Source organism: Malania oleifera, chromosome 7, assembly GCF_029873635.1.
Source record: "Malania oleifera isolate guangnan ecotype guangnan chromosome 7, ASM2987363v1, whole genome shotgun sequence".
NCBI lineage: Eukaryota > Viridiplantae > Streptophyta > Magnoliopsida > Santalales > Ximeniaceae > Malania > Malania oleifera.
In genome coordinates, this window is record NC_080423.1 from 116,781 (window position 1) to 188,869 (window position 72,089).

Sequence of the window (72,089 nt, forward strand, 5' to 3'; positions counted from 1 at the left end):
TAATTATTAATTAAATAATATATATAAGTTAGTGGTTCAAGAAACCTTCAATTGAAATTTCAATTGAAGACCCCTGGTCGTACTCAATTTCTCTCTCTCTCTCTCTCTCTCTCTCTCTCTCTCTCTCTTAATTTCTTCTCTATCTCTCCGCTAAATTGATAAACGAACACCATTTCTGAGTTCCAGCTCCGCTCCTCAAGATTTTAACAGGAGAGATTTCGCCATTTGGACGTCGTAGGCACCACTCTAGAGTTAAGGTAAGGGAAATAGATTATTTCAATTTATTTTAAAATTGAACCTATTAAACTTGAGTATTTGGATACAGCAATATTATATTGGATTTTCTGAATGAATCAAGCATATGAAATTTATGATTTTGGGTTTATTATATACGTATTTGGGAAAATTAAAGTAAGTAGGGTGATCATCTCCTTTTTTTTGTAAAATATAGAATTTGAGTTAAAATAAAACTGTAAAGGTGATCATACCCTAATTTTCAGAAAAATATACTTTTCGTAGTCAGTTTATTATATTATAATTTAACATTCAAATTGTGTGGCATGAGAATGATTTATTATTGTTGTATAATTAAACCTATTAGATTTTTATGGTATTATACAGCGAAAGTTATGGTTTTATATTGATCTTTGGAAACATTGAGAATAATGTGGATTGTGAATTTGACGGTTTGATATCGATTTGTGAAACTGACTGTTTGATACCGATCACGACAATGGTTGGAAATTGTGGAAAGACTGTTATGAAATGTATGTTGAGAAAATGAAATTATGTTTCTATTTTATTATGTAAATTGCATTATGTGGTTTAAGAACCCTAATGGACTAGATGTGTTGAGAGCTCAGTACCGTAGCTAGTGAAATTGTTAGTGCAGCCACACTGTTGTGGAAGTGTTGGTTAATGAAAAATCGATTTGGCCAAAGAAGGGTTGTGTACCACCCTGAAGTCTGGACCAAGTTGTGGTAGGCAAATCAGAATTTTAGATGAGGTATTTTGACTTAACTTGGTAGGCCAACCAATGCTAAGTCTAGTGTTCAGACCATACAACCCAATCATGGGGGTTATACATGATGTTAGTCCAATCAGGGAGGTTCTTCTATGCATATATGTAGATTTATGTAAATAGGGCTGTCGAAGTATGTTTTGAGAAGAAAATATGTATTTTCAATTATATAGGTGTGAGTACAATTTAAACATGCTATCTCATTTAAAGTTAATTAATGGATATATGTTGGCTTAGCTAGGCTTACAACTCTTGATTTTGATAATAATAAAATAAGGTTATCTAATGTGTTTTCAAGTGATACTATTTCAGGCAAAGATGATTTCTTTGATAAAAAGGAAACTTTCGAAAGCTTAAACTTCAAATGCCATATCTTGAAAGCTCACAAGGATTAAGGAACATGGAAGGTCTTACATAAATGCAAGTGATCCATAATGAAAGCTCAAAGAAGTTTGAAAGATCAAAAATCAGCGACAAAAAGGACTCAAAGCAAAGAAGTGTCAAATTTGTTTTTTTTAGAACAAGCTTTGTAAGTACTTCAAGTTGATTCAAGTATGAATTTTCATTTTGAAGCTCATCAGGCAAACAAGACTTAGAGACCTTAGTTTTAAGCCTTGGAACTGATTTTTTTAAAGAAAAACAAATTGAGATTCCAAGTCTAAATAAACAAAGAAGAAAGAAATAAAAAATGTCTTGAAATGAGAAATAAGTGTTTTCCAGATGACTAACTGCACATGGGCAGTCAACTGCCATGTTAAAAGATCTTTAATACGAATACAGTAGCTTGACAGACGACTGTCTAGTGCTTGAGAGATTGTTAGGGTAAACTGAGACGACTGTGAGTGTTTTGCCAGTCGTCTGCCACCCTTCTGCATGTTTTTAAAAAAATCAAGTTATTCAATGACAGATGCTTGACTGTTTGATGACAGGCGACTGCCACCTTACTGGTTATGCATTTTTAACATGGAAAACGCTGACAGACGACTGCCAAGGTTCTCACAATTGTCTGTCACATGGCAAATTTCAAAATACTCAATGGACATAATTTTAAACTTTTAATTACTTGAGGCTCAAACTAATTTAAAACTTAGACCCTACTCAAAATTAAAGAAGATGATTTAAATAAAAAAGGAGTTAGAGATAATCGAACTTAAGAAATCAGTAGAAGATAAAAATAAATTTATATATAACTTTATTAAAGGAAAAGAAAATTTTGAAAATATGATTGGACAACAAAGACTAAATGGAAATAAAGAAGGGATAAGTTATAATGGAAAAACAAACAAGAGAAGTAAAAAATTATGCATGGGATATTTTTTCAAAGAAGCCAAGCACTATGCTAGTACTTCTTCAAATAACAAACAAGAACACACCACTTGCCACATGTGTAAGAATAAAGGTCATGTAATGTTCAATTGCCCACTAAAAAGAAAATATGTTAAAGTTCAAGGAGAATGGAAAGTAAATAATGGAACTAAAAACAATTCAAAGATAGTTAATAGAATTTGGGTTCCAAAGACTAACACAATGAATCCCTCATTGTAGGTGTGCTTTAGGACAACACCATCAACGGATAAGTGGTATTTGGATAGCGGGTGTTCAAGGCACATGATCGGTGATAGGACCAAGTTCACCACATTAAAACAAAAGGATGGGGGATACATCACCTTCGGCGACAATGCCAAAGGTAAAGTTGTTGGCATTGGAAAAATAGGTAAAGAACATTCTCTTACTATTGAAGGATTAAAACACAAATCTTTTAAGCATTAGCCAATTAAGTGACAAAGGATTTGAAATAACTTTTAAGAAAGAAAAATGTGTTATTCAAAACCCTAAGAATAATGAAACCTTGTTTATAGCTCATAGGATAAATAATGTATATTGTATAAACTTTGAGAACTTAGTAAATCAAAATGTAACTTGTTTAGCTGCAATGAATGAAATGAGTTGGCTTTGGCATAGAAAACTAGGACATGCTAGTATGGATCTATTATCCAAACTATCCAAGAAAAATCTTGTAAAAGGATTACCAAAAACAAAATTTATAAAAGACAAAATTTGTGATGCATGCCAAAAAGGAAAATAAGTCAAAACAAACTTCAAAAAGAAAAAGTATATATCAACTAGTAGACCCCTAGAACTCTTACACGTAGACTTATTTGGTCAAACTAGAACTTTAGGCTTAGGAGGCAAATAATATGCTTTTGTAATTGTAGATGACTATTCAAGATTTACTTGGGTATTATTCTTAGCAAACAAAGACGAAGCTTGTAACATGCTAATCACCTTATGCAAGAAATTACAAAATGAAAAAGGCTATAATGTAACTAATTTTAGAAGTGATCAAGGTAGGGAGTTTAAAAACAAAGACGTTGATAAATTTTGAAATGAACCATAATTTTTCAGCACCTAGGACTCCATAACAAAATGAAATTGTAGAAAGAAAAAATAGAACCCTCCAAGAAATGGCAAAAACAATGATAAAAGAAAATAATCTACATAAATACTTTTGGGCTGAAACTGTGAAAACAGCTTATTATATTATAAAGATGGTGTCTATTAGATCAAGTATAGACAAAACACCGTATGAACTATGGAAAGGTAGAAAACCTAACATTTCCTACTTTCATGTGTTTGAGTGCAAATGCTTTATTCTTAATACTAAAGATGATTTAGGAAAGTTCGATGCAAAATCTTATGAAGGTATCTTTTTAGGTTATTCTACAAATAGTAAAGCCTATAGGGTTTATAATAAAAGGACTCGTACTATTGTTGAATCCACTCACATAACTTTTGATGAAACAAATAATTATGACAAAGAAGTTAAGAATGATGAAAAAGAAGATATCTCATAAAAAGAAGACAATCTTGAAACAAAAGAAGAAAACTATAATGAAGCTTCAAATGAAAACATCATAGAAAATCAAGAACTACCTAAAGAATGGAAATATGCTAAAAGTCACCCAAAAGATCAAATTCTTGGTAAACCATCAAAAGGAATAACCACGAGAGCCTTATTAAAAAATATTTGTAACCATTATACTTTTTTGTCTCAAGATGAACCCAAGAATATTGAAGAAGCCTTAAAAGATGATTCTTGGATTATAGTTATGCAGGAAGAACTAAATCAATTTGAAAAAAGTCAAGTATGGGAACTTATACCTAAACCCAAAGATAAATCAATCATAGGAACCAAATGGGTATTTAGAAATAAAAAGGATGAAAAAGGGGTAGTTATTAGAAATAAAGCTAGGTTAGTAGCACATGATTATGATCAAGAAGTAGGTATCGATTATGAAGAAACCTTTTCTCCCGTAACAAGAACGGAAGCTATAAGGATGCTTCTTGCCTATGCAGCACATAAAGATTTTAAATTATACCAAATGGATGTAAAAAGTGCATTTTTAAACGGTTATATAAATGAAAAACTTTACGTTAAACAACCTCTAGGATTCGAAGACTCTAAAAACCCAAATCATGTATTCAAGTTGACAAAAGTGTTATATGGATTGAAACAAACTCCTAGAGCTTGGTATGAAAGACTAAGCAAGTTCCTACGTACTCCAAAACAATTTTTCAAGAGGAAAGATAGATAGCACTCTATTTATAAAAAGAAAAAATAATGATATGCTTATAGTACAAATTTATGTTGATGATATCATATTTGGAGCAACTCATGAAGATTTGTGTAATGAATTTTGCTACATCTATGCAAAGAGAATTTGAAATGAGCATGATGGGAGAGTTAAATTACTTCCTAGGGTTACAAATTAAACAAGCCAAAAATGGAACATTCATAAATCAAACTAAATATATTAAAGACATGTTGAAAAAGTTTGATATGGAAGAAAGCAAACCCATGGGAACTCCCATGAGCACCTCAACGAGTCTTGACAAGGATGAAAAAGGAAAACAAGTAGATACCAAACATTGCCGAGGGATGATAGGAAGCTTATTATATCTAACAGCAAGTAGACCGGATATCATGTTTAGTGTATGTATGTGTGCAAGGTTTCAATCAGCTCCTAAGGAATCATATCAAATCGCAGTTAAACAAATACTTAGATATTTGCTAGGCACACTCGATCTAGGTTTATGGTATCCAAAGGGAACTGATTTCGAAATGATAAGTTATTCAGATGCGGATTATGCAGGATGCAAAATAGATAGAAAGAGCACTAGTGGGACTTGTCACTTTCTAGGACACTCACTAGTTTCTTGGTTTTCAAAGAAACAAAATTTCGTAGCATTATCTACAGCTGAAGCAGAATACATAGCAGCTGGGAGCTGTTGTGCTCAAATGTTATATATGAAACAACAATTAAGGGCCTTCAAAATTTAATATCAAATAATTCCTATAAAGTGTGACAATACAAGTTCTATAAATATTTCAAAAAAAAATCCAGTATCACACTCAAGAACAAAACATATTGATATACGTCATCACATCTTAAGAGATAATGTAGATAAGAAAGAAATAATTCTTGAATTTGTTAACACTCACAATCAATTAGCTGATATATTTACAAAACCATTAGCTAAAGATCAATTTGTATTTATCCGACGGGAATTGGGAATGTTACATATACGAGAAGTAAACTAAGAGAGAAAAGAATTTTTCCTACAGGGCAGACAACTGCCAAATACCAGGCAAGCACCTGACAGGCTACTGTCTATCTGGAAAGACAGTTGACAGCCGACTGTTACCTTGATGACAGATGACTGTCTCGTGGCGGTTCAAATTTACTAACAATTAAAAACATTCTTTTTATAGCTCTAGACGCCTGTCCACTCGTCTACCCTTCATTAAACCAGCTTCTCTTCATCTCTCCTCTAAGATTATCTTCTCCAAACCTCCTCCCAACTTCACTCCATCAAACCCTAAATCCTCCTCATCTAGGGTTCTTCAAATTTCTACTTCATCAACATGCCAAAAACGAAAACAACCAGGAAAAAGGACAAAGCCTGTTAGCAACAACGAAATTGAGAAATAGTTGGATGGTTTTGCTTCTCTTCCAGACAAGATTTCAAATATTGATGATAAGTACTCTTTACTAGATAAACGTCTTGACAAAACAGAGCAACGTGTCACTAGTTCTACACCAAATAACACTGATTCAAATAAAGAGAGTGATGAAAATGATGATGGCTCACAAAAATCATCATATGAAGATTCACATGCCAAATTAGATGAAGACTCTATTGAAGCTAAAGATGACGAAGAAGAAGAAGAAGAAGAAGAAGAAGAAGAAGAAGAAGAAGAAGAAGAAGAAGAAGAAGGATCACAACAATCTAAAGGGAATGTTGCAGATAGTGACACAACTTCTGATGTTTGACTGAAGTTTTTCTATGATGTTTGAACTTTTTGCTGTTTTGTATGCTACATATTTATGGATGTATTATGCCTTTTTGTTGATGTCAAAATGGGGAGTATGTGTGTGCGCAAAGTCTATGAGTTCTATGTATTTGTTTCTATGTTATTATGTATATGCTTCTATGTTAAATCTGAAACCTCCTGAAATTATGTCTTAATGAAATTATGATTATTATTTTAAGTCTATGCTTATTGACAGGGGAAGTATTATTTTTGTATCTTTGCTACTTATTTGTCATCATCAAACAAGGGGAGATTGTTGGCTTAGCTAGGCTTACAACTCTTGATTTTGATGATAACAAAGTAAGGTTATCTAATGTGTTTCTAAGTAAACTATTTCAGGCAAAGATGATTTCATTGATAAAAAGGAAACTTCCGAAAGCTTAAACTTTAAATGCCTTATCTTGAAAGCTCACAAGGATCAAGGAACATGGAAGGTCTTCCATAAATGCAAGTGATCCATAATGAAAGCTCAAATAAGTTTGAAAGATCAAAGATCAGAAACAAAAAGAACTCAAAGCAAAGAAGTGTCAAATTTGTTTTTTTTTTTTTAGAACTAGCTTTGTAAGTACTTCAAGTTGATTCAAGTATGAATATTCATTTTGAAACTCATTAGGAAAACAAGACTTAGAGACCTTAGTTTTAAGTCTTGGAACTGATTTTTTAAAGAAAAACAAATTGAGATTCAAAGTCTAAATAAACAAAGAAGAAAGAAATAAAAAATGTCTTGAAATGAGAAATAAGTGTTTGTCAGGTGACTGATTGCACATGGGTAGTCAACTGCCATGTTAAAAGATCTTTAATAAGAAGACAGTAGCTTGACAGATGACTGTTTGGTGCTTGACAGACGACTGTCAGGGTAAACTGAGACGACTGTGAGTGTTTTTCCAGTCGTCTGCCACCCTTATGTATGTTTTTTAAAAAATCAAGTTATTCAGTGATAGATGCCTGACTGTTTGGTGATAGGCGACTGCCACCTTACTGGTTATGCATTTTTAACATGGAAAACACTGATAGCCGACTACCAGAGTTCTCACAGTCGTCTGTCATGCGGCAAATTTCAAAATACTCAATGGACATAATTTTGAATTTTTAGTTACTTGAGGCTCAAACTAATTTAAAACTTGGACCCTACTCCAAGTAAACTTGGGGATCAAGTTAGATAACTTTCTACATCTATAAATACCCTCAAGTTACATTGATTTGTATACCAAGAAATCAATTCAGCAATCAAACTCTCTCTTAAGCATTCTGAAAATATTAAAGCTCTGTGTTGCTCACAAACTTCCACGAAGTTACTGAAGTCTTGCTGATTCTCTTACTGATATTGAGCCACAATTGCTAATTCTTTCATCTATTGAAAGAATCCTACTGTGAAAAATTCCTAGAGCTTCAATCTGAATTTCGTATTGTGAATTTTCCTGAAGTACATAGTTTTTAATCTGTACTAATCAGCTCTTTGAGGAGCAATTCTTGTATGTCTTATTTCAAATCTTTGTAGTAGATTGATAGATGGTTCGAGTGTTGAATAGTTGGACCAAACAAGGGAATATTGTTTGGAGAATGCAGGCTCTAGCCTTAACGAAGGAGTATTGTAATCGATATTGTTCCGCCTGATAAAGGAATTGTGATAGTGAATCCTTTGGTGGTTTTGCCAAGGGCGAGGACGTAGACTGTGTTAAAACCGAACCTCATAAAACCTTGTGTTCCTCTCTCTCTTTCTTCCCTACTCTTTACTTTTCAGCAAAGCTTATAAATTGTGTGGATACTTTATAAAACTCTAAATTATAAGTGTTTGGTTGTTAAATAGACCGGAAGGTAATTTGTTTTGGTTTGATCAGCATTTATTGCGGAAACTGAAAGGGACTACGTTGGTTGATCATCCTTAACTTATTAAACTGAAAGTTTTGTTAAAAGCCGAACATTGGGAAGAAGTGTGTTTGTGAATTTTGACACAGGGCTTATACATTCAGCAAGTTTTACATATTGATACAGGGCTATTGTTACAAGAATTAAGTGGTTGATTATTTTTCTTGGTTGTGATTACTTTGAATTAATTTTATGATTGTGTTTGAGCATTGATTATTGTTATAACACAAAAGAATTTAAAAAAAAAAAAGAATACAATTTTTAAATCCCAATTCATCCCCCTCTTGGGAAAGCTATTCCAATTTCAATATATTTTTCTTACACTAAAACTCATGTTAACCACACACTAATAATAATCTATTCCGTCTTACTGAGAGGTGTCTCACCTCAATAAATATTTTCACATTTCAGGACATACAGGAAATCAACCTTAGCGAGCTCTGGGAAGGAATTATATATTATAGTTTAGAGTAAGTGTTTGTAAGATACTGAATTATATATAAGTTTTATTTTTACTCCTTGGGTTGTATTATTGTTACTTGGAGATACCTATATGTTTGTGATGGTTTAGTACTCTGGTATAGTATTTAAGTTAAAATTATTTCCGTTGTTTGCATTGAGTTGATTTTTGGGAAGTCCCACCCTGGACCCTACTGGGTTCAGGGCATATGAATTGTGGTATCAGAGAGTATATTTATTCCTATGTGACACTCTAGACCCCAATTTTGGGTTCGGGGCATTACAGTCTTCTTCTCTAATTAAGACATATCATTCGTGTCCTTTATACATTTTACAAAACCTAAATCTTTACATTTATTTTCCTAACTCTAGCAAGTCTATAAATGTCTTTTTCTCCTTCCTTTGTATCTAACTTAGTATATAAAGTAGCATAAGCTCTATGTTTAGCTCCATTGATAATCTTTTTTGCATTTTTTCTTGCTTCTTTATATTTTTCAAGATTTTCTATACTTGTACAATTTTGTCATATCTTATGCCAATTTTTTTTTTATCTTAACGGCCTTTTGGACTTCTTGATCTCACCACCAAATTTTTTTGCTACCCAAGTATCTTCTTTTGGACTCACTTAAAACCTCTTTTACTATTTTTACGATAGAATTCACTATCTTATTCCAGCCAATATTTGCATAAACCTTATCCCCTGCTGTCCAATCACATTATTTGTTCATTTTATCATTGAATTTATTATATTATCGCCCTTCAAGTTGCACCATCTAGTCCTCTTGTGTTGATTTATGGTACTCATTCTCTTCCTTTCTTTAATATGTATATCTAATACTAAGATTTTATGTTGTGTACCTAAACTTTCACTTGGGATAACTACCTTACAAGATAGACGGTCCTTGTATTTAGTTAAAAAGAAATCTATTTGACTTTTATTATACCAACTCTTGAAAGTTATCAAGTGTTCTTCTCATTTTATAAAGCAAGTATTCAATATAACTAAATCATTTTATAAAGCAAGTATTCAAGATAGACGGTCCTTGTATCACCTGACTCATTTGTATCTCCATATCCATAGTCTATATGTATCCTCTCATACCCTATATTATCCTTCCCAATGTGACCATTCAAATTAGCTCCTATGAATGTCTTTTTAGACATCGAAATCCCTTGTAAAACACTATTTATATCTTCCCAAAATTATTTTTTTAGATTTTCTGCTAAGCCTATTTGGGGGAGCATATGCACTAATGACATTCACTATCTTTAAGCCTAAACCTAACTTGATTGTAATGATCTTATCCCCTAGTCTTTTAACATCTACTACTTATCTTTCAGGTCTTTACCTATGATAATACTCACCCTGTTTTTTTTTTTTTTTTCTCTCTCTCTTTGCCAGTGCACCATAGTTAAAATCTTGATTTTTCAATTTCCTTGGCTTTCTCTCTTACCCATTTTGTCTTTTGAAGGCAATTTGAATTAATTTTCCTTCTAAACATCATTTTCACTATTTCCATACTTTTTTCCGTAAGAGTCCTGTAATCTAAGTTGTTAATCTTATCTTAATTTCTTGTACTGACTTTTTAACCGTCTCCCTTTTATACTAACTCGGTCTATTCCCCTGATCTAAATGATTTTAGTATGAATTCATGATAAAAAATTTGATAAAGTTTTACCTATGTTGGTTGTCAGCTACTTAACACAATCATGTTCCTTTATTCAGGCTTGGGACCGGTTGTGTGTACAAAGATTTTGTGTTACATAGTCGAAGTACATGTGTTTGTTTTAGCAAACTTGTTTCACAAAGACAGTTTTCTAAGTTACACCTTACAACTAGTAGAAACTATTCACACAATACAATGCATTAAAAAGATTTTAAAGCATATTGTTAGCCTTAGTGGCTATATAATCCTAATTGTCGTATTTTGATGATAACAACTCATTAGTGATTCTAAGTTAAACTAATCTTTGCATATTAAGCTGTGACGGGTATAAGTGACGAAATCATACAAATATAGGTTTAAGTGCAAAGATCAAGTGAATACTCTCATAGGCAAAGACCGAGTGGACACTCAAATAAGCAAAGAACAAGAGGACACTTACTCGAGAGATCTCAAGTACATCCGATGAAGCAAGTGTAAAACCATATGTAATGGGAAGTGTTTGAAATAGTATTTGTAGTAACTCTTGTAGTTTTGATTCACGCGGGTTTATTGAACAAGAGTCAAATGTATCTTATACTCAAATGTATTTTAATATGGGACAAGTATTAACTTATCTTAATATTGTAAACTTTTATATACTTGGTCCCAGTTAGGTTAAAATTATGATTATGCACCTAAATATCAAGTTTGTGAAGAAACACGGAAAGTCGTCTGCAATTTGGCCCAGGTGTATCGACAATTTCAAACAGAGAGTAAGTTAGAATTTGGCTTGGAGGAAACCATCCATGATTTGAGCAAACCGTCAGTAAGTTGGAATTTGGCTTTGAGGAAACCGTCCACGGTTTGAGGAAAAACCGTTAATAGTTTGGAGAATCTATCGACGGTTTGTTTTAGGATTCCAAACTCAATGGTTATAAACGGTTAGTTTTTAAAGTATTAAATTATTTTCTAAATCCAATAAAACGGCTAGTACGCCAAGTTGCCCATAAGTATAAGGTTCTAGCAAAAAATATCTTTCAAAACTACTTTCTTGAAAACTTTTTGAGTAAATTTTTAAAAGTAATGAAAAATAATTTTTTGGTCACTTATAGATTAGAGAAAGCAAATCAAGTCGGATAATTCATGTTAGTTTAGGCAAATTATCGGGTGAGTATATTACAATCCATATTTAATTCAATTAAATTACAGGTTTATGACAGTTTGGATCGGATAATACATCATTCCCATGCCTAAAATATTTTTTTTACCATCCCATAAATAATTTATTTTATAACATAATAACTAAAATTATTTTTAAAATTATAATTTGGTAATTGTTAAACATTTAATAATCAATTACAATATTATAATTTTTTTAATTTCCAGATCATGAATTTAGGGGCTTTTGTTTTGATCATGAGAAAATTAAATATTTGGACTTGAATTTGAATATGGGCATGGGGAAAACCTAGAGGCTTATATATAGTATAATACTTGAGAGTGTGGGGCTAAATCTCAGCAAGTAAAGTTTACACTAATTGAATTGATGCCTAATAAGTATGCACATATGAAATTATCAATGAATTCCATCTAATAAAGTCCTAATTCCGTCAACCAACTTATTTAGAGGTAGAAAAAAAATATTTAAAATATATTTAACTCATTTAATGTACGAATTGATTATGAGTCAATTTAAGTGGGCCGGATTCAATTTGAATTAACGGATTGTTATTCATTTTGTCAAGTCTAGCACTTATAAGTCATATTATTCACAGGTAGGGTAAATTTTACAAAATATAAGAAATTGTAGTGCCTATTTTAAAATATATTAGAAGATAATTATATATTATTTTATTATGTATTATAACATATTACTCACTGATGAAACATAGTTTAATTTTTAAATGAAAAAAAAAAAAAAAAACCATTTAATTAATTTAAATTAATATTGAAAATAGAAAATACTAAATTAATTAATTATTTTTATTTTAACATAAATTAATATAACAATCATATGTTACAAATATGCATAAGAACAACATTATTATTAATAATAAATAACATTATACTAGTTTTACATGACAAAAAATTTTAAATATTATTTAAAAATAACAATTAACATAATTATTAATTAAAATATTTTTTAATTTAAAATATATTAGAAAATAGTCATCTATTATTTTATCATGTATTATAACATATTAATTACTAATGAAATATAATTTGATTTTGAAATGAATAAAAAGAACCATCTATAAATTTAAATTAACATTAAACACATTAAACTTTTTTAATTTGTTTATTAATACTATTTAAACATAAATTAATGTGATCATCATATATTATAAATATAAATTAATAAAGAGATTATTATTAATTAAAATAATATTTTATTATTTTAATTAACAGATAATATTTTAATTTTTAATTAAAAATTAATATAATTATCAACAAAATTTTTAATTGTAAAACATCAATAATTTATTTTAAATGTATAAAAATAATAATGTATTATTTTACTATTATTATGGCATATTAGTTATTAATTAAATAAAATTCAAATCTCAAATTAAAATTTATTTATTAATTTAAATTAACATTAAATAAATTTATATTTTATCATAAATTAATGTGATAGTCATATATTATAAATATACATCAATAACAAGATTATCCTCAATTAAAAGTATTAATTTATATTATTTTATTCAATAAAAAATATTTAAATGGTAATTAAAAATAATTAAATAATTATTAATAAAATAATTAATTAATTGATATTTTTAAAATAATTATACAGCACCCTATAATAAAAGTATCCAAATACCACTTATTATAAATCTAACCATATATCACTTAGAACTTTTAACACTCTTATAATTCAACACATTTAATGTAACATTTAAAAGAACAAAAAAAAAAACTGTTTCTACGTTCCAAATGGATTTAGGTCAATTTCCTGATAGTCTGAAGTCTTTGATCCAAACCATGGCTAAAGTTCATGCAACTGCAGTTGAGCCTGTCTGGTTACCATTGGAGCTTCTCCTTTCCCAGAAATTGCAAGCTGCAACAGCTGCCAGTTCTTCTCCTTCCCCTCGCATACTCTCTTCTACCACCTATTCTTTTCTCCCTATTTCAACGTGATTTTTAACCTCTCTTTTTTCCAATTATTGTGATGAACGGCATATTTCTTAAAAATTTTATAATAAAAAAAAAAAAAAAACGAAAAACAAATAACCAAATAGATTTCCAACTCTTGTTTTCAATTTCAATGTAAGACCAAACAAATAAACAATTTTTAGTTTTCAGTTTTTGTTTTTGATTTTCTATTTTTGTTTCTGATTTTTGTTTCTGAAATTTCTGACAGTAATAACAGTCTCTAATATTTTTTTATAATTATAAAAATAAAAATAAAAAAAGCATACACCCATAGCCAAATAGGCTATAAGGGCCTCCAATCTTTTTAGGTCTCTGGAGCTCTCGTGCCCATTAGAAGCAATACCAAGTCCTGTCTTCTCGTTCTTTCATATGAAAAAACTTGCAATAACAAGCGGGCTCCAAAGCTCACTACTCATTACAATAGATAACCCATTTTCTAAGGTAACACAGCCACATGCCAAATTTACAATAACAGGAACCGAACCAACCAGAGAATCTTTGCCCCTGAACAACAGTATACCATGCACCAAATCAATGTTCCACAAACTAGTTCAAGAAGTTTGCTACGGCAAGTTAGATGGATGGGCATCATCAAGAAGCTGTCATGTTTGCATAAAATTCCTAGATTAGGATATTCTTGCATTCTTCAGAGATTTGCACACCACAACACCTGCCATTGTCCGCATGAAATGCACCCCAAGTGTAGCAACACAAGAACCATCTGTCTTTAGATTGGGCTGCACCAACTCCCACACCTTTTTCTTCTGAATCTGCAGATCAGACAATAACAATATGCCACACAGAGACCAAGGGAGAGAGAGAGAACAGGTTGCTAATTGAAGGCAAGCAAAGGAAATAATGTAACATATTCTACAACAGAATTAACAAAAGATAGGTCTTTTGATACATCAACTTAATAAACATATAAATACAGCATAACTATGTTTAAAAGTTCTTTTGACACATCAATTTATAAACATTTAAATACAGCATTACTATGTTTAAAAGTTCTTAACACGTCAATTTTTGTGCATGTGGAGGAGAAAATGCATTTTTGTGCCTCTTGTGGAACAACAATCAAGGCCAAACAAGCCCTAAAATGGAAGGAATCCAATGAGTGGATACTTGAATTCAAAAGAAGTCTATTTAATCCTCTATAATAAGGATAACAGGCCTCATTCTGATTTAACATGAACCATTATTTTTCCCCCCTTTTGATCAGTAAATAAAATCTTATTAAAGGGGCATCAAGGGGATATCACCCAAGTACAGCAAACAGGAAAAGGTCACTCACACTGCAGGGTGTCACAAAAACCAAGAATTACATGATGATCATTCAAACACAGACCGCTGTGCCAGAGCTTGTAACAGTAGCAATCCACTGTCATCACATTTATCAATTTGAGTTAAGACTGTTTAAAACTTAATGGCCTAGGAATCTTGTGCACTGAATGCTACATTTTTAACTTAAAACACAATACCACAACAACAACAACAACGACAGGTATACAAGCAGTTGCAACGAAGACTTGTCTTGCAGCCACAGTGTACCTTATTTGGCATTTCAGAAACAGAAACAAATTTGAAGGAAAGGTGACTCCTCCCGAAGCAATAATCAAAACAATTCAGACTTATATGCATAGAATGGTTTACAACAAATTCCCATTGCTTGTGGTTTGGAAGGAACCCAGACAAGAAATTTTTGACAGGCTTTGATCTGGCTTGTATTGTTAGATAGTATTGGTTTCATTGTTTAAGTGTAGGATAGGTTGTCTGAATGTTAAATTGAGCAACCGAACCCAGATTATCATTTCAAGAGGGCTTTCTTGAGATTTTGTTGTTTATGCCATTGGGCCCTGGGAATGCCCAGGTTTTTATGTACTTGATTTTTTTTGTGAGTGGAGACTTAATCTCCCTTCCCTTGGGTATGCCTAGAGCTGCTGTACATATCCATTTTGGTCAATACATTTACATTTAATAATTAAAAAAAAAAAAATACAACAACAACAAGCCTTAAGTCCCACTAGGTGGGGTCGGCTACATGAATCCTTTTCCGTCAATTCATTCGATCAAGAGCATTTTCCTCTATTAGATTAAGGGCTATTAAATCCTTCTTCACTACTCATTCCAAGTTATTTTAGGCCTATCCCTATCCCTTTTCATGTCAGACACAATAATTAACTCACTTCTCCTTACATTTGCTCTACTAGGACTGTGTTTCAAATGCCCAAACCATCTAAGCCGCCCCTCCCATATCTTGTTTTCAACTGGTGCTATGCCAAAATTATTCCGTATATGTTCATTTCTTACTTTATCTTTTAATATTAAACCACTCATCCACCTTAACATTTGCATCTCAGCAATTTTTATTTTTTGTACATGTTGTTTCTTAGTTGTCCAACATTATGAACCATAAAGCATAGTTGGCCTTATAGTCATCTTAAGAAACTTTCCTTTTAATTTTAAGAGTATTCTACGATCACACAACAAACCTAACACACTCCATTTTACCCAGCCTGTTTTAATTCTATGTACTACACGTTCTTCAATATCCCCTTCAACTTGCATAATAAATTCAAGATATTTAAATCTATCAGTGCTATTAATCTCTTGATTATCAAGTTTAATATTCTATCTATTGCTACTACCTATCTTATTCCTACTCATCCTGAACCCTTTAGACTCTCCAAAGTTCTAGCTTAGATTCCACTCCGCTCCTACTATCATCAATCAACACAATATACATACACCAAGGGATCTCATTTTGGATATTCTTAGTTAGTCCACCAATTACTAAAGTAAAAAGATAAGGACTTAAAGTAAAACCTTAATGTACATCCACTGTAACTGGAAAATCTCTAGATTCACCTCCAAGTCCTAATGCTAGTCACCACTCTATCATACATATCCTTAATGACTTCCAAATATTTACTACAAACTTCCTTCTTTTCTAAGATCTCCCAAAGAAATTCCCTAAGTACTCTATCATAAGCTTTCTCCAGGTCAATAAAAACCATATGCAAGTCCCTTTCTTTTCCCTAAACTTTTCCATTAAACTTCTTAAAAGATAACAACATCTTTTGTTGATCTCCCAGACATAAAACCTAGTTGATTTTCTGAAATCTTTGTTTCTAATCTTATTCTATGTTCAATTACCCTTTCCCGTAATTTCATCGTATGACTTATAATCTTAATTCCATGATAATTATTACAGTTTTGATATACATTGTTTTGTGGTCTTGTTGCCCGTGTTTATTGTGTGGTATTTAAAAAATTATTGTATTCCCTATAATGGATGATACTATCATGTCTTTATCTCTCCACATGTTGTTGAGCTACACATGTGGGGGAGTGTTAAAGCTTGATATACATTGTTGGCCCACAGCCTAACAGCTTAAACTTTTAAGTAAAGTGGTAATCTAACATGTACAAAGGTACTAAAAATGTACTTTTCCTCCATTCTTCTAGCATTTTCTTAGTTTTTATAATAGTTCTTAATATATTAGTTAACCAATTAATTCCTTTATCCCTTAAACATTTCCAAACTTAAATTGGTCTTTTATTTGGTCCTATAGATTTCCCACTTTCATCTTTCCCAATGTCATCTTAACTTCAAGAACTCTAATTTTGCAAATAAATCTTCTATTTTTAGTCTTCTCCTCATTTGTCACTTCCAAGTTCAATCTTTCATTTTGATTTTCATTAAACAACTTATTAAAGTATCTCTGCCACCTTTTTTTTATGACCTCTTCTCTAATTAAGACATTATCATTCTCGTCCTTTATACATTTTACATCACCTAAATCTTTGCATATTCTTTGTCTAGCCATAGCAAGTTTATGAATGTCTTTTTCTCCTTTTGTAACTAGTTCAGTATATAAAGTATCATAAGCTCTATGTTTAACTTCACTAATAGTCTTTTTTGCATTTTTTTCTTTTTATATTTTTCAAGATTTTCTATATATCCATAATTTTGTCATATTTTATACTAATTTCTTCTTGTCCTAACAGCTTTTTGGACTTTGTGATCCCACCACCAACTTTTTTACTACCAAGTATCTTTCTTTGGACTCACATAAAAACTCTTTTGAATTTGTCACTCTATTCCAAGCAGTATTTGCATCAACCTTATCCCCTATTTTTCAATCACTCTTTGATCATTTTATCTTTAAATTTTACTATATTATCTCCCTTCAAGTTCCACCATCTAGTTCTCTTGTGCTGATTTATGCTACTCCTCTTCCATTTCTTTATATGTATATCTAATACTAAGACTCTATGTTGTGTAGCCAAACGTTCATCTAGAATAATTGTACAATCCTTACAAGATAGACGATCCTCGTTCTTAGCTAAGAAGAAATCTATTTGACTTTTATTATACCCATTCTTGAAGGTTATTAAGTGTTCCTCTCTTTTTATAAAGCAGGCATTCAATATAACCAACTAATAAGACATGGAAAAATCTAAGATTGTATCATCGGCCTCATTTTTACCTCCATATCCATGACCTCCATGTATCCTCTCATATCCTATATTATCCTTTACAATGTGACTATTCAAATCAGCTCCTATGAATGTCTTTTCAAACATTGGTATCCCCTGTAAAATACTATCGATATCTTTCCAAATTGTCTTTTAAGAATTTCTACTAGTCCTATTTGGGGAGTATATGCACAATGGCCTTCACTATCTCCAAGCCTAAAGCTATCTTGATTTTAATGATCCTATCTTATATTCTTTTAACATCTACTACATTATCTTTTAGGTCTTTGTCTACAATAATACGCACCCCAAAGTTTAAATCCTGATTTTTCAATTTCTCTAACTTTCTCTCCCACCCATTTCGTCTCTTGAAGGCAAATCAAGTTAATTTCCCTCCTAAAAATTATTTCCCTATTTCCATACTTTGTCCCTATATTCCAAGTTGCAAATCTAATCTTAATTTATTGTGCTAACTTACTTATCCTCTCCCTTTTATATTGACCTAGTCCATTCCCTTGACCTAGGTGAGTTTGGTAAATAATAATATTTGACAAAGTTTTATGTTGGCTGTCAGCTACCTAACACAACCCTGCTCCTTTATTCGAGCTTGGGACTGGCTGTGTGTACAAAGAATTTGTTGCACAAGTGAAGTACAGGTTGTTAAAATCCCGAGTATATTTGTGTATAATGGGTAAATTAGGAAAGTGTGTAAATGTAGGAGATTACATATTATTCTATAGGGATTATTTCCTTATTAGATTAGGTGATTGTATTATAAGATTGGGATGTATACAATGTTAAGGTACGCAGAGTTGAATAGAATATTTTGAATTCTGCTAACATGGTATCAGAGCTAGGGTTTCTCAACCTTAGCTAACTATGGCCAGCGTTATCACCAACGGCACCAACAACAGTAGAGGGTCGACCCCTGCTGAAAATATCAACGGTGATTCACAGATCACATCTGTTGGAGGTTTGAATGGGCTAGATAACACAACTTTTTCACTCGCAGTGGAAAAATTAAACGGAAAAAATTTCCGTGAGTGGGCTCAATCCATAAAATTGGTAATCGAAGGGAAAGGGAGACTAGGTTATCTTACCGACGAACGGAGGAAACCCGACTCCACCGAAGTTGTAGCCTTGCAAAAATGGAGGTCCGAAAACTCCATGGTCACTGCTTGGCTCGTCAACTCGATGCAACCTTCAATCGGGAAAATTTACTTGTTCTTACCCACGGTGAAGGACGTCTGGGACGCAGTTCGTGAGACGTATTCCGACGTCGAAAGTTACTCGTAGATTTTTGAGATCAAGACCCGATTGTGGCAAATAAGGCAAGTCGAGCGAGGCGTGACTGAGTATTTCATGAAGTTGACCCATCTCTGGCAAGAGCTCAACCTGAGCGTCGAAGAAGAATGGGAATGCTCCGGCGACAGCGCACGATACAAAAAATGACTCGAAAACGAACGGTTCTTCGAGTTCTTGGCCGGCCTCAACCGAGATCTGGATGATGTGCGGGGGCGAATTCTTGGCTGAAGACCTCTGCCATCAACCCGAGAGGTGTTCACTGAAGTAAGGAGGGAGGAAAGTCGAAGACGCGTGATGCTGAAGCCACAACCGGATTGCTTTGGGTCTGAAATACCAGCCCTAAATTCGGGTGGGTCGAACGTCTCGACTTTAATTTCAAAAGGCCCAGGAGGATACGGACAAAAACCACAAAGAGGCAAATTATGGTGTGAGCACTGTCGAAAGCCAAGTCATTCAAAAGAAACTTGCTGGGAAATTCATGGAAAGCCTGCAGATTGGAAACCGAGACATTATCAAAAAAATCGTGGGTATCAAGCTACCAATGACAGTTCAACTGGAAAATTACAAGGTGAAAAAAACAATAATATCAGTCCAAGTAGTGCATTCAGCCTTGAACAGTTGGATCAACTGTATAAAATGATCACCTCCATTCAAACATCGGGTCAATCTACTGGTTCCACTGGTTCTCTAGCTCACCGAGGTAATTATTTATCAGCCTTAAATACTTTATCCTGTCACAAATCACCATGGATAATTGACTCGGGTGCATCTGATCATATGACTGGTTCTTATCAATTGTTTTCATCCTGTTTGCCATATGGTGGAAACCTAAGAGTCAAAATTGCAAATGGTTCACTCTCACCAGTTGTCGATAAAGAAAGTATTCGCATATCTGACTCCGTAACCTTAAATCTGTCCTACATGTTCCCAAGTTATCTTGCAACTTGTTATCCATTAGCCAGTTAACAAAAAACTCCAATTGCTCTGCTAAATTTGTTTCATCTCATTGTGTTTTTCAGGACCTATCATCGGGGAAGACGATTGGCACTGCTAAAGCATATGAGGGACTCTACTACTTTGAGGAGGCAAACTTAAGTGAACAATGTAATACTGTAATTTGTGATTCTGCATCTACTTCTAGAGATAATGAACTTTTGTTATGGCATTCTAGGATGGGTCACCCAAATTTTCAATATCTAAAGTGTTTGTTTCCGTCTATCTGTTCAAATAAAATGTCTCCTGAGTTTTAATGTGAAGTGTGTGAACTTGCAAAACATCGGCATGCTTCTTTCCCAACATCCATATACAAATCATCTAGTCTATTTACTATGATTCACAGTGATTTGTGGGGACCCTCAAGATCCCTCAATCGCACCCATACAAAATGGTTTGTTACTTTTATTGATGACCATACTCGTCTTTGTTGGGTTTACTTGTTGAAAAATAAAACCGAAGTCCGTTCCATTTTTGTTAGTTTTCATTCCATGATTCAAACACAATTCCAGACTCACATTCAAATTTTACGCATTGATAATGGTACGGAATATTTTAATGATGTTCTGGGAACTTATCTTCAAGAAAAAGGAATTGTTCATTAGAGTTCTTGTGTGGATACCCCTCAACAAAATGGGGTTGTTGAAAGAAAAAACAGACATATACTTGAAGTAGCTCGAGCATTGATGTTTACTACAAACATGAGAAACTATTTTTGGGGAGATGCCATCTTAACAGCTACACATCTCATTAATCGAATGCCGAGTCGAGTACTTTCCTTTGCCACTCCTCTCCAGAAATTCCAAGAATATTTTCCTACCTCACGACTCCCCTCCAGTATTTCCACTCAAAATCTTTGGCTGTATGGCTTTTGTTCATATTCATGCTCACCATCGCGATAAATTGGATCCTCGTGCCATTAAATGTGTCTTCATTGGTTACTCCACTACTCAGAAAGGCTACAAATGCTATGACCCTGTCTCAAAGAAAATGTTTGTTGGCCTTGATGTCACATTCTTTGAAACCACTCCTTATTTCCCAAAGCCCTCTCTTCAAGGGGAGCAATGGAATGAAGATTGGTTCTTTGACTTCTTTACCACAGAATCTATCGAGTTTCCTATTACCACTGACTTTGTGCCATCTACTGAGTCTCCTGTTGCATCATCATTCCCTGACCCATCCACTGAGTCTCCCGTTGCATCACTTCCTGAACTGTCAAACACAAAAGAGCACTTAACCTCAAGGGGAGATGCAGGGAAGCAAAACAACATAGACATACTAGTTTACTCAAGAAAGCCAAACACAAAGAACAGGGAGAATCTCATACTTGAGGCACCAAGCGCGTTGGAACCGGTGATGGCTCCGAACAACCATGAATCTCATGAGCCTCCTTCTGATAATCCTGTAGCTGATGACAGCAATTTACCTATTGCAGTCAGAAAACAAACCAGGTCATGTACCCAATATCCTTGGTCTAAATATATTTCTTATAAAAGCTTGTCTATAGGATATCGTGCCTTTGTCTCTAACCTTGACAGGATGAGAATTCCAAAGAATATTCAGGAAGCTCTGGAAATACCTAAATGGAGGGAGGTTGTCATGGAAGAAATGTGGGCTCTAGAGAAAAATGGGGCTTGGGATGTAATGAATTTGCCGAGAGGAAAGAAGCTAGTTGGTTGTAAATGGGTTTTCACAGTGAAATATAAATCTAATGGGACAATTGAACGATATAAAGCCCGACTCGTTGCAAAAGGATTCACACAGACTTATGGCATTGACTATACAGAGACATTTGCACCGGTGGCAAACTTGAATACAGTTCAGGTTCTCCTATCCTTGGCAGCCAACTTAGATTGGCCACTACAACAACTTGACATTAAGAATGCATTTCTAAATGGTGAGTTAGAAGAAGAAGTCTACATGACAATACCACCAGGCTTTAGCAAAAAAAGGTGAAGAAAACAAAGTGTGTAAACTCAAGAAGTCCTTGTATGGACTCAAGCAATCTCCAAGGGCATGGTTCGACAGATTTGCAAAAGTAATAAAAAACCAAGGATATCTACAAGGGCAATCTAATCACACCCTATTCTTCCAACAGTCTGAAAGAGGTAAGCGAACCATTCTCATAGTGTATGTTGATGACATAATTTTAACTGGGGATGATACAGTAGAGATGGAAAGATTGAAGAAAGTCCTACTACTGAATTTGAAGTTAAAGACTTGGGACAAATGCGGTACTTCTTGGGCATGGAAGTTGCTAGAACGAAAAAGGGTATTAGTGTCTCTCAGCGAAAGTATATCACTGATCTCCTAATTGAAACTGACATGTTAGGATGCAAACCTAGTGAAACCCCGATCGAAGCAGCAAAGAGGGTTGAAGACTGTGGAATTTCTGTTGAAAACTAGAGGTATTAGAGATTGGTTGGTAAACTAATCTACTTGTCACATACCAGACCAGATATTGCATTTGCAGTTAGTGTGGAAAGTCAACACATGCATTCACCAAAAGAAGCTCATTTAGATGTTGTATACAAGATCCTTCGATATCTCAAAGGCTCCCCGGGCAAAGGACTCTTCTTCAAGAAATGAAAGCAAGGAAGTAGAGATCTTTACAGATGCAGATTGGGCAGGATCAGTGGAAGATAGAAGGTCCACCACCAGTTATTGCACATTTGTCTGGGGAAATCTGGTAACCTGGAGAAGCAAAAAACAGAATGTAGTAGCTCGTAGTAGTGCCGAAGCTGAATTCAGAGCAGTTGCTCAAGGATTATGTGAAAGACTATGGTTACGAAAACTCTTAGATGAACTACAGGCCTCGGTGAAATTTCCTCTCAAACTCTATTGTGACAACAAAGCAGCCATCAGTATCTCTCTCAATCCAGTTCAACATGATAGGACTAAACATGTAGAAGTGGACCGACATTTTATCAAAGAGAAAGTTGAAGAAGGAACTATCTGTATAACCTATGTACCTACCAAGGAACAAACTGCACATATTTTTACGAAAGGGTTGGCATGGCAGAACTTTGATGATCTCATTAGCAAGTTGGAGATGATTAATATCTATGATCCAACTTGAGGGGGAGTGTTAAAATCCTGAGTATATTTGTGTATAATGGGTAAATTAGGAAAGTGTGTAAATGTAGGAGATTACATATTATTCTATAGGGATTATTTCCTTATTAGATTAGGTGATTGTATTATAAGATTGGGATGTATACAATGTTAAGGTACGCAGAGTTGAATAGAATAATTTCAATTCTGCTAACACAAGTTTGTGTTGTTTTTTCACATAGACAAATTACTAAATCACACCCTACAACTAGTAAAAAAAACACACACCATTTTTAATATAAATTCATTAGAAAAATTTTAAAGCATACAATTTTGAGTGTGAATTAAGCTAGACTATATATTTTTTTTTAAAATCATGCAATAGTACATTTTGAAAAATTTCATATATTCCAAAACTTGAAACTAAAAATCACAAAAACATAAAAAAGCATATAAATCTACAAATCATTAACACAAAAACTCCATTACTAACCAACTACTAGAAATTTTTTAATAGTAGTAATAAGAAAAGAAATAATAAGAGAGGAGAAGATCTCACTGGTGACTGAAGCTAAAAAAGGAAATGACAACTGACTACAATATGTACCCTTTGCCGTAGGAAATTTTGATGCTGCAAAAAAAAATCAATCGAAGAATATTTAAGCAGCGAGGGATTACAAGATTATTCAATCTAAGTTCAAGATTCAAAATCCAAGAATATTGAAGAAACAAGATTTCTCAACCCGTAAAATATTTATTACTTTATGATTTTAAAGCTGAAGAAACAAGAATCCTTGAATTTGTTTGGGCCTTTGGGAGAAAAGAAAGGAAAGAAAAAAAAAAAAAAAGGACGTTCAGAGAAGGGATCTGTTTGGTTGGTGAGAAAACAAAACCTAAAAGGAAAGAACAGAATAAAGAAAATGAAAGAAAAGAGAGGAGAAAAGAAAAGAAAAAGAAAAGAAACCTTTGGAAATAGAACCAAAAAGAAAAGAAACCTTTAGACATACAAGTAACCAGAAATTAGAATCAGAGAGATAGAATGAGGGGAGGGACAAAAACAGAAGAAGAAAAGAAGGAAGAAGAGGATCAAAAGAAGAAGGGTGCAGATGCTGCTGGAGATTTATGGAGAAGAAAGAAGAGGACAGGAGGAAGAAGAAATAAGGAAATAGAAAGAGAATTAATAGAATTAGGGGAGAGAAGTAGAAGGACAGAGGAAAGAAGAACAAGGCAGAAGAGAATAGAGAAGGGGATGCTGGCAACAGGGACAGAACAGAGAGGGGAAAGTTCAGATCAGAAGCAGAGCAGGGAGGAGAGAGAAGTTTAGAAACTGCTTTCAGTGGGTTTTTAAAAATTAAAAAAAAAAACTGAAATTAAAGGGGGTGAATCTGGGAGTGGGAGTGAAATTCATGGATGGTTTCAGAATGGAATATTTTGAGGGAGGGGAAGGGAAGAAGAAGAAGCAGCAAAACTCAGGCACTCTAAAAATAGATGGGGAATAAAGAAGCTAAAAGGACAAAGAAGCCTTGCCTGAGTCAAAGTAACATGACTCCTGCAGGCAGAAGAGACAGTGGAATCTTTTTTTTTAATATACATAACCAAAGAGTTATACGGAAGGAAGAACAGAGAAGTACAACGAAGGAAAGAGATCAAAAAACAGGAGAACAAGATACTTCCCACTACAAACGGAAAACAGCTAAGTGAAAAGAAATTAATTGCAAGACAATTCTAACAAAGTAACACCAACCAATCCTGCTGTAAGTCTCCCAAAGAAACATGACAAAAGAATCCATTTTCCAAGAACCAAAGTGACGAAAGGAACACCACTCTACTCCAAAGCATGCTGATGGAAGTGGCTATATCTTTAAAGATTCTAGCATTTTTTCCAGCCAAATACACCGAATGATAGCTGCTACAGTACAATGCCAAAATCTTTCCTCTCTTTCCTTTAGCCAAAACCCCTAAACATAATAGTGCAAGTTCACAGTATTCTGTAAATTGGAAGAACCTAATCAAAATAGTAGGTCTACCCTCTATCTATGACATAGCTAAGTACATCATAATGACCATAGCTAAGTACATCATAATGACCATAATACCCTCACTAACTCTTAGTTACCAATATAGGTAATAATACTAAATAATCAATAACCAACAACACTCCCACTCCTTGAGCATGGATATTATATGCTATTAACTTGTTACAAATGAATTTAACCTGAGCACTCCCTAAAACTTTAGTGAATATATTAGCAAGATGGTGTTCAGATTTCACATAAGTGGTTTTAATGAGCTTCTGCACAATTTCTCTGAGACAAAATTACAATCAACTTCAATATGCTTCCTTCTCTCATGAAAGATTGGATTGGAGGCAATGTGACTAGCACCCTACTTATCACACATCAACTACATAGGTTGAGACTGGAAAACCAAGCTCTTCCAACATGTTCTTCAGCCAATTAACATCTAGTGTATGCCAAAAGCCCAATATTCAAATTCAGCGCCCGACCGGCCACATAAGTTTGTTTTTCACTCTTCCAAGATACTAGGTCACCAACAACAAACACAAAGTAGGGTAATCCAACCTAATTTGCATTTGTATAAACTTGAATACAAATGTGACCCCAATCCAAATACAAGAGGCCTCTCCTTAGTGCACCTTTTTTAAGCCTTCGCAAGATATGAATGACAACATCCCAATGATTTGTTTGAGAAGAATCTAGGGACTGGTTCATAAAACTTCTTTCGCCGCACTCATAGTGTAAGCAATAGAAGGAGATAGCAACTCAATGCAGTAAAGTCCACCAGCCTCATGTGCTCCACAAGTCGTCTTCTCAATTCAAATCCTGAATGACAACAGGGTGAGGAAAGAATTTCAGGGCCGTTTGTTTGTGCTTAAAAGCCTCAACTTAGAGGTTTGCTCTTAATCAGTTCACTAATAAGCGAACCAGTGTTGTTTGTTTGGACTCTAAATAGGTGATGAATGTCCTCTGACTGAACCAGCATCTGCTCCCTCACTGATTCAGTCAGTATCACATTAGAACTCAATTTTACCCTCTCCTATCTTCTCCTCTCCATGTCATAAGGTTCACTGCAGTGTAAGGAGACTACACAGCAGTGATTCTGCTGCTAATATACCGGACATGCAGAGAGAAATATAAGGGGTTAATTTTGAAGGAAGGGGACAATGCTCCTGCTGCTTCAGGTGAGCCATCTCCTTCAGCCGCTGGGTCAATGCCAGGGTTGCCTCCTCTACAGACAGCACATTGAGGCCCTTGAGGGTGAAGGAGACGGCACGAGAGCTGCTGTGGCTTCTAAGAAATTACTTGAAATACAGTTCAACAAAGAAGACATTGAAGGGGGAGATGAAATTGTCGGAGCAGGTAATCGAAGAAATTAATGAAACAGCACTGAAGGAAGAAGTTACTCTAATGATGGTGGTGGAGATGATTGCAAACTTGACATTGTGAGGACTTGGTGCTTAAAGTGCTGAAAATTTTGGGGACTTCAGCGATGATCCTGATAGATTCCAGCTAACATTGCAAAGAGAAGGAATGGAGTTAACAGGAAAAGAGAAAACATATATATTTTTATAAAACTAATTATTGGCTCTTGTTATTTTATGTATATTTATTTATTATTAAATAATATATTTTACTCATAATACTATTTTTATTAAAAGAAAATATTTTTAACTATTATTTTTATGCTTTAAATTTGAGACATTATTTTTGCTATAACAAAAATTTTATGGTAGTTTTTGAAAATACTTCTTAGTTATAACAATCAGTTTTGCTCTTGATACTTTAAAGGGTTAAAATAGGAAAAATACATATAATCAAAGGTTAACTACCAAACAAATAAAATAATTCAACATTTAGTTTCAAAGACAAGTTCTAGTAGTATAATGAACATAGTTCGCACATTCAAAATTGTATTCAGTATTCAGCGCTTAATGCTAAATTTCATCAAATGCCTCCTTACTGAAAAGTTCATGGGTTTTTAATTTTTCCAATCGACATGAGATTAAAAAGAAAACTTAGGAAAATATAAAACAAAAGAAAAAGAGACATGTGTAGTAGGATTTATTGTCCCATTCCCTTAATGGTTGTAGTGACCCATTGGCAAGGGTAACATGAGGTATGTTTTTTTCAAAATAATGGAGGGTGAAAAAGAAATTGGTTATACAATTAATATTGTTAGTAATGGCTGAATCTATAACCTAAGGACTAGTGAGAGAAATAATGGCCAAGAATTTGTGGGTTTACCAAAAGCAAGAGATGCAATGGGAAGAGAACTTGCTAGGATGCTGTTTGAGTACTCTTCTTGTGGACGAGATACATGTTCCTCCATATTTGTTGAACCAAGAGGAATGGGGTAGAGTAATGCCTCAGGGAAAAGGGAGACTTAGTTATATTGATGTTTCCTCGTGGTAGAGTAGGAATTGCATAGAAAGCCCTTTGAGAGAGGGCGAGTGTTCATCAATCTTGTAAAACCCACTAGTTATTGTAAAGATATTCAGCCTATTTGCCTCCCTCACTAGGCATACGTTGCCTATGAAGATGTGATTATATGAATTTTTGCTTCACAGCTTACCCCTTCATTCACGTTTACTTTGCTTGCTCACTGCTCTCACTTAATTTGTATTTGATGCTTGTGAATGGTTTAATTCTGGCTAACTAGTTAAACTTGAAAAACTACTAGTATCGCACAGTCCTTCACATGGTGTGAAGTGTTTAGCCCATGACATTACTAGATGATCTTTATCATGTTCACCAACTACCGACTCCAAAAAATATCTTATTAACTTCACTAATTTTCAAGCAACTCTCACTGGGATTAATAAAAAGGGACAAGTAGTACAAGGAGATGCAAGAAAGAAAAACATGGATACGAGCAATACAACTACATGAACTAAAGAAAGCTCCTTTACGCCCATCCAACCTCCTAGCAATTCTCCAAAATACTAGGTCTCAAAAAGTATAACTAATGGAATTGACCCCTTTAGGGACACAGAACAACACACTCTATAGCATAGCAAAAGAACTCAAATCAATACCTATACCCACAATACCACTCTAGGATAAATTTACTTTTAACCTTGACATCCTCTCAAAAGATAGTAAAATGATCAAGACATTAAAGAAACTACTTGTATGCTCCAAAAGAAAGAGAATTGTATCGTGTACGAGCTAAAGGTGCTAAATGGGTACATCATCATGACCCACCTTAATCTACAAAATGGGAAATCTGAAGTATTAGATGCCAATTAGGTGGACAAGGGTGGGGAAGTATCTGGACTCTGGAGTTTAAGGTGGAAGGCAAGAATTTTTCATTGTTTATTCCTAGTGGTGCAAAAGGGGTTGGATGACAGCTTTACGAGCACTTTCTACGAATTAGCTAAGGAGTTTCATCATGAATTTGGAGGCATAGGCGATGCAAGTCCTAAAATTCCTAAATTTTGGAGTCGAGTGGTGATGGAAGGGAAGTAAGGAGAAGGAGAAGGTTGTGCAAGGAGAGTCCAACAAGAAAGCAAGAAGTAGTGTATGGGAATATAAGTTGTCCCTTTGGTGTGCAAGCTATAGTCAAAGGATCCAAGGTGCCAATTCAAGAAACAATAGCAACTCGATTGGAGTTGATGCTCATTCTGCTAAGGCACCTAAGGTTTTGGAGGACAATACAATACTAGCCGAGATGGCTAGGGTTACGCTCAGGGAAGAGGAGGCCAAGACCTAGGTTGGGCCCCTTGTTCCTCATTTCAGATTTGGCCATATAGTTGAAAGGAGAGCCTCCTTTTAAACCAAGTTGCACCACTTAATTGAATGGAGCCACAATGTTTTGGGCCTTACTTTGGATGCTAAGGATGGCTCATCTCATCTGGATCTTCACAGATGGATTAGGTTTTTATTCAAGCCCATTATAAGGAAAAGAGCAACTAGGCTGAGCCCCTTATGGATCCTATTAATGAGCAAGGCTAATTTCCTAGACTCAATTCACTAAAGCATAATATGAGGAAGATGGATCTTCAGTCACATATCAATGAAGTCCAAAGCCTTTCTCCAGCTCTCGAAGACATGGATGAAATAGATCAAGTTGCAAAGCAAATCCAAGGCGCCATTAGCTTGGTTTTGAAGGGTTCGAATGGAATCCTATTCGTAGTGATCAAATGGGGTGGTTGGAGTGACCTTTTGAGAAAAGTAATTAATGGGATTCTTTACAAAAGCATTAACTAAACTTTCATCGCTTTGGTGCCTAAAAAGAATAAGTCTATTAAAAGTTGTAGATTAGTGTGTATAAGATTATTGCAAAGGTTTCAGTTGAGAGGCTAGGTTTTGTGATAGGAGATACTATTCAGAGGCCCAAAGTGCTTTTGTGGGGAGTAGGCAGCTTGGAGGATTTCTACTTCTTCAAAGGGTCTTCGATGCACCCTGCAGTGGAAGAATTGAGAGATCTAAAATTGATGCCATACATGATAGGTCTCCAGGCCATGGGTTTACTATAGAGGTCTTTATAAAAATCACAAATACCTTTCCTAAAATCCTCTTCCCCAGTTAAGGTGATTTCCCCAATTTCAATGCTGAATAAGGTGTTACTTCTACAGTAAACGTTTGTTGTCCGATGAAAGAATTTTGTATTAGAGTCCCCCTCCTTTAGCCATAAAGCTCTAGATTTTTGCCTCCAAGATATCTCTTCAAGATTAATAACCTCATTCAATTTCTTCTTAAGCATAGGCTCTTCTAGCTCTCTATTCATCATCAAGACCCTAGACTATTTCCTGCTTATCAATCTCTTTGCTGCCACTACAGATAACAATCTTCTTCGCTTGGACATTCCTGAAGGTTTTTCTGTTCTATATTTTTAGTTTTTCTTTTATTCCTTTCAACTTTGACACAAGCACAAAACTAACCTTCCTCGTGACCAGAATAAAAGACCACCAAGTTTTCACTAACTCCCCAAAACGATCATGTTTTAACCACATAATCTCAAAGCAAAAGGAGGTTAGCCCCCATTTAACTTCCTTTGTGTCAAGGAAGACGGGAAAATGATCTGAGATGGGCCTAGGACATAGATCCTAAATCACAATACCTAATTCTTAAAGTGAGTGTTGCATGAGTCCGAGTCATTCAAAGTTTCGAAATTAGGCCTATCAATCAAATCATAAAAGTTGGGATTGGCACACAAAGTGTCATAACCAGTACTAGGGTTGGGACAAGGGCTAGTCTTCCAGCATCATTTGGAAAATTGGGGGGTTCCTGCTCCAGAACCATCTCATCTTGAGTTGCAGCTGCCTATGAAGGGAGGTCCTATAGGGGGACAACCTTCCCAAAGTAGACTAACTTTTTGGCAACTTTAGATGGATTACCATGTAGCTTAAAGGAAGAAAAAGAGTTGGGATTGGACTTTGAGTAGTTAAGTGAGAATGCAAGGTCGGAAAAGATCCCCATATCTATAGCTCCAAGGCCAAAGTTAAAGCCCACACCAACATCCTCAAACGATACAAAGGCTTTAGGATTGCTTTTATCAAGCTTATGGAAATCCAACGAGTCACCTGTAGCACTGCTCTTCTCCCCCACAACACTCGCAAAGGATCACATGCGCTTACTCATCTTCCCCACCACCTGTGGATTGGGTGTTAAGCCACCACTCAATAATAAACTCAAAGGCCTACCACAATGAGAGCAAGGGCACAAGGGAGCTGATTTGTTGAGAATTGGGTTCAAATCCAATGGGGAGGCCGTCAGCTTCTTCTCCACCTACTGCACAACTAAAGATGTTGAGCCTTTCTTTGTGGGAGAAAAAATACGACAGCCTAGCTCGGCTGCCGAGGAGGATCCCTTGTATTCAAACCCCTCCGGAAATGCAAAGGTTCTCCAACCACCACTGTTAGTCTCCATAAGGGCAAGGTAAGTTCCCAAACTTGTTTGAGTTCGGCTTCAAAGTGAGGGTTCTATCCTTGTTCGACAAAATCAAGAATTTGCCTAGGGTACGGATTTTTTCAAAGCCCAAAATTCTTCCCAAGATTCAAGAAATCATTTGAATTCAACCATCTCTAGGAAGATGGAGATCCTTCTTCCTTTGCGGTATTTCATGATTCTAAGTAAATCAAAACTTCCCCCTTCTAAGACTAGGTCGAATTACTTCCTTTCGACCACCACAGTGTGCTTCCCATCCCTCAATATCATGTCAAGACAGATAGCAAAAAGAGAACCAAGCCAAAGAAGCTTGTGAACTAGAAGAAAGCTTCATAATCTGAGGAACAAGGAGAAGCTTGCGAAACAGTCACAAAATCGACCATTGGAAGCAAGCAAGCACCAAAAAAGACCAGAGAGAAAGGTCAAAGAGGAAGGCCCAAAGCGAGAGAAATGACAGTGAAGAGGACTGCTCAAACTAGGTATTGCGGAAGGAAGATGACTGCTTGAGAGTGAAGGGAGTCGTGGTCGAAAGGGTTAGATCAAGGAAACAGTTGGAGAAGGGAGGCCCCGAGTGTGAAAAACGACATTGAAGAGGACTGCTTGACCTACGGCTTGCGGCAAGAGGATAAGGAAAGGAATGCTCAAGCGAGAGGGGAGTAGAGATCAAGCGAGAGAGGAGTTGAGATCAAATGGATTCTCTAGTTTAGCACAAAACATGAATAAAGAAACTCCATTGTTGACAGCGAAGGGAGACGTCAAAGGGAAGTCAGCGAGGGTATTCAAATTCAAGCAGCATCGCACGAGTTTAGAATGCTCATGTTCTTACATGCAAGAGGATGCCTACAATTATGCTTTGGGATAGGATTGTGTATCTTCCCTACTTGTGGGCTTTTGTAACCAGATGTTTCGAAGGGTTTTCTTTTTCTAATTTACAGCATGATTGGCTGGCTGTTCTTTTTTTATTTATTTTGATTCTTTTGTTTTTTTGTTTTTTGTTCTTGTATCTTTTAAGGAGGATTTCTCATGCTCCTTGTTTGTACTTCTTCTTCTTAGTAAAATCTCTTCTTTTTCAATAAAAAAAAAATATTCAACACCAACAATCTGTTACGAAGTACGAGGCCTCTAAGGCTTTACCTCTGGATCTGTGTACCCTAGTTTTGACAGTTCAGAATCTGCTTCTCATCTTTTTCCTGCATTGTTATCTCTACTGGAGGGTTTGCAATAAGTTGTTCAGTTTTTTTGGAGAGAGCTGGGTTTGCACAGAATTAGTGGAGAATTTGTTGGCTTTTTCCTTTATGGGATTTGTTGGGAGTAGAAATGGCTCAGTTTTGTGGACGTGTGGGATTTTCACTGTTTTGCAGCATACTCGGTCAGAACAGAATGTTCATATTTTTACAGGAAAGATGACTTGCCCTATGCTCTAGGGCTTCATTGTGAGCTTTTCGAAACTACAGTGACTGGCTTGCTGTGTTATTTGATCGTAATTTTTTCTTCTTTGATCCCTTTTCTTTTTTGGACTACTTCTTATGCTCCTTTTTGTGCATTCTTTTTTTCTATAGTGAAGTCTCTTCCTTCTCTACCCAAAAAAAAAATGCATTTACTCAGTATATTGGGGGACTCTGCTATCTATCACACAGAGTTGCAATCCAACGACTTTTTTAACTCAGTTGATGAATTGGCTGCCTTTACTTGGGGTGCTAAGGAAAAGGTTCTACATGAGCCACCTCCCCCCAACTCCAAAAAATAAAAATAAAAATAACTGACCGACTCAGAGGGAGTTGAACACTTTTCAATGACTGCTATATTTAGATAACAAAAAATTTCATTAAAGAAAGATCAGAGAAAATTAGAGCAAGAAGGACAAGGCATCCTCCAAAAATAAAAATAAAAAGGAGATTCCGTTTGACTACTATTAATGTCAGGAAATAGGAAAAAACTGCAAAATCTGATCCCATTTATCGTAATCCAAATTCATCCATGATTTCAGGGGTCACAGATCACTTCACCAGACACAAGGGGGATAGCCAAGCACCCGCGATCTCCTCACCAGCATGGCATTCCCATTATGAAAAAATAAAGTAACTACTCTTTTGAAGCTTAAGAACACATTTATCCCAATTGCCCTATGAAGACTTGTAATGCTGTTGTGGACAATGTTCAGACTGTAAACACACTTAAGTATTCCAGGGATGAAAATGAACAGCGGGATGTTAGCTAGCATGCCCATCGACTTTAAATCGGGGTCAAGTTGTATTTTTCAGCCTGAGGATATCAATGCAATCCACATGAAGAATTATTTTTATTTTTATTTTTTTACTTTGGGTATTTTTCTAGGATTGTATCTTTTAGATCTTAAAATATTTCTAGCAAAGTAGTACTGAATTCACTTAGGTTTCTAAAACAATTTTATTTTTCTCCTATTGTCATAAGCCTATAAAGGCCATCAATTCAGAGGTGCTAATAACAATTAGTTTGTGTTGGATATTGATCCAGCATCGATAATATAGCACTAGGTAGCCAGTCAAAGTTGAAAGAATTCTTTGTCTTTTAAAAGATTGGTTTTACATGATATAAGAATTACTCTGCTTCTGATCACCACTGGATGGCCATAATCCCGGCTTTTATTGTTTTCCAAGTCCCAACTTCTACTCTTAAAAGATCACAAAATATAAGTACAGTTGATATGACAAAGCAGTTGCACAGCTGCTCTAGAGGGCAGTTAAAACAAATACAACAACAACAAAACCAAACCTTAAGTCCCACCAGGTGGGGTCGGCTATATGAATCCTTTTCCGTCAATTTATGCAACCATGAACCATTTCTTTTAATAAATTCAGGGCTATTAAATTCTTACTCACTATCTCATTCCAAGTTATTTTAGGTCTACCCCTACTCCTTCTACTGTCCCCTACAGTTACTAACTCACTCTTCCTCATTGGTGCACTATGTGACCTACATTGCAAGTGTCCATACCATCTGAGTCGTTCCTCCCTTATCTTATCTTCTATAAGAGTTACACCTAACTTACCGAAAATATGTTCATTCCTTAATTTATCCTTCAGTGTTATACCATCATCCATCTAAACATTCTCATCTCGGCAACTTTTACTTTTTGGATATTCTATTTCTTCGTTGCCCAACATTCTAATCAATATAACATAACTGGTCTTATAACCGTCCTATAAAACTTTCTTTTAATTTTAAGGATATTCTACGATCACAAAGCACGCTTGAAGCACTTCTCCATTTTACCCAACTTGCTTTAACTTTACGCATTGCATCATCTTCAATTTCTCTTTCAGCTTGCATAATAGATCCAAGGTATCAAAATCTACAAGTGCTATTTATTTCTTCATCATCAAATTTAACCTTGTCTCCAATATTCCTCCTGCCATTACTGAAATTACATTTCATATATTTTGTCTAATTTCTACTTATCCTAAAGCCTCTAGATTCCAAAGCTTCTCGTCATAATTCTAACCAAGCCTCTACTCCATCCCTAGTTTCATCAATCAATACAATATCATCTACAAACAACATACACCATGGAATCCCATTTTGAATACTCTTAGTCAGTTGGTCCATCACTAAAGCAAAATGATAAGGACTCAAAGCAGATCCTTGATGTACACCTATGGTGATTGGAAATTCTCTTGCTTCTCCATCTATAGTCCTTACACTAGTCATTACTCCATCGTACATATCCTTAATAACATCAGTATACCTACTACATACACCTTTTTTTTCTAAAACCTACCATAGAAATTCCCTAGATACCCTATCATATGCTTTCTCCAGGTCAATAAATACCATATGCAAGTCCCTCTTCTTTTTCCTAAACTTTTCCATTAATCTTCTTAAAAGATATATAGCTTCTGTAGTAGATCTCCTAAGCATAAAACCAAATTGATTTTCTAGAAACCTTCATTTCTAGCCTTAATCTTTGTTCAACTACCCTTTCTCATAGTTTCATCGTATGACTCATAAGTTTAATTCCACAATTGTTATTACAATTGTGAATATCTCCTTTATTTTCGCATATAGGTATTAAAGTGTTTTTCCTCCATTTATCTAGCATTTTCTTAGTTTTTATAATTATATTAAATAAATTAGTTAACCATATAAATTCCGTTATCACCTAAGAATTTCCAAAACTTCAATTGGGATGTTATCCGGTCCTATAACTTTCCCATTTTTCGTCTTTTTTAGTGCAAAGTTAATTTCGTTAACTCAAACTTTGCAAATAAATCTCATATTTTTAGTCTTTTCCGCATTTGTCAAATCTAAGTTTAAGCCTTCTATTTGGTTTTCATTAAACAACTTACCAAAGTAACTTCGCCATTTTCTTTTATGTCTTCATCCTTAACCAAGACAATATCATCCTCACTTTTTATACATTTTACATTTCTTAAGTCCTTACTCTCCTTTCTCTAGCTTTAGCAAGTTTAAATATCTCTTTCCCCTTCTGTTGTATCTAATCTATCATACATACTTTAAATAATCTGTATTTAACTTTACTAACGGCCCTTTTTTGCATCTTTTCTCGCCTCTTTATACTTTTCAAAGTTATTCATGTTTCTACATTTTTGCCACGCTTTATACCAAATTTTTTTTGTCTTTATGGCTTTTTGGACATCTTTATCCCACCACCGACTTTCTTTGCTATTCAAGAATCTTCCTCTTGATTCACCTAAAATCTCTTTTGCTATCTTTTTAATAGAACTAGCTAATCTACTCCAAAGAGTATTTGTATCTATCCCATCCTCTATAGTCCAATCTCCATCTTTGATCATGTTGATGCTTTTATTTATAATAAATTTGCTGGTAGAAATTTATAAATTCAAGAATATATTTTTTATATCAGAGAAGGGACTCAAGCAATTATAAATTCTAAAAAAAATATATTTATACATTCAATATTTGCATTCTTCTAAGCTTCGCAGAAAGGACTTAAACATGGACATTGGACCTTTATGAAAAAAAAAAAAAATGGACGTCCAGCATAATGTTGTCAAATAACTTGGCATTCAATGTAAGGGTGGCCATGTTCCTGCTTGCTATGTGCCATATGTACCCAATTCACACACCGCAAATAGCCACCAAGGCAAACAAAAAATCTTAAAATTAGTGCATCCCTGTCAGAATTCAAAGAAATTAGGAATATGAAACTAATGTTTTAATGTCTAAAAATTCCACGGCAGGTCATGGTGTCTTGGGGTGTCTCTGTGCTGTGTTATGTTTGGTTTTTCCTTCGGGTTTTTTTTTGTTTCTTGGAATTGTTATAAAGTGGGTCCTGTGGCACTTATAGAGTGTCTTAATTTGGCCGGCATGTATTTGTGCTAAATTGTAAACAACATTGAGAGTCCTGCATAACTGAGCAGATTCTTACTACAACAGATATACAGTAAAAAATACATGCATGAAAACCTTTTATACGATTTTTTTAAGCCAAATTCTTTACAGCAAAGACATTCGACCTGATTGGGTGTGGCAGCATCAGGTTGGTTCTCTTTTTCTTCTTCCGTGCCAAACCATATTCTTTCACCAAGGACTGAACTGTCTGGAGGCACAAGAAGCTCAACATTCTCATGTGACGCATCAGAAGCAGCCAGAAGCATTCCACATGACTTGATACCGCGCATATTCCTCGGCTTCAGATTAGCAAGGACAACTACTTTTTTTCCCTGCATGTGTATATTTATATAACAAATGATGACAAGACTCAAGACTCAAGCTCAAAATTCAAAACTGAAAACTATTTCCAGGTTAAGAGCTAGCCCAGCGTTTAGAGTTTTTTCATAGGAGAAAAGAAGGGAAAAAAAGAAGGTATCTTAAGAGCCCAAAGCAAATGATGAGGCATAGATTAACTAGCCTTATCACTATACTAGCATGTTTAACATCTTGCAAAACCTCTTCAAGAAACAAGAAAGCCTCATCACTGACCAAAAAGCTCAAATAACTTATTCCATAAACTCCAAGTTGATGAACAATGTAAGAATAAAATGTGAAAGAGACTCATTACTATTATAACACATAAGACACGAATCATGAGATCAAGTCTTATATGACCTCTTCCTCTGCATCTAATTGTCGGCGTTAAGTGTATTGCCAGTGACTGACCATACAAAAGCTTCAAATTAGAGGTACTTTGGCTTTCCAAATACAATAAAAAAGAAGAAAGGTCGTAAAGGAACAAATTAAATGTCAATTAAAGGATTTAAAAGGAAAAAAAAAAAGCCCCAGCATCATCCAAAGCCCCTATCTTATAAGCCCTCTTGGAAGAAGGCTGAATAGAATCCAACAAAGAAAGTAACAACTTTAACAGTTTTTATGAAGATAAAAGTTCCAAGACCCATTCCCCTACTTTGTATTTGAAAGATTTTTTAGAAGAAAAATAACCATTCTTATTGAATTTCAAGAGACACGACTACAAGATAAATAGTGAAGGCCACCAAATTAGGAAGGCCACAAAATCAGCAAATCAAATCACCACAAAATCAGCAATTCAAATCAGCAGATCTCTAGCCTAGAAAACAGGAAACTGAAACTACTAGAAACTGAAATAGTAATTTCAGATTTTAAAAAATATAATTTCCTAACTTATTCCCTAGAAATCCAACAACCCCCCACCCCCCTCTTCAAGTTAAAGCGTAGATATCTATCATGCCCAACTTGGTTACAAAGAGCTCAAAACTAGGTCGGAAAAGTCCTTTGGTGAAGATATCGGTTAGTTTTTTAGTAGTAGGAACAAAAGGCATGCAAATAGATCCACTATCAATCTTCTCTTTTACGAAGTGTCTGTCAATCTCTATATGCTTTGTGCTGTCATGTTGTATTGGATTTTGAGCAATACTTATGGCAGCTTTGTTGTCACAATACAACTTCATTGGCATGTTCACCAGCATCCGCAGCTCTTCAAGAACTCTCCTCAGCCGTAGCATCTCACAAACTCCGTTAGCCATAGCCCTATATTCTGCCTCGACACTACTCCTTGCAACCACATTCTGTTTCTTGCTTCGCCGTGTGACCATATTTCCCCAGACATAAGTACAGTATCCTGACGAGGATCTCCTATCAATGACTGAGCCTGCCCAATCTGCATCAGTGTATGCTTCTATGTTCTGCTGTGTGGTCTTATGGAAGAGTAAACCCTTGCCTGGTGAACTTTTCAAGTATCTGAGAATCGGATAAACTGCTTCAAGATGTTTCTCGCAGGGTGAATGCATAAACTGGCTTACCAAACTCATAGCAAACACAATATCGGGCTGTATATGAGATAAGTAAATTAACTTTCCCACCAAAGTTTGATACCGAGTTGTATTCACTAGATCACCTTCCATGTCATCTCCAAGTTTCTGATTGGGATCTATTGGAGTGTCTGATGGCCTACAAGTGCTCATCCCAATCTCCTTAAGGAGGTCAAGGACATACTTCCGTTGGGAGACAACAATCCCTTTCTTCGACCGAGCAACCTCCATTCCAAGGAAATACCTTAGAGATCCTAAGTCCTTGATCTCAAATGTTGATGAGAGGGAAGTCTTCAATCAGTTCATCTCAAGTACGTCATCTCCAGTGAGGATTATATCGTCTACATACACAATCAGTATTGCTATATTCCAATCTTGTGAATGTCTTATAAACATCGTATGATCACCTTGCCTTTGAGTATACCCTTGACTTTTAACAAACTGAGTGAATTTCTCAAACCAGGCTCTTGGTGACTATTTTAACCCACATAAGGACTTCTTTAGTTTACACACCTTTGTGCCAAACTTTCCGCCAAATCCTGGAGGAGCATCCATGTACACTTCTTCCTCCAGGTCTCCATTAAGAAATGCATTTTTTTCATCCAACTGTTGCAGAGCCCAGTCACGATTAGTTGCAAGTGACAAAAGAACTCTTACAGAGGTTAGATTTGTGACTAGGGCTAATGTTTCCAAGTAATCAATGCCATAGGTCTGAGTGAATCCCTTGGCGACCAATCGAGCTTTATACTGTTCTAGAGAACCATCAAATTTATACTTGACTGTAAAAACCCATTTGCACCCTACAATTGTATTTCCTTTGGTAGATCAACTAACTCCCACGTGCCATTTTTTCAAGAGCTTTCATCTCCTCAAAGACAGCCTCCTTCCACTCAGGAACTTTCAGAGCATCCTACACAGTATTAGGAATCTTTATACAAGACAATTGTGAGGTAAAAGCACGAAAAACAGGTGAGAGATTTTCATATGACACAAAATTGGACAATGGATGTTGGGTGCAAGACCTCACACCCTTCCGGACAGCAATGGGAAGTTTAGAATCATCAAACTCAAGATTGGAACCAAACTTGGGTTCAGAACTAGAGGGCTCAGAACTCGAAGATGAAATGGACTGAACATGAGGTAAAGGCTTGGTGAGGACATTACCTGGAGGGTTTACGGATTCTGGACAGTGTAAAGGATTTGAAGACCCTTTCCTTCGAGTTGTCCTTTGTCGCGAGTAGACAATGTCAAATGGTACCAACGCTGTGGTGTTTTTTTCTGTTTCTCCTTTGTTAGTCATTATAAGATCATGAACACCATTAGATGGCACTGTAGGAAGACCTTCCTTTATAGTATCTAAAAAACTCAACTCACTTTCTCCTGGTATAATAAAGCTTGGGTTTTCAGGTTGAATAATCAAAGTTGGAGAATCATTTTGTGAGTCTTAAGTTTGGAAAAAATCATGAAACACAGCCGAATCTTTGCTTTGGTTCCCCCCCTGAAGATGAGGCATAAAATAGGGATGTAATTCAAAGAATGTAACATCCATGGTAACAAACATTTTTTTGAAAATGGGTTCAAAACATTTATACCCCTTTTGAGTAGGAGCATAACCAACAAACACACATTTTGTGGCTCGAGGTTCAAGCTTTCCTCGATTATGACTATGAATATGAACAAAAGTGGCACAACCAAATATCTTTAGTGGTAAAGAAGAAGACAGCCGATTTGTTGAATAAAACTTATGAAAAACATCAAAAGGTGTTTCAAAGCTTAAAACCTTATCAGGCATTCTATTTATAAGATATGTAGCAATAAGAATGGCTTCACCCCAAAGATATTTAGGTACCTGATTGGTAAAAAGCAATGCCCGAGCTACTTCCAATAAGTGTTTGCTTTTTCTTTCAACCAAACCATTTTGTTGTCGAGTGTCGACAGAAGAGCTTTGATGAACAATTCCTTTTTCAAAAAAAAATTGGCCCAAAATGTTTTTGAAATATTCTCGACCATTATCACTTCGCAATATTTGAATATTTTTTTAAAATTGTGTTTGTACAATGGTGTAAAAAATTTTGAAAATTGTTTCCACTTCAGATTTTTCCTTTATCAAATAAACCCAACTTAATCTCGTGTGATCATCAATAAAGATCACAAACCATTTTTTTCCAGAAAACGTAAATGTTCTACATGGGCCCCAGATATCACTATGAAACACAATAAATGGTGTAGTTGGTTTGTAGGGTCGGGTGGAAAAGGATGCACGATGATGTTTAGCAAACTAACAAACTTCACATTGAAAAGAAGATGGACTTTTATTCCAAAATAAGTTGGGAAACAAGTATTTTAAATATTGAAAACTAGGATGGCCTAACCTATAATGCCATAACATGATATCATTATCTTTGAAAAAAGAAACAGAATTTAAGCAAGTACTTTGACATTGTCTACTCGAGTTAGGTCCATCGTCAAAATAATAGAGTCCATCTTTTTCCTTAGCACTGCCAATCATCCTCCCCATGGTCAATTCCTGAAACTCACAATAAGAAGAATAGAAATTAGCTTGACATTGATGATCAGAGGTAATTTTACTGATGGACAACAAATTGCAAGACAAATTTGGAACGTGGAGTACATCATGGAGAGTTAACAACGAAGTGAGTTTGATAGTTCCTATCCCAGCAATTACCGAGAGTGAACTATCTGCAATTTTGACCTTTTTATTGCCTGCACACAGACTATAGGATGAGAACAATTTGGAGCAACCGGTCATATGATCAGTTACCCCAAAATCAATTATCCAAGAATGAACAAAATTAGGAATAACACCTAAAAACGTAGTAGCAAAAGAGTTTTGTACCGAAGAATAAGACGGACTTAAGGACAGTTTTGGAGATTAAAACAATTTGTACAGCTGCTCTAATTGCTCCTTGGTAAAAGGGACTATATCCGAGTTGGTAGAAGGCTCTTGAGTCTCTTCAGTAGTGGCTTGGTAGGCGTGACAATCACGTTTGGATTTTGGCTTCCAATTTGCTGGTTTACCATGAAGCTTCCAACGTGTCTCCTTCGTATGCCACGGTTTTTTGCAACATGGTTTCTTACGCCCATTGAGTTTTGTAACCATGAGATAAAGGGCTGAATTCTGGGAATAGTAATCAGCAGAGCCGATAGAATTTTTTTGGGCGCCAGTCATCGCCAACTTATACGACATCATCAAAAGAAAAGAGCACAAGACTCTAATATCATGAAGGATTTTTTAGAAGAGGAATAACCATTCTTGTTGGCGTGAGCTGTAAATTAGAGAGACAAATGAGAGAGATTATAGATACAAATCCCTTCAATTAAGGGTCAAAGAATCCCAGCCATAATTCTAGCCTTAAGTTTTGTAAATTACCGAAAATTGAGAGTCAAATATCTTTATTTATACTTGTAAAATTTCTAAGGAATATACAATTGAAAATATGGCAATTTTGTCATGGTATCAGAGCAAAACGATTCCTGGTACAAACATAAACCCTAGCCCCCATAGTTGCTCACCAATTACATACCTCTCAACAATGGGAGACCCGAATACCCCTTCCAAATCCGGTGATACCCTCCTTGCCAAATACTATTCTTTCTGACCTCTTTACAACCAATACAACCAAGATGGCCAAAGCCTTGTCTAAGGCTCAAACACCTACCAATTTTCTAGAACCTGCCGTCGTCCCAATCTAATTAAGTTGGATGGTTCCAACTTTGCTCTCTGGTCCCAAGTGGTGGAGATGTATATCTCCGAGAAGGACAAACTAGGCTACATTAATGGAGAATTACCCCCTCCATCTCTAACTGATATATCTTACCGGAAGTGGCGAACGGATAATGCGATCGTCAAAGGCTGGTTGATTAACTTCATGGACCCGGCTCTAATCAGCAATTTCATTCAATTTCCTACTGCTAAACAGGTATGGGATTCAGTTGCTACAACTTATTTTGATGAGGGAGATACACTGCAGGTATATGAGCTCAAGCGGCATGTCTCTCAGCTCCGACAATGTGGTGGATCCTTAGAAAAATACTATACTGACTTATAAGGATTATGGCATGAAATTGACTTCCGTCAACCGAATCCAATGGAGTGCCCAACTGATATACAAAGGTACAATAATCTGCTTCAAGAGGACCGAGTGTATGTCTTTTTGGATGGTTTGGACGATACACTCAACAACATCTGGAGTGATGTACTGCAGTTCCACCCGTTCCCTTCCGTGGAGCAAGCCTATGCCCATGTTCGGCGAGAAGTTCTCCGCTAGGTGGTGATGAATACGATGGAGCATGAAGTCCCTGCTAGAGCCGTGCTTGCCTCTCAGAGCCTCAAGCTTGGTCAAGGATCTCCTACACATGGCCGAACGGGTTCAGGTTCCTCTAAAACCTCTCGGTCTTCTTCCAATATTGTGAAATGCTCTCACTGTGGGAACTCAAAGCATACTCGTGACAATTGTTTTCAATTGCACGGGTATCCTAATTGGTGGCCCAAATTTCAAAAAAAAAAGAAAAAGGAAGCAGCACAGGTTAATGGTGGCACAGGAAAAGCTATTGTGGTAATTTGGTTACAGCTGACCCGTGTCTTTCTCTCATTCCCTCCAATGACTTGACTCATGTGACTGCCTCTCCTCCAGACTCAGGTATCTCTTGTCATGCCTTGCTTAGTCATGGTAATGAACTGGATAGTGCTACATGGCTCTTGGATTCTAGGGCCACAGACTATATGACCTTTGATCCTGCAGATTTTACCTCCCGCTCACCTCCCCGACGCACCAGTATTGCTAATGTCAATGGAATTATTCAACCTATCACAGGGGCAGGCTCAGTAACTCTATCACCTTCATTACAGTTGATAAATACTCTCCTCATTCGTTCCTTATCTCACAAACTCTTATCTGTGAGCCAAGTTACTAAAGATTTAAATTGTATGGTCCTAATGTATCCTAATTCTTGTTTTCTTTAGGATATTCCCACCAAGGAGATAATTGGGCGCGGTACTAGGAAGGGGGGACTATACTACATGGAAGACTTCAATCTGGGTCGTGCACATCAGGTGTCCTCTCAGGAGTCCAACATTCAACAAATATGGTCGTGGCATCGTCGTTTAGGTCATCCCTCATTTGGGTATTTACAACATTTATTTCCTAATTTATTCTCGAATATGGATCGGTCTACTTTTCATTGTGATGCTTGTATTTTGGCAAAAAGTCATCGTGCCAATTATCCATTACGCTTGAATAAAAGTGATACTCCATTTGCTTTAATTCACTCTGATGTATGGGGTCCCTCTCCTTTACCTACTGTCTCTGGAGTGTGTTGGTTTGTGTTGTTCATTGATGATTGCACTAGAATGACCTGGCTTTATTTGATGAAAAGTAAGGATGAAGTTTCTAGTATTTTTCAATCCTTTTCTGTTATGGTTTGGACACAATTTGCCTCCTCAATTCGAGTTCTTCGCTCAGATAGTGGTAGGGAATATGTAAATCATCAATTCACATCTTATTTTCAGAAACATGGTCTCATCCATGAGACATCATGCCCTCAAACTCCGCAGCAAAATGAGGTTGCCAAATAGAAAAATCGACACATCCTTGAAACTGCTCGGGCTCTCCTTCTGAGTGCCCATGTTCCTGCTCAACATTGGTCAGATGTTGTGACCACTGCTGTGCATCTCATCAATTGCCTTCCCTCTAAACTCTTGAAGTTTAAGACTCCTCTTCAAGTTCTGTCAAACTTTGTTTCACTACCATCTATCATAATGCTACCTCCTCAAATCTTTGGTTGCGTGGCTTATGTTGACCTTCCAAAGAATCAACGTACCAAATTGGATCCGTGTGCTCTTCAATGTTTGTTTCTAGGGTATGGTACACACCAAAAGGGATACCAGTGTTATGATCCCACTACTCGGAGGTTTCATACTACCATGGATATTACCTTCATGGAATCTGAACTCTTCCATTCTTCATCCTCCTCCACTCCCTCACTTCAGAGGGAGACACCAAATGAAGAGATGAAGTTGTTAAGTTTTGATTGGCTTGAAGACCATAATAATCAGAATGATGACTCTATGGCAACACCATACATGATCACAATATCTACACCAAATGAAGAATCACCAAATGAAGAACCCCCCTTGCCTATAGTATCCATAGACTTATCTCCTAAGAATATTCCTGAGGTAAGCCATACTATTACACCCTCCTTTACAGATAATATAGAGTCCTCTGCTGGATATATCTTACCTTTCAGGCACAACCGTGGTAAACCACCAAATAGATACTCACCAAACATAGAGGAAGGAGATCAAGGTACCCATTTGCCAACTATGTGTCCACGAAAAAGCTACTTGGACCTCTCAAGACTTTTTCCAAAGACCTATCCACATGCCAGATTCCCATTACTGTTCAAGAAGCACTAGCCGATCTTAAATGGACACATGCTATAGAAGAAGAAATGAGAGCATTGTTAAAGAATCAAACATTGATGTTGGCTCCACTACCCAAGGGGAAGAGAACCATTGGATGCAGATGGGTGTTCTCTGTGAAACACAAAGCAAATGGATCTATAGAGAGATACAAGGTGAGACTAGTTGCGAAGGGATACACCCAGACGTACGAAGTAGATTATCAAGAAACATTTTCACTTGTAGCAAAATTGAATACAGTCAGGGTTTTGCTATCTCTTGCTACTAACTTGGACTGGCCTTTACATCAATTGGATGTAAAGAATGCATTCCTTCATGGCAATCTCAAAGAGGAAGTCTACATGGATATACCTCCAAGATATACAACCTCCTCAAAAACTGAGGTTGTGTGCAAATTGCAATGGGCATTATATGGACTAAAGCAATCATCTCGAGCATGGTTTGGATGATTTAGTCTAGCAATGAAGAAATATGGGTTTCGTCAGAGTAACTCAGACCATACACTATTCTTGAAACATCAACCAGGCAAGGTAACAGCGTTAATTGTTTATATTGATGATGTGATTATTACAGGAGATGACAAGGAGGAAATTGCCAGGCTACAAGAGCAATGGCCACTGAATTTGAGATGAAAAATCTAGGAGGACTGAAATATTTTATGGAAATAGAAGTTGCTAGATCAAAACGGGGTATATTTCTTTCCCAACAGAAATATATCCTAGATCTATCATGTGAAGTTGGAATGTTGGAATGTAAGCTAGCAGACACTCCAATTATTCAGAACCATAAACTTGAAGAACACCCAAACCAAGTTCCAACGGACAAAGGCCAATACCAGAGATTGGTTGGCAAGCTTATCTATCTCTCACACACTCGCCCGGATATTGCCTATGCAGTAAGCATAGTAAGCCAATTCATGCATCAGCCTAGTAAATACCATATGGAAGCAGTAATCCGGATCTTATGATACTTAAAATCATCTCCAGGAAAGGGACTGTTGTTCTCAAAAAATAATCATCTCAGGATCAATGGCTATACAGATGCAGACTAGGCAGGAAATGCCACCAAAATAGACGATCTACCTCAGGATACTTTACATTTGTTGGAGGAAATTTGGTCACTTGGAGAATTAAGAAGCAAAAAAATGGTGGCACTATCAAGTGTCGAAGCAGAATTTCGTGGGATGTCAAAAGGGCTACACGAACTTTTATGGCTAAAAAGACTTATGTCTACTATAGGTTTTGCCCCTACCTCTGAGATGGATCTTTTTTGTGATAACAAATCCGCCATTGCTATTGCGCATAATCCCATACAACATGACCAGAACAAACATGTGGAGATTGAAAGGCACTTTATCAAGGAAAATTTAGAAGCTAAAATAATTCGGTTTCCATTCGTGAAGTCCGAAGACCAACTGGAAGACATTCTGACAAAGACAGTATCAAGCAAAGAGTTCAACAGCTCACTAGACAAGTTGCATGTTGAAGATGCGTTCACTTGAGGGGGAGTGCTGTGTGAGTTGTAAATTAGAGAGACAAATGAGAGAGATTATAGATACAAATCCCTTCAATTCAGGGTCAAAGTATCCCAACCATAATCCTAGCCTTAAGTTTTGTAAATTACCGAAAATAGAGAGTCAAATATCTATATTTATACTAGTAATATTTCTGAGGAATATACAATTGAATATATGGCAGTTTTGTCAATTCTTATTGAATTTCAAGAGACACAATTACAAGATAAATAGTAGAGGAAGGCCTCCAAATTAGGAAGGCCACAAAATCAGCAAATCAAATGACCACAAAATCAGCAATTCAAATCAGCAGATCTCTAGGCTAGAAAACAGGAAACTGAAATTACTAAAAACTGAAATAGTAATTTCAGATTTTAAAAAATATAATTTCCTAATTTATTCCCAAGAAATCCGACAGTATTTGATAGATGGAAAGAATGAGAGTGAAATACATAAAGTGAATTCCCAATGGTTACCATGTGTACCTCCAAAGCCATGGTTCTAAATCACGGTAGTGGCTAGCATAACATAACGGTAACAGGTGCAGCAAGAAGCGGAAGTAGCGGATGTTACATAATAGGAAGTGAATGTAACGGCCGTGAATTTTTTTCAAGCACACACAACCTTATGCATACTAGTATATTTGCATGTTTTAAACTTTTAACCCTTCTTAGAGAGAGTTTAGTGTATCTTGCATCCCTTAGTTCAACTAACTAAATTGTTTGGTAAGAGAAAGAAATTTACATTTGTTTTACACCACCATTGACATAAGATTGTGTCTGCATGTGTGTTTTTACTTTTCCAATATTCTTACGTGTAATAAATTAAGAAAACAAAATACATTATACACACCATCAATCTATTAGACACATACGACATATGAATAATACAAATACACAATAACCAGAAAAGAAAAAATGGTTGAAGTTGAATTACAAAACATAAATATCTAATTGCTAATATTATCAAAATAAAATATTTTCTTAACAAATTAGAATTATCATTGTTAATTAAAGCATCTTTTGTGAGTATTTTTTTTATAAAAAAAAAAAAAAACCAAATTTTGTATCATTACCATCCTCAGTATAATCTTCTTCCCCTTCTCTCCACATAGCAATCAAGAATGATTTATGAAAGGAGGGAAAAACAAAAGTGAGAAGAAAAAATAAAAGAAATTTTTTTTTCTTTGCTGTAACAGTCCTGTAGCGGCTATGTAATGGCTGTAACAGCCTTTACATAACTGTCGCAGTAGAGCCGTGATTTTTCTTCCCACTGATTTTGCAGTGTGTAACAGTATTGGGAATCCAAAAAAACACGTTACGTAACGGTCGCAATCAATATTTAAAACTATGTCCAAAGCCAATACTAGCATTCCACTCATTCTTCTACAAATGAAATTTAATTTTAATCTTCTTATTCCAAAGAGAATTAACTTCTAAGGGGAAATGTCATAACCACTTCAGCAGTCAGCACTCCCCCTAGAGTGATGTTCTTAACACCAAGTTAACCAAGACCCACCCCCCCCCCCCCCCCCCAAAACTTCAACCTTACACCTACACACCACCTCCAAATTTGAAATGATCCATCTTTCTTACCAACCCCTGACCAAAAGAAATCCCTCATTGCACAATCCAAACCCCCCCCCCCCCCCAAAAAAAAATAAAGAATATAAACCAAATATGACATCTAAGCTCAAAATTAGTGGTGCCAAACATACTATCACCCACATAAAAAACCTATAAAAGGGTGAGGACGTTTATAAAACAAAAACATCCTTGAATAATCCTTAAAATGACAAACACAAAAACTATACAAATTCAAAAGAACAATAAAGGTCTCCCTTCCCAACCACTCTAACCTCCTTATCATGATCAAGAGTTTTTCTTGTTAGGCTGAAAGTAAAGATATTACACTTGGGTAAATCAATCTTAAAAAGCTTGCTCTTAGTAACAATGAACCAAATTTCAACATATTCTTTTTCATCCCCCAACCAATCAATAAGCAAATCGATATTACACTTGGGTAAATCAATCTTTAAAAGCTTGCTCTTAGTAACAATGAACCAAATTTAAACATATTTTTTTTTCAACCCCCAACCAATCAATAAGCAAATCCCTCCTCCACCTCAGACATGCTCTCCATATCCTCCTCATCCTCAAATATATTCTTAATAAGCTAGTTCTCAGTTCTAGTAGGCTGAACTTCAACAGATGTCTCCTCCTCCCTCAATTGATTAATGAGTAAATACCTCTTCTACATTAAACTTACTCTCCATATCCTCCTTATCCTCTCAAGAAGCCAAATTAGAATCTAAGTCATTGTTAAACGTTGTATTTGGATTTATGTGAATTTAGACCCAAAAAAAAACAATATAAAACTATATTTAATTTCTTTTCCAAATCCACATAAACGAAATTGGAAGCATGAAACCCATGTGCTTAGGCACATCATAAAAATTTTGAGAATTTTCATTACTTAGAAATCAAATTGAGGAAAAAATTACTCATATGTGACCCCCAATGAGCTGCTCCCCCCATTGCCAATTGGTTTTAGGTTGGATGCCTATTGGGTTCATAGTTGTTGCTATTTGAGTAGGCTTTTCATGATGAGCTTAAGTCACATAAATGGCTCTCTAAGAAAGAGCTATCCATAAACAACAACAACCATGTAGTCCCTCAAGGTGGGAGTTATCCATAGAACAAGTTAAAATTACCTAGGTGGTCTTCTTGAGCCATGTCAAAAGTGGAGATGCTTCAAGAGAAACTTCAAAAAGGTCTACAAGAGTACAAGTAGGCCAGTCGACTAGTTAAAATTTTAATAGGACGAAGCTGCCGTCTTTTAATCAATTCTAATGGCATATGGTCAAAGGACAAGCTGTCAAGGTGGTCCATTAGGAACCAAATAACCACATGGAAAAGTGAGTATATGAACCTAATGTTATGCTCCATCTACTACCAACTTGTTTTGGGCAGGCCACGTTGCGAATTCCATTTGTAAGGGCGTCCCTACATCAAAAAACACTATAGTGGATGAGTGACTTATATATATGGTTGAGCCCATGACTTAAGTGGCTAAAGCTTTTGGTCAAAATATATCAAGCTTGCTTATACGGACTCCCCTCATGTTAACAAGTGGAATTAGAGCCGACGATTCAAGATGAACTCAAGTGTTCATGCATGTGTTCCGGCAAATATATATCCCATGGATGAGGAGCAGTGGATCGTCTCATGGATGAGGGGACTCCTATGGTTTCCAGCCTTTCCATGGTTAAGTAAGGATTCCTTGTTGGTTATGTGACACGAGTGATCAATAATAGCTTCCAGTTAAGAGGAGTAGTTGAAACTCACATGTGAAAGAGGAATTGTTGAAAACTCCACTTTGTGAGTTTGTCCCACAACAAAAAATAGTGTGGAGGATGATTGGATTATATGGCTGTAAACAAGACTTAATGACATACGCTTTTGGGTCAAATTGATGCTTACTCATACATATCAAGTCTACTCGTAAGGACTCCTTTGGTGCTAATGGGCCATTGGATCATGTTTGTTTTATGTTTCGCAACAATCATATCCCCTTTTACATGGCCAATCCTCTGATTGGCAAAACCATCCAACTTAGAAGTCAATTCCACCTTGCTTAGAGACTTGATCGCTTCATTTCAAAAGAAAGAGTCTTCGAAGAATTTACCACAATTTCTCCCAAACAAGCTAGTCCTCGCAAAAACCTTCTAGAAAGCATTATTTGTCCATTTCTTGCAACCACAGCCACATTTTTTGTTTTTAAAATTTTGAGTCAAAATGATGCTCACATGCATATCAAGTCCAATCCTAAGGACTCCCTTGGTGCTAAGTAGTATCAAAGCCGACAGATCAAGTTGGGCTCAAGGACTCATGCTTGGTTATATAAGGAGTCATTGAAAAATGGTATCATTCAAGAAGGAGTGGTTAAAACTTGCAATTGAGGCAAAAATTGTTGAGAATTCCACATGTGAATTTGTCCCATATTGCAAAATAGTGTGGAGGATGAGTAGCTTATATACATAGTTGGACCCAAGACACAATGGCTTTTGGGTCAAATTAGTGCACCCACAAATGTTCCTTAGAAGGACTCTCCTGGTGCTAACAGGCCACTGAGTCTTGTTTCTTTTTTATGTTCAGTAGCAATAACGTCTCACCGATCTACAATATCTAACTTAGAATTCAATTACACCTTCCTCGGAGACTTGGCATTCAATGTATATTCCTCAATAATCTCTCGCTCAATTTCTTTGAAAAGATAAGTTCACTCAAGCAAACAGATTTCCGTGCAGAAATCCGTCATTTGTCGCAACCACGCCCACATTCGTTTTAACAGATAAAAAGAAAATGGTGGCGGTAGGAGGAGATCAGTTGTTAATGACAGAATGGATCGCGAAAAATTTATGAGGAATTGAGCTAATTGGTATATGGATTACCTGAAGGTGTTCTAGAGGTATATAGTTGACGAGGCCGCTGCAGATGATTCTGGGCTCTGGCTCACCAACATCCACCTCTTCCACGTATAGAGATTCAGCTTCTGCATGTTTCCAAGCTTTAAGTATGCGCCCAACTCTGATGTCTAGCATGTCTACCGCGTCCTTTAATGGGTCGTTGGAGGACGAAGGTGTAGTGGAAAAGTTAGAACCATCCTTTGCCTGATCTGTAGGGGGTATTGGCGGTGCCTGAGCAATAGAAGATGAGAAGGTCAACGCCGAAGCAGAATCCACTTGGGTGCAGAAGAAGGGAAACAAAAGCACGTTCTTTCTCGCCGTTGCTGCTATTTTTATTTCATAACCGGAGAACGGCGAAGGGAAAGATGAAACGGGAGGGCGTGAAGAGAGTAGGGAAGGCGCAAGAGAAGGACAACCACCTAGGCTGCAGCTAGAACGCACAAGGACACCGCCTCTCAACACGCTAGCAACCACCATTGCTACTCAGCCGGTCTCCACCACCCGGATTTGCCGTTTTGCCCTCCTTATCGCCGCGTACCTATCAGCACCCGAAAATTTTTAATCGACATTTCCCACCATAACTGCGGAGTTTTTTCCGTATTTAATTTTATATTATTTAAAAATATTTAAGAAAGCCTCACAAATACTTTATTTCCCCATCCTAAAAAATTTTTTAAATAAAATACGTAATATCTTTTAATTTGGGAAAGCTCACCGTCTGCTGACACGTGGAGGCCTGGCTCTACTATTTCACATTTTCCTCCTTTCTTTTTCTCTGCAAATCGTAGAGAAAACTGAGGCTGAGAAGGAAAGGACCATCGTAGGGCGGACGATCCAACGAACTCAAGCCGATGATGGTTGCTTCGGATTGGAAAGTCGAATGTTGTGAGACAAAGTCGAATGTTTCCTACATTTAAACGTTGTTCTTGTTTTATTAAGATTTAGAAATTTGAGTACAAATTTGTATTAGTTTGTAGTAAAAATTAGTATTTGATACTTTAAATTTGATTGTATTGAAACCAAATTTTGTAATTTGAAGCATCATTTGAAAACCCCCAAATTAAGGTTAGGATTTTTTTTATATTTTAATTTGTTCATATTTAATTTATTTGAATAAATGATGAATATTTATGAAATTGTGTGTTTGATAGCATGGAATTATATTATATGATTTATATTTTTTATCTTTTATTTATGTTAGAATACTAAAAGGTTGTCAGATATGCATTTGCTAAATTTATTTTGTTTCCAAATTTTTAATAAGCATGTGATGTACTTAGTCTCATTGTTATGGTAAATATTAAACATTACATCTCGTTACTTCTCTATTAGGTCTACTTTTCTTGTATTAGGATATAGGAAAGAAATTATACAAGGGATCTGCCCTTCCATATGCCTATGTACCTATTTTATAAGTGTAAAACATGTGGTCATGGTTTCCATATTTATTAACATTGAATGTAAGAGGAGCATGACATAGCGAAAATTAGATCTGATTATCTTTTGATTAAGGACTCCTTGATGAGGTGTCAAATGACAACAATCAAATCTACCTTAACCAAAGAAGATTAAGGTAATAATAAGGATGATTAAATTCTCTGTTTCGCTTCCCACTTATTATCTTCAACACCAAAACCCCAAAGCTAAAGACGTCATATTTAGATTTGACAAAACAGATACAAATATATTTATCCAAACCAAATTCAACCCACTTTAACAAACTTATAATCGTCCCGATTGTTAAATTAGTCAAAGATGATTTTCCACTTTATATCTGCCCCTTAACAAGTCGAGTCGGATTTACTCTGTGATATCCGCCAGCTTAAAAGCCTATTAATTAATTAACCCATAAAAGCCCACAAGCCCCCCGGGGCCCCAAAGACCCAACCCACGCAGCCGGTCAACCCACAAGCCGACCCACTACTAGCCCACACCCCATGACCACGCCCATGCGGTCACAAGACACTGACAGGCGGACAGCTTATGCCTCACAACCTCACTCTCATAGCCCCACATGGTCACACTAACACCCCCGCCCAGAACCCAGATCGGCAGATCCTCAGCACTGCAACACGGAAGCGGCGCTGCTGCTGCACTCACAGCCTCACTCTCACAGCCGACAGCCCCACACGATCACAACCCCCCCGGTCTAGAACCCAGATCGGCAGATCCTTAGCACTACAGCACAGAAGCGGTGATGCCGCTGCGACAACCTAGCCCTACACCTACAGTCAAACACTCGCTAGCCTCGTCTCGGCCACGACCCATCGCTGGGAACCTTCAGAGTTCAGCCTTCAGCCTCGCCGGTCCTTACAGTGTAGAATCAACATTGCCAAGGAAGATGAAATCAAGAAATTACCGAAGTGCCGAATGTCGACCGACGACATCACGCCGACTGCCGAACCACAGAACAAGGTTCAACTTTCTCTCTTTTGGTGAAAATTTTCATCTCATAACCTTTTAAATCTTATACGAGAACAAGATTCGAAGATTTCCTATGTTGTTTAACAATAAGTGTTTATATTAAAAAGTATTGAATTTAATTGATATTGATAAAAAAATATTGTATTGAATAAAAATTGTTGTGTCAAAAAATATATATTAGTTTTAGGTACAATTAAAATTGGTGTTTTCAATAAAATTTAAATTTTTGATTTATAACATGATTGTACTAACTTAGAATTAGTAATAAAGTACATTTAATTTTATTTGTTCATTCCCATTTCTCTATTTTTGCATTCATTACAAGGATTAGAAAATAAATGTGTCTCAGTCAATAATGAATTCAATTGATCAAAATGATGAAATAAGTAAAGACGAAATTCAGTTGTTAGAAACGGTTAATATAGTTACTAGAAAAGTTAATACACAAACTAATCGCAAATCGTCGTATACAATTGCAATTATTATGACACAAAATAAATTATTAATAAAATAATAATAACATAATATTTGAGAATGACGAATTATCCGTCATCTACCATGAATTATCTCACTTGAATCCACCTAATTCGCTACTTAAATGAGTTGAATATGAATTATGATTTTTTCACCCGATAATCCGCCTAATCCGCCACAGATTACCTGACACAATATACTTTCCCAGGTCTAATCATATTTTATAGAGTACAACCCATCAATTGCATACTATGGGGACATGTAGTCATATCATATTAACTGTGCAAAATAGTTTATTGTTTTCTTTATAGATTTCAAAGTAATCAAAAAATTATTTTCCAATTAATCGAAGTCTAAAGTATATGATTTTATATTTTTTGTAGGTTTTTACTATTTCTCGAGGGCTGGTCTAAATGGCAGGAAGTTCAAGCAGTGTTCCGATGACTGTGTTGTTGTACATAGAGGGGAATTATCACAAGAGTAGAAGATGTTAGTTATAGTACTAAGCATGTTCGAGCAATTCGAATTGGCAAGAGGGCAAAATTAAACAAATTGTATGTGAAGATATACAGATATTTGCATATTGATCCAAACCAATATGCATTGCGGGTGACTGCAAGATACCCTTTGCGGGGTTAAATGATACATTACTCTATAAGATTATTATAATAGATGACTATGGTTTGCGTATTTTGTTGAAGGCACACAGCTCAGCGCGCAAATATTTTAACTATGTGGTTATATGTAAAAACCATTTCTCAAATATCTAATGCAAAAGTTGGTATCGCCGAGGATAGGCAGACGAATACGCTTGGGGAACAAGTGGCTAGAGTGAGAGAAGACACTCAACCAACACCTCATTATGAAAAGGATGTGTGTGGTATGGATGAGCAATATAGGAGTGCAGAGTTTGGTGGGGATGATTTGACTGCTTTAGATTTAAATGAAGGTCTAAGATCGTTGTTCCAGCCCTCGACGTATGAAATATTTGTTTATCACACGAATGAACAGTCTTGGCACGTTGAAGTTCCTGCTGGTTTGTACATCATTGCGAACATTGCATTAGATGAGGGGATGAACATTACGAACTATGTTCATTTAGAATATAAGGAAAACTATGAGTAGGAAACTATTAAAGGGTTAAATGAGTTTACCGATGATGTGAATCCACTCCCCCCACCTCGATGAAATGAATGATGACATCTACAATGCACAGTTTATGGATGAACCTCCAATGTACGCTCAAATTGATGTAAAGGTTGCAAATGTGTCATGCCCAAAGGAGCTCCTTATACAAGTAACTTGTTGGGATAAGTCGTTCGAGCTATGTAAGGGGATGATTTTCAGGTCTAAAGATCAGTTAACAACTGCGGTGCAGATTTATCACGCTTGAACGCACCATGACTTCTACTTAGTGCAATCTAACCCACAGTTATGGGTTGCTAAGTGTAAGGGGGAGTCTGAGTACATATTGAGATTGCATGCAATGTTTTGGAAGAAACACAATTTATTCGAAGTCACTCAATATGGTGGTCCACACACATGTTTGAATCAACTGCTATCGCATGACCATAACCAAATTACACCGTCCCTAATTTGTGCGGAGATAAAGAATATGATTAGGGTATATGCGTCTACATCGATCACTACATTAAAAGAATTCATACATCGTCGCTTCAACTATTCCATATCATATAAAAAGTAATGGTTGGAAAACAGAAGGCCATTGCTCAAGTCTTCGGTGATTGGGAGATCTTATATCAAACCTTACCGAAGTGTATGGAAGTGATGTGCGCATATAATCTTAGTACTATAGTAAAGTGGAAGTGGACTGCTATTTCAGAATATAAAAACTCTACAACGTAGTATCTATATTTTGGTTTGTAGCATCCATTGAGGGTTTTCGTCATTGCCCACCTGTTATATTTATAGATGGGACACACCTATATAGTAAGTATAAAGGTAAACTTCTTATTGCTACATCTCTGGATGCAAACAAGCAAATATTTCCCCTTCCATTCACCATTGTCCAAGAGGAAAATTTCAACACATGGAATTGGTTTCTATGTTTTCTTTGTTCTGTTACCAATAGGGACGACATTTTCCAGGTATCAGATAGGCATGCAGGCATCTTAGCTATTATGCAACGCAATCGACCACTTACCCACCACCGATTCTGCCTTTGGTATGTGATAAGCAACTTCAATACGAAATTTGCAAATGTCAATCTAAAGATGGCAGAGCGAGCGGGTGGAGAGCATTAGGTAAGAAAATTTGACAAGTGATTGGTGAGGATAACTGTCGAAGGTGGGGAACCTACAAAGTCATTTTTTGACCAGATCCCTACGCATATGTGGACTCAGTGCCCGACGGTAGATAAAGGTATGGGAACATAACCACTAACCTTGTCGAGTGCTTCAACGCCGTCTTGAAATGAGCTTTTAGCCTCCCAATAATGGCTCTTGTGCAACTGACATTTTATCGCGTTTCACATTAGTTCAATAGCCAATAGGAGGCTGGTCGTAAGACAATTATTGTAGAAAATGCATTTTACTCAACACATACTATTATACATGGAAAGAGGAAAGCTTAAGGTGACTAGACATCGAGTCACGACATTCAATAGGTTCACTAGTACATTTAGCATAACAACGACACAACGAGGACCCCACAAAGGAAACAATATTCAAGCTTTAAGCATCAATGGATGCTAATGCTCATGTGGGAAGTGGCAAGATTTACACTTTTCCTGCTTCCACTTGTTAGTTGTATATCCTAATATAAGGCTAAACACTGTCAGGTTTGTTGACCCATGCTGCAACATTGTCGAATACTATGTGATACACACAGCCGATTTTAACCTGATTAGGCATGAAGCTTATTGGCCAGTATCCTCATTGCCAACATTGTACGCAAATCCTACATTAGCTTGGCACAAAGGTCGTCCTAGGAGCTCATGTAATGAGATGGACGTAAGGGAAGGTAGGAGGAAGAACACGTACAGCATATGCCATGAATAAGGACATAACTGCACAAAATGTCCAAGAAGGACCCTACCTAGGGATGGAGCTGGCCCATCGCATTGAGTGATCACATCATTCGTGGATGAATTAAAATCAAAAAATTCAGCATAATACAATGGGGAAGTTTAGATACACAAGCCATGTTTTATATAACATGTTATTACCTTATATTTTTTTATTTAGTTAATGACTGTATTCAACTTTTCCATTTTGCACCATTGATCAAAGGCCGAGTGATCGTTCTATTTTGACGTTGATCAATCAGCATCATTCCACCCGAGCATGGATCGATGATCAACCGGAGCCTTTATACTGTCGATAGGGGAAGCAATTTTTGGAGCACTTATTTGATGCAGACAACGACATCATTGCATGGATCCACACGGCAGGATTCTTGTAGGAAAGGTAAGAAAGTTGCATGCTAAAAAAATGAGTCCTTTCAAAGTTTTAAAGAAAATTAGTTCTAGTGCTTACATGCTTGACATCCCTATTGATTTTGGCATAAGTAATGTGTTTATTGTTGAAGATCTAACCCCATTTTTTGAAGCATCATTTTTGTAGAGCCTTCAAAATCTAACCTTTCGGATGATCCTACTCCATTCCCCACTCCTCATGAGCATGAAAACCCAAAATTTCCTCCTCCACCTTTACCCATACCAAAAAACCTTGATGAGATCGAAGAGATCTTGGATGACAAGACTACGTTGACACGAGCAGAATCATACCAAAAGTTCTTGATCAAGTGGAGAGGCAAGCCACTTTCCGAGAGGAGCTAGATTCTTAAAGAAGACCTCCTTCGTCTCAACCCAGAGTTGTATTCCCAGTACATCACTTTTCATTCTTCGGAGAAGAATTTATTTAGGCCCAGGAGAGATGATGGGGATCAACATGCCTTGTCTATGCCTTTTGCCGACATGGTGACATGTGGACGACCTCTCGATGCCCACTCCTTTTCCAACATGGTAACACGTGGACTACCTTCCAATGTCCATTATTGTTAAATCTATTTTGCGGAAACACATGAGATTATTTGAAGACTAGCTAACTATTTGGATGAAATACTTTTTTGATGGAAGACTTTGTTGTTGTGGATGGAAAACTTTGTTATTGTGTTGATTTCATATTGTGTTTGGATGTTTTATTACAAGTCTATTAGGTGCTTGAAAACTTAAAGTGAAGTGTTGAAGCAAGAAAACCCATGTGGACCCCACATGCCTCCATGGGCCCCACACAGATTTGACCTTCTTTTGGCTTATGTCTTTACATTTAATTTGTAATATTGCAAGATAATTAAGCTTTCATGTGTGTATTCAGTAAGTTGTGAGAGTTTTATTGTGTTAGTAAGTTGTGTTAGCATTAATATTATTTGTCTCTCATTCTTGTGTGGGAAGTGTAAGTTAGTAATGTCCTTGTCCCCCTATGCTAGCTAAGCTTGTTAATGCTTTGTTTCGCCCATGCAAGCTATACATATCTCTCCATTGTAAGAACTAGAAGTTTAGCTAAGTTTGAATATTGAATAGAATTCCCTTGTTGAGCTTGAAAGCTTGTCCAATATATCGATTGAGTAGTATGAGGCTATGGCGCTCTCTCCGAAGATCAAGTGATGAGAGACCACTATCTATCCAGCGACTCCATCTCCATCTCCTCCCTCTCACCCACACGGCCACCACCCAAATTACACCCCCATGAACACTTCCCTTTTACACCAACACGTCTATTATCCCTACACTCCAGTGCTGCATTCATCTTGTGCTTCCAAGCTTGGATGAAGGACTTACGGCGTGGTCTAACTCGTGTTGAACAATGTCAAGACATCCATCGAATCTCTTGGTAACTTTAGTAATTGTTTGAACCCTTCCTTAATCTTGTGTAAGTCTTTGCTTGAAAATCTAAAATTCCATATTAGAATAGCACATTTGAACCATTAGATTTCAATATTCATACTTTCTAGTTAAAATAAATTGTATGAATGTTAGCCTGGTAGCTTAGAATTTGTAATCTCGGTTTTGAAAGTAACATCTTCTGCATAAAACTAGACTCCTTGATCAGTAAACACTTGGGACTTATTTTCTAGACAGCATCATACACCTTTTCAAAAATCCAACAACATGTGAAATGAAGCATGATTTATAGTGTTTATGTTTAGTTAATTGAAATCTTAATCCAAAGTGTTTTGAGTGTATGTGCTTGTGTGAGGGTTGAACCGTAGGACATAGGTCGACCAATCCCATCCTACATCATCTTTGTATCAGAGCTTAGGTCAAATTAGGCAAACCCTCAAGGTCCCAACCTCCATTAGAGCTCGCAATATTTCAGTTTCAGACTGAAACCGTCGATAGTTTCAAGAAAAAAGTTGACGATTTTGCCCAGAACAACCTACCCATATTTTGAGTCTAGGATATTTGGAATGACAAATAGTCGACTGTTTGGCCTTGGACTGCTTGTGCAGATTTTGAGTTTTAGGTATTTGGACCTTAGTTAGGTTAGGTTTACACTTGACCCATCTTTGTGTTTTCAAACACCATTCCAAAGGACTTCCCTAGTGTTAGCCGAGTCCTTCCCCGACCCCTAGGACGTCTACTCAAGTCAAGGAATCCTTATCTAGGTCATAGGATTGATGTTAGGAGAGATACCTCAATAGATGAGTTGTCAAGTGAGCTAAATGAGAGTGCTAGTGTGACGACCAGAAAATTTTACTTAATTTCTCTGATACCAACTGTGACGCCCCGAATCCAAAACTGGGGTCCGGAGTGTTATTCTAAATAAATCTCTAATACTACATAAATACACAGCAGAAGATCTCCATAAAAATTACTAGAGTAACTAAAATATCCTAATATAACAATAAATTCATCCCAGTAACACAATGAAGTTCTGAACTTATCAAAACATAAATAAAATATTTACAATATCTCCAATATCAATTTAATATATCCTTAAGAATTTCAAGATAAACCAGAATAACAAAATTAACAATTAATCTAAACCTCTCTATCTAGTCCCACCCACGCTTCCACTGCGCTACTCTGATTACTATCATACTCCATAGGGCATCTAAAAAATGATATATAATGATGGGGTGAGACACCTCTCAGTAAGACGAAATACATTATTATCAGTGTGTGGCAAATGAGTTCTATTGTAACAATTATCTATATATGTCTCTTATATTGCCCATAAATATACTCAATATCAGTATAATCAATATGATGCAGTTAGATAAGTCTACTGACATAAGTTTTACAACATATCACACACAAGGTAAAATAGTTGATAATAAACCTACTAACGTAAGGTTTATGACATATCACAAACAATATAATGCAGTTCAATTACATCTACTAACGTAGGTTTTACAACACATCACAGATAATTAAATTTACACTTCTATAGCACTTCTATATGCCACACAGGCCTTAAACATCAGTATAGACTTCACACAAAGTTTCTATACTAAGCATCACCACTTCATATTTATATGACACACGGGCCTTCTTCTTCGATTTATATGCCAGACAGGCCTTTAACATCGGTATAAACTTCACATAGAGTTTCTATACTGAGCATCACCACTTCAATTTATACGCCACACAGGCCTTCGACATCAGTATAGACTTCACACAGAGTTTCTATACTGAGCATTACCACTACATATTTATCAATCAAATGCAAAATCTATCTTACCATAAAACAAAAATAAACTGTCATATCCCCATATCCATATCAAACCCGTCATTTTAAAATTTCATAGTAATCCCACTATATACATATCCATAAACCAGTATTACGCCGCATACTCACAATATCATACCACAACAATTTCAACAAATTCATATAAAATTATTTGTTAATTAATCTCATGTCACACGGTTATACGTTAAAATTTTCATTTAAGTAATTTGTCGAAAAAAAGTGCGTATTTCTAAAATCTGATTTGATTGTTTTCCAAAAATTCCATTTAATTTTAAACATGCAATTTTTCCTAAAATGGAGGCACATGGACCACCCTCCAGGTTATTTTCCAAATATGTATAATACTAAAAAACGACCATTCCATATGCCCAAATCATACTGAAATTCAAATACGGCGTTCTTCGATTGACGCACGTTTAAAATGTTGGTGGTCGAATTTGGAACACAAGGGTATTTTTTTATATTTCGATTGGAGCACGTTTTGTCGAGGAAATTAAGGAGAGAGAAAGAAGTTGAGGAGAGAGAGAGAGAGAGAGAGAGAGAGAGAGAGAGAGAGAGAGAGATAGTAAGAGATACAAAGGGGCGTGAGAGAGAGGGTGAGTTGGGGGCTTGATTGGAATTGATTTCAATTACAATCTCAAGAAGCTTGCTTCCTGAGAAAGTAATTATATATATATATAATATCATTACTTTATTATATAACATTATATTATTTAATTAATAATTAATAATTATTTATTTATTTATTTAATTTTAATTTATTTTTTTTATTTTTTTATTTTATTTTTTTTACCCTTCCATACATATTATTTTAGGGTTGTTACAACCAGGTTGAGTTTGATGAGATGCATTATGATCATTCCCAATGATTAGGAAAATTGGTGTCACACTTCTATTTTCCATACTTACATTAAGTGTTGCAAGATGATCATAGTTGGTGGAAGTTGTATAAATGCAATTTCAAAATTAGCTTTAGAAAAATTGAATTTGAAAATTGAACCCCATCCTCATCCTTATAAAGTTGTTTGAGTAAATGCAACAACAATACCTGTGAGCCATAGATGCCTAGTCCCCATTAAGATTGGTGATTATGAGGACGAGATTTGGTATGATGTCCTTCCCATGGACGTTGCCCATATTCTTTTAGGAAGACCATGATCGTATGACTTGGATGTTTCACATAATGGTCGTACCAACACTTATTCCTTTAGGTGTAATGGCAAAAGAATTATTTTGAGTCCGCTAGAGCCAAAATATGAGAAAAAGAAGAAGGAAAAGAAAGAAACTAGTGGAGAATCATTTAACATCATAAGTATAAATCAATGTGAGTAGGAAAGTCAAGATACACAGGTAGTATTGGTGGTTGTTACTAGGGAGACTGAAACGCCCCTTCTTGAGCATGAAACACCACTAGAAGTATCACCTATACTTTCTAAGTTTAAGGATGTCATCTCTAAGTCACCTAGTGAGTTACCTCCCATGAGAGAGATTCAACATGTCATTGACCTTGTTCCTAGTTCATCTCTACCTAATTTACCATTTTGTAGAGTGAACCCAAGAGAACATGTGGAGTTGATGAAACAAGTGAATGAGTTGAGGGAACATGGCTTTATTCTGGACAACATAAGTGTACGTGTCTGCCCTACTCTCCTTAATCCCAAGAAAGATGAAACTTTGAGAACATGCATCCATAAAGGAGCAATCAACAAGATTATCATCAAATATAGGTTTCCCAAACCCATTGTCTCTAACATGGATGTCAAATTTGTGAGCTATTTTTGGAAAACCTCGTGGGCCATGTTAGGCACCAAACTCCAATTTTCTAGTACTTACCATTCCCAAACTGATGGGTAAACTGAGGTAGTTAATAGGAGCTTAGGTGACCTATTGAGATGCCTCGCAAGTGAAAACATAGGTTTGTGGGATTTATGTCTTCCTATGGCTGAATTTGCATTTAGTAGTTCAGTGAATAGAACCACGAGATTGAGTCATTTTTAGGTTATCACTGGTTACCAACCTATGAAGCCCATAGATCTTATCTCATTACCTCCATATGTTAGAGTGAGTGAACAAGCTGATGTTTTTGCAAAACACATACATGATCTACACTCTGAAATAAGAATGAAAATTAACTTGAATAATGAGCATTATAAATCAAGTGTTGATGCACATCACAGGTTGCAAGAATTTTTAGAGGGTGATATGGTTATAATATGTATTCGTCCCAAGTGAATTCTTGTAGGAGGTAAGAAATTTGCATGCTAAAAAGATAGGTCCTTCCAAAGTTTTAAAGAAAATTAGTTCTGATGCTTACATATTTGATATTCCTATTGATTTTGGTATAAGTAATGTGTTTAATGCTGAAGATTTAACCCCTTTTTTTGAAACATCATGATGTGTTCCTAAAATGCACTATTTTACGCCCCAATTTACCTATGTTTGGTTCTCATTTTCTTTATATTTATCCATTCTTATCGTAGTTCGGAGTTATGCATAGTTTGTTCATGTTTTAGGAAAGTGGATCTAAAACCGAGGAGTTAAGCAATGCAAGAAACCAAGGGAGCAATTGAGAAGCACTTGACTCAACCAAGTGCTAAACCAAGTCTCCAAAGCCTTGGTTCATTAAAGCAAACAAGACCTTGCTCAACCATGTAGCGTGACCAACAGTCATAAAGGGCGACTAGGTCACAAAATGAAGACTCCAAGGTGCTGACTCAAGTAGAGATACTAAGAGCTTCGACTAAAGGTGCGAACAAGAGGTCTTGAAGGTGCGACCAGATCGAGGACTCCTGTAGTTGAACCCTAGAATTTCCAGAGCATCTTGACCAAGGAGCGACCAGGGGAAGACTAGGGTGCGACCTAGTCGACTATGTTTCCTAATTTGAATTCAAACGCTTGTAAACCCTTTTGAGTATAAAATCAAACTTTGAACATGTTGTTTAGGGTACCCCTTTGGCCCCTCTTTGGCTAGTGACAAACCTAGAGTGTCGTTGGGTGCCATTTAGATTAGATTTACAACTTTCTTTCAATTCCATGTCTAGTTCGTATTCAAATTCTTCGAAGTCATATGACAACCTTCAAGTTCTGAGTGCTGCTGCGTAGTGTAGTTGGTTCTCAATTGTAATCTTGATTGCTATTGGCAGGCCTTCAAGCTTCAATTAATGCCATTTTCAATTGTTTTCTATTTACTCTGCTTTGATTTCAATTATGCAATTTAAATTTCATGTCTTTACTTTCTTGCACATTTAGTTCTTCGATTGTGATGAAATCCTAGGGGATAGCATAGCATAGCAAGGGATTTAGTCACTTATACGTAATAGGTTATGGTTCCTATAGAGGGCTCTGTGTTCGCTAGATAGGGTATACCTTGGTTCCCGGTCGTGCTCTAAATGATTAGTGCACTTTCGCTACCTTATGCCACTCGAGTGGTTCACTTGACCGTTGAACCTAGTACGAATAGCTGACCGGACATAGTTATCGCAAACGATAGCCTAAGCTGGATTCATAATAAGAGACTTGCTTTCTAGGAGCAGGTTTAATATAATTTACTTGCTTTTGTAGTTAATAGAAACACCATCAAACCCATCTTTCCATTCTTGTTTCAGCATAGTAAATTAGGTTAGAATTGGTAAACAACTGCACTGAGTCCTTGAAGTTCGACACCCGATTCACTCCTCGTTCTACTAAACTTGGGATTAGTTAGGTTATAAATATTATCTTTGGTAGTTAAGGACCCAAGCCTTGGCGAACCTACAAATTTTGGCATCGTTGCCGGGGACTTAGTTACAGTAGTAAGCCAATTTCTAGTATAGTGTACTATATGTTTTGTTTTTTCTTTATTTCTTTTGCTTTTAATTTTTGTTTGATATTCAAAGTCTTGATTGTGTGTTGAATGTATATATGCTATGTTTGTGCTCTTTAGATCCCGAGTTAGTGCCTATAGACCCTGAGATTGAGAGATCCCATAGGTCAATTAGGAAATCATGCTCTAGCCTAGAGTTAGTCGAGTCTTCCGAACCCAAAGTCATGGCTAAACATCAACCAGTTCCCGTCATTCATAACCTAGAACCCCATGCTCTTTGTCGACCTGCGGCAGAAGGGCAACCTATTCAGCCCCTTAGAGACTACTTTACACCCAATGCATACGCCTCGTCATCTTGCATGCGATTTTCGGATGTCCAAGCAACACAATTCGAAATTAAGACTTCTACCATCTCAATGTTTCCAAACTTCTTTGGGAATTCGACTGAAAATTCATACAAGCATCTTGATGAGTTTCTCGAAGTCTGTTCCACCATTTGTATACCCAACTTTGGTGATGATGCCCTTCGATTAAGGTAATTTTCATTCTCTCTTAAGGACAAAGCCAAATATTGACTGAACTCCTTAGAATCGAACTCGGTGACCAACTAGGCCACCATGAAACACAAGTTTCTAAAAAAGTACTTCCCTATGGAAAGACTAACCTGTTGAGGAAGGCAATCACCATTTTCTCACAAATAGATGGGGAACAATTTTTCGAGACCTAGGAACGCTTTAAAAATCTTTTGCATAAATAACCTCACGATCAAGTCCCTAAGTGGAAGTTAGTCCAAACCTTTTATAAAGGGTTAGCTAAGCATGATCAGTCTATGGTTGATGCATCTTGTGGAGGTATTTTCCTCACGAAGCACGAGAATGAGGCTTGGACTCTCTTTGAGACCCTCGCTGAGAATTCTCAGCAGCATACTGTTGTTGCACGTAGACCCTCCCAACCTTCGTCTTCCCATCCTAAGGGAGTCTATGAATTAGCCACTGACCATGACCTAACACCTACCCTGCACACCATCGTTAAGAAGTTAGATCAGGTATTGTCCTTAGGACAATCACCTCTATCTGTGTCATGTGCAGAAGTGTGTGACATTTGCTCTGACCCCTCTCACACTTGCTATACCTACCTCATGCGTCTCCCACACCTAAGTTTGTGCAGGAATAAGTTAAAGTCATCCATAATCGGTACAATATGTCGTCTAATCACCTATTCTCCAATAAGTACAATCCTGGGTAGAGTAAACATCTTAACTTCTCTCGGAGGCCACAAGCTCCAGGTTTTTCAACTCCAAGACCTCAGCAATCACCCACTACTCCACCTCCTCGTCCATTTCAAAATCCTTAAAATCCTCCCGTGTCTGCCCCTCGACCATCGACTTACTAGCAACCCTCTTCTCCTTAGCCTCAATATGATAGATTTTTTCAGGAGACGATGTTGAAAGCCCTTAAGGGCATTGAGGCTGATCGTCAAATTGATTGGCAATTACTCCACTCCCACTCTCAGTCTATTGCCAAGCTAGAAGCCACCATGGACCAACTAGCTACATCTTTAAGTATGAGAGATGAGGGTAAGTTGCCAAGTCAGCCTCTTGTGAACCCTAAAGGCCAGTATGGGATAGAATGTGAGCCAACTGCTAGTCATTCGATGTATCATGAGCAAGCCTAGGTTGTGACCATTCTTAAGAATGGTAGGGAGGTAGATAATAGAGTTAGGGAGAAACTAGACCAAGGAAAGGGTAAGGAGAAGATGAGGGAAGAGCCCAATGCTGAACTATGTAATCCTCCTTCCTCTAATCCGGTAGTTGACACCGAGACACCTACCCCCTCCAATGATGGAGCACTACCCCATCATGTTCCTGTAGTGCCATACCCTGCACCCCTCCATGCACCCTCAAAATGTAAGAAGGAAACCAATGCTGAGTCCATTATGGACACATTCAAGCAAGTCAAGGTCAATATTCCTCTCTTAAATGCTATCAAGCAAGTGCCTGCGTATGTCAAGTTCCTCAAGGACTTGTGAACCCAAAAGCACGAGTCTAGGGTGCGCATAAACAAACAAGTCAGGCCAACCGAGCATGTGATGTAACAACCCTAAAAATATTATACTTGATTAGGGTTATGATCCTAAAAATAAAAAATAAATAAAATTAATTAATTAATTAGTAATATTAAATAATAAAATAATAAAATATAATATAATAATATATTGATATAATATAATAGAATATAATATAATAGTATAATGTTATAAAGTATTATATACATATAGAAATGTATCCGATTACATTTGGATTTGGAACACCCCCCTCTCACAATTTCTCAAATGGTTGAATGGAGCTCTCTCTCTCTCTCTCTCTCTCATCAAACTCACTTCCTCTCTCTAGATTTTCTCTCCATCTGTAAGTTGAATCGACCATCAAACACCACCATAGGATCCTAACTTCGATCATTGTCATTTTAATCGGAACAGATTCGTAGTTTGGGGATCCTAGGCATCACTCCAGGACTAAGGTAAGGGGAATAAATTATGTCAGTTATTTTTTAAAAAAAATTAACTGATTAAATTGTCGTATTTGATTATTAAATTGTAGTATTTGATTAAATTCGATTTTTGGGAATATTTTGGAATTAAATTAATCTGCAGGGATTTGATTAAATTAGATTTTTGGAAATATTTTGAAATTAAATTAACTTGTAGGGATTTGATTAAATTAGATTTTTGGCAATATTTTGGAATTAAATTAACCTGCAGAGATTTGATAAAATTAGATTTTTTGGAATATTTCTGAGATTAAATTAACTTGCAAGGATTTGAGTAAATTAGATTTTTGGGAATATGTGGGAATTAAATTAACCTATAGGGATTTGATTAAATTGTATTTTGAAAATATTTTGGAATTAAATTAACCTGCAGGGATTTGATTAGATTAGATTTTTGGGAATATTTTTGAAATTAAATTAACCTGCAGGGATTTGAGTAAATTAGATTTTTGGGAATATGTGAGAATTAAACTAACCTATAAGGATTTGATTAAATTAGATATTGGAAATATTTTAGAATTAAATTAACCTGTAGGGATTTGATTAAATTAAATTTTTGGGAATATTTTAGAATTAAATTAACCTGTAGGGATTTGATTAAATTAGATTTTTGGGAATATTTTGAAATTAAATTAACCTGCAGGGGTTTGATTAAATTAGATTTTTGGAAATATTTTGAAATTAAATTAACCTGCAGGGTTTTGATTAAATTAGATTTTTGACAATATTTTGGATTTAAATTAACCTGGAGGGATTTGATTAAATTAGATTTTGGAAATATTTTGGAATTAAATTAACCTGCAGGGATTTGATTAAATTATATTTTTGGGAATATTTCTGAGATTAAATTAATCTCTAGAGATTTGAGTAAATTAGATTTTTGGAAATATGTAAGAATTAAATTAACGTGCAGGGATTTGATTAAATTAGATTTTGGAAATATTTTGAAATTAAATTAACCTGTAGGGATTTGATTAAATTAGATTTTTGGGAATATTTCTAAGATTAAATTAACCTGCAGGGATTTGAGTAAATTATATTTTTGGGAATATGTGGGAATTAAATTAACCTACAGGAATTTGATTAAATTAGATTTTGGAAATATTTTGGATTTAAATTAACCTGTGGGGATTTGATTAAATTAGATTTTTGGGAATATTTCTGGGATTAAATTAACCTGTAGGGATTTGAGTAAATTAGATTTTTGGGAATATGTGGGAATTAAATTAACCTTTGTCTAACATGAGATTAATACAGAACAATAATGATATGATGGTGTATAAGTTATAATATAAATTATCATCTAAATTGTGGGGCACGAGAAATAACTGTGCTACAACATAAGTAAGCCTGATAGAACATTTTGTGATGTTATAGGGCAAAATATGTTTTGTACCGAACTCATTGGATAGATATGGTAGTTTGTTATGAAAGATAGTGTTTGTACATACAGAGCTATAGTGTGATGGTATGCTGTATTCATATGAATGTTTGGTCTTTGTACCCCCACCATTTACGAATACATTTAGAAACTCCTACCTTACACGCAAAATTGTATAACTTAAATTAGACAAATTATAGAACATGAAACATATTATCTTAAACCAAGAAATATATAATAATAACGATAACACACAAATTACACTTACGATAATCGAAACTTGTGAATAAAACTACACGACGAAAACGCTCACCGAAACATACTGGGGTTTGTTAGAGTGATTGTAACAACCTCCTTATAAAGATAAATTCTCTACTATTTTAAATTAACACAATTTCCTACACAACGGAAAGCAAATAACATGAAACACAACCTCATATATTTATATACAATACCAGAGTGTGTAAATATTCCACAAATATTATATATTTCACTGTACTCTCAAGAACTACTCTTACTAATACCAGGGCTAACAAAATTGTATAGCAAAAACACTCACCCTCAAAAAGGACAGACTAACAGCTCCTCTATTTGCAAGCCTACTCCGCTCGCCCAATGACTCACCTGAAAAATAATTCAACACTAGAATGAGTCAAGGCTCAATACGAAACATGCTATCACTAGTGTGTGGCAACTGAGATGTAGATCTGTAAAAATTAGTTTGAGTTAAGAGTAGAACAAATAACTAAAACTGAAAATGCTGATACAACATAACATATTATCAAACCTTTAGCTACATAATTTAACATGTCAAACTGTATGAAATTACTTTTCATAATAATACCACTATTTCAGAAAATTTGATAATACCATAATATCTGAGAATATTTCCTTGGATGGCTATATGTCATGATTCAAACCCTCATGACAGGGTTGTGCGACTCGAAGGCTGGATCTATCCTGGTTAGCCTGCCAGGGTAAACCACTATACTCCTCGGTCATATCGGCCCTCCTCAACCCATATCTGATGGGGAGCCTATCCACAACTAGGCACGATCGACCTCATACCACTTACTATCTGAGTTAAGTGGTTGCACTCTGAACTGAATATCTATATATCTGTAGCTACGGTACCGTGCTCTACTGTCTGATACATCAGGGTTTGATACTATATAATACGTTTCTATATACAACTAACTGTTTTACCATGATTCTGTAATAACTGTATCTTTCTGAGATAAACTGTAAATCTACCTGTTATGGTGCTGTAAAACTATAAAATCATGGTATTCTAAAAGATACTGTAAACGCATTTCACTGTCTGTATATTCTATAAAACATATACTTGAAAATACCGTAAAAACATATTTCTATACTGTATTCATACTCTCATGCCACACAATAATTTAAAATATTTTAACATCAATAATAAATTGCATAAATTTCTACTCTGAATAGTAACCTAGTAAAAACATAAACTTCATATTGAAATCAGACTAGGTTTTCCTAGCATAACATGTTTCCCTTACCAAGGTTTTCCTAGCATAACATGTTTCCCTTACCAAACTGTCGAAAAGCCCCTATCGTATACTGATCCTACATCCATAGGGCTTCCTATTCCACACCTTGAAAATCACATTTTTCATAACAGAGTATCAATATTTCTTGGCCTACATCATTTCTTACAACTGTCAGAAGGTCAAAAACTGAATAAAAGACCTTACCCTGATTTTGGGGAGAAATTCGACTTAATCCCATAGACGATCCGCCCCAGCAGACTTGAAGAGAACTTCGTCAGGAGCGTCGTGGTGGCCTCAGATCATTGATCCGGCAATTGATGGGGCCGAAATCGAAGAAAGTTGGAAGGAGAACCATAGGAGAGAGAAAGAAGGAAACGCAGCACTAAATTTCTACGTTTAATTGAGGTTTTGCACTATTTATATTGCGAAATTTGTCAACGAGCCACGTTACCTCGTCAACGAGTCCTATAGAAATTCTATCGACGAACCTATCCCCTCGTCAACGAATTTTAGACTTCATAATAATCCTCTCTCAGTATCTTCTCGTCGACGAGACGGGACCTCGTCGACGAGATCCTGAAGAACCCTCGTCGACGAAACCCCTGTGTTTGTCGATGAGTGCTTGAAAAATTTCTAGGGTTATTATATCCAAAATACAATTCGCGTTCGTTGACGAAGTCTGCTGTCTCCTTCTGTTCTTGTTTCCATTTCCCTCCCTATTTATTATTTAAATAATATTATTCTTCGGGCCGTTACATTCTCCCCTCCTTATAAAATTTCGTCCTCGAAATTTACTGTTTATATATATCTCATCATCCTTTAAGGGCAAAACGGTCTACTTATTTTATTACCTACCCTCACATATGGCGGAGGAATATTGTGGTTACATGGGTAGTTTTGGGAGATTACAACTATAAAAAGAAAATTTCCCCCAAAACCAAAATACTGTCTAACCTATGCTCTACATTACAATTACACTGGACTCAACAAAATAAAATTACCATCCTAGCATATACATCAATACTATAATTCATCGAACAAGTGGGGATATTTTCGTCTGATTTCATCTTCAAGCTCCCATGAGGCTTCTTCAATCGCATGGTTTCTCCATAGAACTTTTTCTAATGATATCTTCTTGCTGCGCAATTCTTGTTCTTTTCTATCTAAAATTTGTACTGGAGCGTCTTCATATGCTAAAACCTCACTAATTTCCAGTTTTGCATGGCTGAAGATATGGGAAGGATCTGAGACGTATTTCCTTTACATAGAAACATAAAATACGTTATGAACTCGAAATAGAGATGCCGGTAAAGCTAACCAATAGGCTATTGACCCATTCTTCTTAAGCATCTCAAATGGGCTAATAAACCTAGGGCTCAACTTACCCTTCTTTCCAAATCTCAAGATCCCCTTCAGTGGAGTTATTCTTATAAATACATGATCACCCACTTCAAATTTTAGTTCTCAGCAGCGAGCATCCGCATAGCTTTTCTGCTGACTCTGCGTTGCACTGATCCTGTCTCAAATAAGTCGGACTTTATCACATGCTTTTTGAATTATCTCTGGACCCAAAACTCATTTTTCAACTACTTCATCCCAGAAAAGAGGAGATCGACATCTCCTACCATATAATACCTCGTAGGGTGCCATGCCGATGCTAGTCTGATAACTATTATTATAAGCAAATTCAACTAGCGGCAAAAACTAAATCCAGCTACCTCAAAATTCTAGCACACATGCACAAAACATATCTTCTAATACCTGGATTGTTCTCTCAGTCTGACCATCGGTCTAAGGGTGGAAAGCAGTGTTGAATGCTAACTGAGTCCCCAAAGCCTCTTGTAGATTCTTCCAAAATCGTGATGTAAAACGAGGGTCACGGTCTGAGACTATGGATACCGACATTCCATGGGGTCGAACAATCTTTTGTATATAAGTCTCTGCTAACCTATTCATAGGGTAGTTGACTTTAATAGGCAGAAAGTGCGCCGTCTTCGTCAACCTATCAACCACCACCCAAATGGCATTCTAACCATACGGCGCTCGCGGCAGCCCAGTAACAAAATCCATGGATACGTGATCCCACTTCCATTCGAGAATGAAAAGTAGCTGCAACTAACCAGCTGGTCTCTGGTGCTCAGTCTTAACCTACTGGCATGTCAAACACTGCTACACAAATTTTGCTATTTCCCTCTTCATGCCACTCCACTAGAAATAAACCCGTAGATCCCTATACATTTTCACACTGCCAGGATGAATAGTGTATAGAGATATGTGT

At 36.1% G+C, this 72,089-nt stretch overlaps 1 protein-coding gene and 2 long non-coding RNA genes across 6 annotated transcripts; 1 reads left to right on the forward strand and 2 right to left on the reverse strand.

Annotated features, from left to right (window-relative positions):
• Positions 1–13,744: 13,744 nt before the first annotated feature.
• On the reverse strand, positions 13,745–51,790 carry LOC131160374 (uncharacterized). Of its 4 annotated transcripts, XM_058116001.1 has the most exons (5): positions 51,661–51,776; positions 50,931–51,483; positions 36,750–36,956; positions 23,970–23,993; positions 13,745–14,298 (listed from the first exon to the last, which is right to left on the reverse strand). In XM_058116001.1, the coding sequence occupies exons 2-5, from the start codon at positions 51,420–51,422 to the stop codon at positions 14,155–14,157; spliced, it is 867 nt and encodes a 288-aa protein (XP_057971984.1). In that variant the 5' UTR covers positions 51,423–51,483; positions 51,661–51,776; the 3' UTR covers positions 13,745–14,154. The 4 variants fall into 4 exon arrangements, with proteins under 4 accessions (XP_057971984.1, XP_057971986.1, XP_057971983.1 ...); XM_058116003.1 differs by lacking the exon at positions 23,970–23,993 and having other exon boundaries at positions 51,661–51,790; XM_058116000.1 differs by lacking the exon at positions 51,661–51,776 and having other exon boundaries at positions 50,931–51,548.
• LOC131160375 (uncharacterized) lies at positions 20,857–21,735 on the reverse strand. Its single transcript, XR_009138016.1, has 2 exons — positions 21,636–21,735; positions 20,857–21,520 (listed from the first exon to the last, which is right to left on the reverse strand). It is a non-coding gene; the product is annotated as an uncharacterized LOC131160375 (long non-coding RNA).
• A 1,029-nt stretch (positions 51,791–52,819) lies between the features above and the next one.
• Positions 52,820–54,533, forward strand: LOC131160376 (uncharacterized). The gene is made up of 2 exons (XR_009138017.1): positions 52,820–53,360; positions 54,227–54,533. It is a non-coding gene; the product is annotated as an uncharacterized LOC131160376 (long non-coding RNA).
• Positions 54,534–72,089: the final 17,556 nt, after the last annotated feature.

Bases quoted from the DNA above. Each gene is read 5' to 3' on its own strand.
- LOC131160374 (XM_058116001.1), bottom strand. From the start codon at position 51,422: ATGGTGGTTGCTAGCGTGTTGAGAGGCGGTGTCCTTGTGCGTTCTAGC. The intron at 36,957-50,930 runs GTAATCCATATA...ATACACATGCAG, and splicing joins TACCTCTAGAACACCTTCAG to GGAAAAAAAGTAGTTGTCCT. The intron at 14,299-23,969 runs GTACATATTGTA...TCTGATCTGCAG, and splicing joins AAAATTTCCTACGGCAAAGG to ATTCAGAAGAAAAAGGTGTG.